This window comes from Pyrus communis, chromosome 15, assembly GCF_041283825.1.
Source record: "Pyrus communis isolate YQ-2024b chromosome 15, ASM4128382v1, whole genome shotgun sequence".
Classification (NCBI taxonomy): domain Eukaryota; kingdom Viridiplantae; phylum Streptophyta; class Magnoliopsida; order Rosales; family Rosaceae; genus Pyrus; species Pyrus communis.
This window is the reverse complement of record NC_142579.1, coordinates 7817626-7889714: the sequence shown is the minus strand read 5'-3', so window position 1 is coordinate 7889714 and position 72089 is coordinate 7817626. Positions and strand designations below refer to the sequence as shown.

The window sequence follows — 72089 nt, the reverse complement described above, 5'->3', positions numbered from 1 at the left end:
CAACGAAACATTCTCATCTCTGCCACACTTATTGTGTGTACGTGTTAATACTTGATCGCCCAACATTTTGTGTCATAAAACATTGCTGGTCTATTGTTGTCCTATATAATTTTTCTTGAACTTAGTGGCATACAACGATCACACAACACATTTGACGTAACCTTTCACTTCATCCATCCAACTTGTATTCTGTGGTCGAGGCCTCCATCCAATTTTAGGTTCTTTTACAAGATAGCGAAAGCGTTCCCTCTTTGGTACTTCCTGATCTGCAATCCTTACCCCTAACTCATTGAACTTCCGTTCCCCCACTAAACTTGCACTCCATATACTCTGCCTTTGACTTACCTTAGACGAAGACCTTTACATTCCAACACTTCCCGCCAAAGGTTAAGCTTTGCATTTGCTCCCTCCTAAGTTTCATTTATCAACGCTATATCGTTTGCGAAAAGCATATACCAAGGAATATTGTCTTGAATATGTAAATTAAAATCCAAAAAAAAAAAAAAAAAAAAAAAAAAAAAAAAGGAAAGAAACTGCTCTTGAACCGCTAAAACACGAATTCTGCTTTCCAATAAACTCGCGAATCAATCAAATCAATATGTTCGTCTGCTTTTTTTTTCATTTACACTTGTATTCATTGATGCCAGCAAACCAGAAGCAGCTCCTAATGCATCAATATGGTCCTTTTCTCATTAACAAATCACACGCAATAAGGAACTATAACGTGTTTTACATACGGAGATGATAAGATTCAAAATAACAAGTCTGGCTGATGGATCCACGAACTTCTTGCTGCTACTTGTGACCGCCCGGGAACAGAGATTTAAACTGCATCCCATCAGCAACACGAGAAGACACGGAAAACACTAACAGACTGAAGCAGTTCCGCGAAGCTGGTTACCAGAACCTACAATATTGAACATGAACATCGAGGCTGCTCTGGAGAATCATTGATCAACTTATCTGTAGAAAAATGCAACTGTCATTCTCGTGTGACCGGAACCTTAATCTTTTGTTTTGTTAACATAATCCTAAATCTACGCATTACATAACATTGACGTCAAAGTGTCTCATATTACAAAATTCGTATGCATTTCTGCTAGCCAGAATTTTTAGTTCCATAATTTCATCTACTAAAAATTATTGAAAAGGGGGATCAATCTATGGATATTGTTATACATAATAGCAGAATGATAGCAAACTGGAAAAGCTAATAAGGCAAGATATACAACAAGGGGGGGAGGGGAAAGACTGAGGTTCAGTTTAGAAAAAAAACATACAAAATAAAGACGAAATGAAAATGAGCCTAATGTGTTAGTTGGATCTATTACGAGAGACAACACGTTTGCTCAGTTAATGAGAAAGCATACGAAAGAAAAACAAATGGAAAAGAGCCTATTGTGTCATGTCTTTAAGAAACTGCAGTTACGAGAAGTAGCATGAGAAATTAGTTATTGACGTAATACTGAATCCAGATCTAGCATGTGTGCTGAGGGTCAAGAAATCGAGATGAATCAGAAACAAGACACCTTGTTGGTTATTGCTCAGAATGAGCTGTATTCATAAGAGATTGATGCATAATAATTATGTCTTAATAGAATTGATTGCTAAATAGGGGTCAACACTCATGAAAACTACCATGATGTCGGATACTTGGGGGAAGAGACTATAGTAAAGGTAACAATTCAACAAAGAGCATGTTCTATAAGATATATCCAAGATTCCAACATAACTGCAAATATTCAGGCTGAAAGAAAAACAAAACTGCATCTTGTAAAACATAAACATAATTACCATTCTTTTTGTCTGCGATCGGAGGACGCACAACCACGTGCATAGTGATGAGACCTCCTGGTAGTTCTCCAACTGGATTTCTGGAATCAGCAAGTGTCCTGTTGTTTTCCAGTATCTTTCCCGCGTTAATAAGCTTCAAATCATTTACTGTCCTTGGACCATTTTCTTTCTCTATCAAACAGATTACATTACATAAGAAAATTATAAGTCAATCTCAAAGCAAATCACAATGGTGCGATCATAAAGCAACCTAAGTTTCATTACTTTTGTCAAAGTATAGGCTATATTTACATTTTTTCAATATTCTGTTTGCTCAGTGCAAGAGGCAAACACATGATATGTCTATTTTCCGACATCAGCAACATATATGCAACAACTATGACTAACTTAAGCATACACTTTCATAACATATGCTACGATAAAAGCAACAACAATTTCCAAAAACATATGACTAACTTGAGCATACACTTTCAAGAACGACTAAGAACTCCGTCACCTGACTAATTTTATCAATATTCTGTTTTTGGATTATGCTCAAGTTCGTCATCTTTAGGAGTTAGTCATATGTTCTAATGCAGTAACAAACAAGTACATTCAAAACATTATCCATAAACATATGACTAACTTGAACATACACTTTCTAGAACGACTAAGAACTCCGTCATAATTCATTTGTATGGATTTCAAGCCGTTACATGAGATCATATCAACACTGAGTGACATAGTTAGAGCCTCAAAATTCTTGGATAATGGCACAACAACTATGATAAAAGCAACAACAATTTCCTCACAGCATTTTCAATACATAAACATTATCTTATTTCAACAATTTTGGCCAATAATCATAAAAAATAATGTGATATGTAGAACGAGAAGATGCAGAAAAGCTCTCAAGAATCCCAACCCAAATCATATAAAAAGAAAAAGAACCTTAAATAATATAGGTTCGGCAGCAATATAAAATAAATAATAAAAAGAACACAAATTTAACAGAAGAATTAATTAGGATAAAAAGAAAAAAAAAAAGAAAAACCTTTAGGCCATTGTGCCAGTATTTTCTCCTTGAGTGATTGTACAGTGGTAGATGGGCTATACTTCTGTGGTCCTATGTCGGTCCCATCAATTAGCCTGAATTTCAGCTCAATCAAATCTTGACCTGCCGCCATTGATGAACCTTCCAATCCAGCAAAACCCCACCTCTCAATTTCTCAGACCACTTTCCAAGAACCAGATTAAAACCTCCACAAATGGCATAAACAAAGAAACCCAGATCAAATCTGATCAAGATTCACACTTGGATTAAAACCCAGAAGAGTCAAAGCTCATATACCCATGAAAGAAGCAAGCTTTTTATCCAAAAAGCAAAGCTTTGTATTGAAGTTGCAGTAAAAAAGAACCAAAGTTCTTGGTGATGGGAACCCAAAGGGCAGTGACAGATTAGAAATCTGGATAGACAGAGAGAGGAAGAAAAAGAAGAAGACAGCTCCTTTGAATTGCTTGATGTAGAAATTAAGAAAGTAGCCTAAAACGATCTGAGCTAGATTTTTCACCTGAATTAACAGAAATTTCTCAGTCATAGAAGTGTGATTACATAATTGCCCATGTCTTATCTTTGTATTAACAAAATTACTTTAAACTTTTTTATGACATGTTTGGATGTAGTTTTTGGTAATTGATGGTTGGAGAAATGTTAAGAAAGTAGAACGCTCTATGGACTTTTTGTCATTTTACAGTTTAACGTTAATTCATGTCAATATTATAAATCATTGTGCTAAAAACATGAGGTGGTTGAGAGTTCATAGAGAACCCTACTTTTAAGAGTCTCCTTAGCATTTTTGTTCCCTTTGCATCAATGTGATGACTAGTAGGATTATATTTTTATTAATCAACAATTGTCATCTATCTAATTTGAAGTTATGCACAATTCGTTGAAGTGGAGGTTGAATGTCATTTAAGCAAAGTAGATCCTTTTTTTTTTACAAACTTATTTTAAATTACAGGAAATGGGGTTCGAACTGATGTGTAGAAATGGGAGCACACAACTCTAATCAATTTAACTAAACCCAATTTGTAGAGGAAACTAAATGTTAATTAAATAGAAATTGAATGTTATGGTACAATTGTCTTTCAACTAAAATAAGCTGAAAATAATTAGTTTTAAAATCTTGACACTAGGGTATATGAATAATGAAATAATAATTGAATGATAGGAGGATACTTACTAGTCGATTGTTTTCCTGTCTAGATACTTTCAAAATTGTAGATTCTTCTCCTTTCATGAATTGCATTAGGTTAATGAGAAATATAATCAAAACTAGAATAATACGAGAATAAGAACAAGTAAGCACTTGTGATTGATAATTAGTCTTTTATTAGTGATAGATGCCTTCACTTTAGTTATGATTTGTTCAAATTTGACTCACATGAATGCGAATAATATATATTTATGATGAATTTAATGCTTAATTGTGGCTAAATCAATAATAATAGCATAATTTTGGCACTAGTGTGTTGGTCCGTCTAAAAAGTATTTTTCGTAAATAAGAGTGGTTAATTTATGGGAGTACGTTATTCAGTATTATGATTTAATGATATTTCTCTTCACTTGTAAATGAAAGGTCTTAAGTTCAGTTCTCGCTAAAAGGGAATTTGAAGCACATTATTGCTAGTTCATTGTGAGGCTAAACATACTCATTTTCTTTTAGTATAGATAATATGATTTATTAAAAAAAAAAATAGAAGTAAACCAAAAAGGACCTGGTCAGAAATGTAAAGTGGCCATTGAATCAGATAATTGTTAAGTAAATGTCTTTTTCTAATTAGCTGTATTAATATCTGTAAGTTGAAGGTGGCGGCGGCGGCGGCAGGCGCGGGCAGGCCACTTGCTTATGCTTGTTTGGCTTTGTTTTTGTTTGGTTGGATGTTAGTGAATTTTGTCTGTCCCAAAATCCTTCTGCCTAATTGCCGTTTGTCGTTGGCAACTTGGCACCATTTTTCAAAGCATGTATTGGAAAAGAGAAACGACAATCACGCATATTAACTTTTTTAACATGCTCTTTTTACTTTTTAATTATCAAATTAAATAAATTAAAAAGCAAAACAACAGACATAATTAATCAGAAACGTATAAGAAAAAAAATATATATATATTTGAACGATCGTCATTTTCCATTTAGATAACTATACCATGATTCTTCAAATCATTGAGTTGATGTAGATGAATCTCTCTCCACTTTTAGTAATAAAAAAATGATGGAGAATGTTAAATAATGGGGGAATTAGAATCCATTTACATAACTTTCTATGACCATATGTGACTTGGTTCATGAAAGCATCTAACAACATCACTATTTGTCATGTTGTTATTGAATTGGTCAATATTGTCACCCGGACTAAACCTATTCAGATCAAAGTCATGGAAGGCAACCACCATACCAAACAAAACTTTTTCTACGGCACCTAATATTTTGAAACATGCAATACAAAATAAATGATAAACATGGACTTTAGATTGTAGTGAATATGTCAAATCTCAAATTAATAAGGCATCGTTCAAATTTAAAAGGGTTTTGATACTTATCTAGGATTTTAGGAGCATGTTGAGACTATTTTTGAAATAGTTAAAAATGTTTCTGATTACGTTTGCTAACAGGTATGAATCATAGAAAACATTTGAAGAAGTATATAATTGATACTTCTTAAAAAATCACTTTCAACTACTTTTTCATAAAATATTGATTTTTTAATAATAATTTCACTATGTTTCTGGTAAAATAACTTCTAGGACTTTTAGTAAAAACACTTATTAGTATAATCATTTCTTATAGAATTAAGTCCCAAACGTGTCTTAATACTGTCTAATAAGTACTTTTTATTGAATTTGCTTGGAATCTTCTCAATATCCTATGCCATTTTGTTAGTAGGAAGATGTTCCTATCACAGTTACACTAGTGGCATGAGAAAATGTTCCCATCACAGTTATATGGATGTCATCCACAATAAAAGGAAATGCTTGATTCTTTTTATGTAAGAAGCCGATATTTTTTCTTTCAAACAAATCACAATTACACGTGTAAAATAAATTATATAAAAAAAGTCTCTTCTATTAAGTTATTTTTATGCGTTAAACTGTGTTTCGAAGACGAAAAATACACTTGAAGATTGTGTAGGATTGGAATGAGGCTCACAAATGAGTCAACCAGACAACTTGCAGGCTGGCTCCAACCTCCAACAATCACAAAGCAATTCCCAGTGATTGTATTGGAGGCCGAGGTCTGCTCAAAAACTATATTCAAATTCTGCATTATGGCATCAGGGAACCTAATATTCCTCTGCATAATTGCATGCCTGCATTTTGAAAGCAATTTTTTCACATGGTTTGCTGCCCCAGCACTCACTACTTATTTTCTTTCATTTTTCATTTTAATTTTTTTGACATGTCTCATTCCTCAATTATGGTGTGCAAAACTCTCCTGCTGCGAAAAAAGAGATCCTAAGCAATTCTTAGTTGTATATTCCCTCGTTTCTACCTCATTAGGTTACGTGATAATGGAGATAGACATTAAGGAAATACACAATCGGTTACAAGGTAAACTCTCTCCTGAGTAACTTGTAAATGTGGTTGTATCTTGTTTGTCGCCCAACCAAACGATGCTTTATTAAACTGAAAGTCTTTGATGGCAGCTAATGTAGATAAGACTATAGCTTTCAGTTATTGTTCCTCATTCAAAAGTGACGATGCAAGCATTGATATCAATGTTATCAGACATATCATACCATGAATACCCTCTTAAATACCCTTTATTTCTGCAGAAGAAACACAATTCTAACTCTGCAATGTGAAGAGGATTTTATAAAATACTAAGTACGAATGCTCGTTGCCGGTATGGAAGCAGTATACAGATAATGTACCCGAAAACAATGGACTAAGCAAGCGCAGCAACTGTACTTTATTTTCATTCACTTTTACAAGCAATACGTATATAGTACATGTACTGTCTATAGTTGTACAATAATACTCAATCAAATTTACATGACCTTTTTCCTTTTCCTTTTCACCGTGGTACATTATCGAGCAAAATGGACACCAAGTTAGGAAAATTCAATGTCGAGGGCAGCATACATTATTCTTATAATTTACTATATACTAGAACCTACCAGAACTGAAAACAATAAGCATGTGCTTATATATGCAAAGTGCACCACTTATCAACTCAACTCGATCTTCACGCGCCATACAGCTCGCTTGAATAGATTCAACGAAGGGATTCTCAGCCTTGTGCTAAACATCAAGAATTTGACAACCAACCAATTCACCTGAACCAAAATCCCTCGTCCCAATGACCTTCCACATAACTGCGTCTGATTCTGCCGCAGTGTTGGAATGTTCATGCGAGGAGCTAGGCATGAGAGAAGTTGATCTTGGTGAGAAAGAACCCAAATTACTGCACAGGTCAGCACGCAGAACTGCGATTTCATGATTCGCATCTTTTGTGATGACATGAAGTTTTCCATGAAAACCAGCAAGTAAATATGGAGAATCTGAACCAGCAAAGTCATGAATAGGGACTTTTCCTATAACAACTTTCCAAGCATCTTCTCCTTGATCGTACACCTTGATCTTACCACTATCCAATGAACTCGAAGGATCAAAAGCATACAATTCACCATCTACCACAATGCTTAACTTTGTACCTGCCTGCCGAGCAGGCCAATCCTCTCCCATGCCAAGAGGCATTTCATCCCAAGAATTTGTCTCGGGATCATAGATTTCTCCCCCAACATCAACAAAAAAGGGCCATGAATACAGACTCTGGGATACGCATAGTCTTCCCATGTAGGAAGTCAACCCAGTGGCAATAGGCCTTAGCATGTCAGTCAAAAAGGCAGTGGGCAAGGCTTGAGCCCTTGAGAATGGCATGCTTGGTACTTCGGACCACGTACCAGTGGAGGGCTCAAAAACTTCGGCAGACTGAAGGGGGATCAATCCACCTCGTTCCCGACTAACTCCTCCAACAACATACAATTTATTATTCAGAATGCTTGTCTTACAATAGGCCCTACTAGCAGACATGGCTGTCACTTCACTCCATGCATTCTGAATTGGATCAAATCTCCAGACACACCTCATGGTCGTAGTTTTATAAAATCCACCTAGAACGTAAAGGCATCCATCAACAGCACCAATGGCACAACCGCAAAATGGCATTTGTTCAAACGAGTTCTTTCTCCCTAGCCAGCCTCTAATAGTATGAGCAATTTTGAGACTTGGGCCCACCATATTCCACATCGAAAACCTAGAAGAACCCTTACTGTATTCTTCTTCATAAACTGCATTGGGCATCTGAGGTAGCCTCTGCCACATTCTTGACAGGGGATCAAAAGCATGCCAGGAAAGTTTATCCTCTTCAATTTTTGTCAACAAGTACATCCATTCTTCACTTCTACCAATTTCTTTTCTCAATTTATATAGTTCGGAGCTTGTAACAGTTTCCTTCCACTTCCGTGAAACCAACCTGATGTCGAAGTAGCAAATTCTAGGAAGTCTAGCAATAATTTGGATTGACAGCTCATCAGGAAGATTGGGAATTAGTCTTTGGCTCTCCTCCAAAGTACATGATGACATTCTTCGCCTCTTGCAGGTATCATTGTTAGAGACTTCATGGTATTCGTTTCTCCCAGACTTTGAGCCAGCCAAACTCAAAAGAGCCCCCATTCAGAAACTGCAAAGATCAGTAAATCTCAGAGACCGGACGACACCTTTTAGCCCCACACTTGGAACCACCCAAACTCAAAAAGCGACCACATAGTTGACTTAGCCTCGTGGATGCAAAATTATTCATTCTACTTTCAGTTGATCAATTCCAAAACTAAAAGAACACACGCACACCAGAATTGGGATCATCGAAACGTAAAAAACGAGACCATTTGATTTCAATCCAAGTTCTGCAAAATTATTCATTCTACTTTCAGTTCATTAATGCAAAAGATAAACGAACACACACATACAACTACAACAAGCGAAATTCAAGAGTCCAGATCAAAAGTTATCAAACCGGATGTGATATGAAACTTATGCACATTTGGCTCCAAAGTTAACGAAAGATATTCCGCATGCTGTTGAGTAATATGTGCAAAATTTTGTGATGCTTCTCATGGAATTACCCAAAAACTTTAAATCCAAAGATCACAAAAAACCCTCCTCCAAATATGACCTTCACTCTCCCCCACAAACAAGTATTTACTTTCATCCCGATATTTACAGCAAAATTCAATCTTGACAACTGATTACTCAAAAATCCCATAAAAATTTTAGCATCAAGCATTTCGCTATTCCAATAAATGAAAAGGAATTAACATATAATCCATTGAAATTCAGCCTATGAAAATTCACAACCAAAGAAATTATAAATTCCCACAAACAAAAACATAAAAAAAATAAAATAAAAATTGAATCTTTCACCTCAAACCACCAAATTGCAGACAAATTTTGAACAAGGGTAGATAAATAGTTCTATTCAGAAAAATTGAAAGGAAAAGAGAAATTGGGTATCCATCAGAATTTACCTTTCCAGAGATAAAATCTGAAGCCTCAGAGATTTGGTAGGTAAAAATCCAGGAACATGCAGATTTGAGAATTAAGGTGTTCCTTTTTGTTGAAGCTTGATCTGCTTCATACTAATAAGGAAAAGACGAAGCCAAGACAATTGGAGTTTACTGGATAACGACACATGTTGTAAGGTTATTCATCACGTGGTCCAAGTGGATTTTTTATTCATCATTTTTCTGCTCGTTGAAATGGAGAAAGACTAGTCTAATAAGGTTACAGTTGGTTTGGAAGTATTTTAAAGCGATTTTGATGATATTGATTTTGAGTTTTAAAAGTATTTTAAATGATTTTTTTAAAGAAATATAAGATATGTACTCTTTGAAACAAACATTTAATTTTTTATTTTTTTTTCAATCCACTTGAATTTTCAAATACGGTTTTATTGAAAAAATTTTCGATCATTTTAATACATTCGAACTAACACACTCCGACCTAAATCGAGGCAAGGTGGTTGTCACGTGAGGGTGACGTAGTCATGTGCGCAATGCGGAAGTGATAGTGATACGAATATGTGGGTATAAGTACGAGTGAAGGTGTTTAAAATAGTAATGCAAGTGCTCAGAGAATAGGTAACCTAAGTGCAGTCCAGCAAGTTAATTATTAATTATACAAGACATGAAGGAAATCCCTACATTATTTGAAGTCTGTCAGAACCGCCGTAGAATCCTCGTAATCTACCAACACGAACTTCTACCAAGAACCTGGAGGGGCGCAAAACAGAAAGTGTGAGTGGGCAAAAACAAAGTTTTTCAAAATCATTTCTCTTTCCAAAAGTAATAACCCCTCACCCTAAAACCCGTATAATTTCTCAGAAATTAGTAATACATATGTATTTATAGAAATCAAGCTCGAGAGTAATGAAAATGAAGTATATGCCATGTCACTATCTCAGCAGTAAATATGTAAGTCAGGTGATAAAAATCAATGTAAAAGTGATATGTCAGCCGGAGTCACCTAATGTGACCTATACGGCTAAACCTATTACTCATCAATCTAGCCGAAGTCACCTAATGTGACCTGTACGGCACTAAACCTGCACACGAGTCAGAACCACTTAATGTGGTCTGTACGACAGGCTGGGTGTAAAGTACGCTCAAGTGCTACGATCATGTGAAGGCTATGCGACGAATCGCAAGTCACCTACGAGTCGGAACCACCTAATGTGGTATGTACGACAGACTGGCACTTGACTTGGATCCAAGCTGAGCGTATGGTGCGGGAAGTGTACAATCACGTAAAGGTTAGGCCCTGGCTACGGGCAGAGCACTAACATCGGGGTGCAGGACAATGAGCTCTATGTGCATCAAGTCATAATCAACTACCATGCAACCATACCGTCAATATATACTCACTTGAACTTACCTGGGCCTTTGCAACATCATGCAATATTATGCAAAACTATACTAATGCATATGCTAAAATGTAAAGCAAACATGACATGGCATTTTAAATGAAATTTCATTTAAAAACAGTTTATGGGAAACGCATACAACTCCCTTAGCATCTTGGAACAATTTTGGAGTGGTTTGGACGTCGGGACACTCGGGTTTATTGAGTTGCAGACTTAGCCGAAATATCAAAGGATTTTCCGACCAGTTCCCGTCGATTTTAGGACCTCAAAGTGAAACTGGCGACACAGACGATGGCTGGCAGCGAATTTCGGCGAAGCCACCGAATGAGGAGAATATTCCGTCAACTTTGACGGAATATACTGACGGCGTCAGGTAACACTATTAGTTTTTAGACGGAATACTCTATTATTTAATGAAATATTCCCTAACACCGTTAGGGATTCCGTCAGTGTGCCAGGCATGTGCCTGCACGTGTGAGGGCACGTGGGGCGTCGAAAAATTATTTTAAAAATATGAGGATGCTCGTGGTGTTGAGTAGGCCACGATGGTATATTCAAATGCCCCAATTGAGCAACGTATAAGAAGTTATTATACGGTTTTGGGTATGTGCTTAAAATTAATGTTAAAATAGTTGTTTCACATATAGGTGAGACATTTCCGGAGGACGAGCGCAACCAGGCGAGACTCGGGGGTTACGACCCTGCTACATACCAGTGAGTGGGCTTTTGGTTTATATATATATATATATATGTGTGTGTGTGTGTGTGTGTGTGTGTGTGTGTGTTTTCCAGAAACTGTTTTTAAATGAAATTTCGTTTAAAATGCCATGTCATGTTTGCTTTACATTTTAGCATATGCATTAGTATAGTTTTGCATAATATTGCATGATGCTGCGGAGGCCCAGGTAAGTTCAGGTGAATATATTCTGACGGTATGGTTACATGGTAGTTGATTATGAGTTGATGCACATAGAGCTCATTGTTCTGTACCCCAGTGTTAGTACTCCTCCCGTGGCCAGGGCCTAGCCTTCACGTGATCGTTCACCTCCCGCACCGCATGCTCAGCTTGGATCCAAGTCAGGTGCCAGTTTGTCGTACAAACCGCATTAGGTGATTCCGACTCATAGGTGACCTACGATTCGTTGCACAGCCTTCACGTGATCGTAGCATTTGAGCGAACTTATTTACACCCAGCCTGTTGTACAAACCACGTTAGGTGGTTCCAACTCGTGTGCAGGTTTAGTGTCGTACATGTCACATTAGGTGACTCTGGTTGGATTAATGAGCAATAGGTTCAGCTGTACAGGTCAAATTAGGTGACTCCAACTAGCATATCACTTTTACATTGATTTTTTTCACATGGCTTACATATTTACTGTTGAGATAGTGACATGACATATACTTGGTTTTCGTTACTCTCAAGCTCCATTTCTATAAATACATAATTTTCTGGGAAATTATACTGGTTTTACGGTTAAGGGTTATTACTTTTGGAAAGAGAAATGGTTTTGAAAAAAATTATTTTTGCCCACTCACACTTTCTGTTTTGCACCCCTTCAGGTTCTAGGTAGAAGTTCGTGTTCATGGCTTACAAGGATTCTATGGCGGTTCTAATGGACTTCAAATAATTTAGGGATTTCCTTTATGTCTTGTATAGTTAATACTTAGCCTGCTGAATTGCACTTAGGTTACCTACGCCCTAATCACTTGCATTACTATTTTAAACACCTTCACTCGTACTTATATACTTACCTAGTGTAAATTAGTTAGTTTTGGTTTTTATTTACCCACATATTTGTATCACTATCACTTTCGCACTGCGCACATGGCTACGTCACCCTCATGTGACGGCTAACATGCCTCAATTTAGGTCGGGGTGTGTTAGTTTAGTATTAGAGCTTAGGTTTGGCAGTCCTGCAAATTTATGAGTATTCTAATCATTTTGATGTCATATGTCAGAACCATGCCGCCTCGTAGAGAGCCACGTACCTTTGCTAATGCCATTCAGTCCTCACTTCGTCCTCCCCAGAGGACTCATCTGGAGACTGTATATAACTTAAAGATGAATAATTTCGTGGGTAAAGAGGGGCCAGAAGGAGTCAAGCTGTGGCTTAACCATGTCGAGAAAACTTATCGAGTGATGTAGCGACATGGGAATTTCTATGAAGATAGATGGGTCGAGACGACCATTTGGTTTTTGGGTGAGAAGGCTGTATCCTGGTGGAGGCAAGAATCTTTTTAGTTGTCACCGGAAGAAGCTGTAGATTGGGAGGTTTCTAAGCAATTGTTCCAGAAGAGATTTGTACCCCCAGAGTATTTGGATCGTAAGAGGCAAGAATTCTCGCAATTAAAGCAAGGGAAAATGTCAGCTAATGAGTATTATAGAAAGTTTATTGATTTGTCCCGGTATTGTCCGGAGATTGCTGAAAATCCTCCTGAAATGCTTTGACGATTTAAATAGGGTACTAGAAAGAAGTGGCGTTCCATGGTGACTACTATTCCCTGTTCGACATATCAAGAGTTTTATGAAGTCCCGCTTCGGGTTGAGGATTTTGAAAATGCTCCAGATGATAGTGAGGAGGAAGAAGAAAAAGATAATAATCAGAAGAAAAATAGTAATAAATATAAAGGTCATTCATCGTAAGGTAAGCAAGACGTAGAGTTTTAAGAGAAGTGGTACCAGTTCTAGATCTTTTAGTGGGGGCTCGAGTTTTATTGCACCGTAGAGGGACGGATGTTCTAGAGGTTCTCATTTTAGAGACAAAGAGATTTTGGTGGTTCTGGTGGTCCATTCTACCGTAGATGTAATAGTCGACATTTTTGGGATTGTAGACAAGGCAACATAGGTGGATGTTTTGTTTGTGGTTAGATGTGGTCAGATGGGACATCGGGTTATTTAGTGCCCATAGAGCTAGCAGAAACCCTAACCATCTGCCTTGCCACTACCAGATGGGTTATGGTGGAGCATATCATTATCAGGGTAATATAGCTCCATATTCTAGAAGATAATATCAATACCCACATGATCCGTATCAGCAGAGTGGTTACGCTTAGTATCCAGGAGGTTATGCGCCATATCCGACATATTCAACTGGTGGATCACAATGGTATCCCGGAGGGCAGTCCCAGAATGTTAAGGTTGCTTCTAGCAGTGCAAAATCATTGAGGCAGCCTAATCAGCCTGGTCAGGGGCGTTGTACACAAGGACGTGGGAATCAAGGTAACATGGGTCGTGGAGGATGGCAACAGCCACAGGGTCGTGTGCATCATATCACCTTGCAGGATGCTCAGAACAATCCTGATCTGATTATGGGTACGTTAAATATTCTTGGCCATTTTGCTAGAGTATTAATTAATTATGGTGCTACACACTATGTTATTTCTCATACGTTTGTTCAGACGACGCAACCTTACCCCACACCTCTCGGTTATGAGTTAGAGTTTTCGATGCCTAAAGGTGAGACATGTTATGTTAGCTGGGTATATCAAGGATGTCCTGTTTTGGTGGAGAACATCGTTATCCCAGCTAATCTTATTGCATTAAATATTGTTGACTTCGATGTTATTCTAGGCATGGATTGGTTACATTACAATCGTGCCAAGATGGATTGTTATGAAAAGACAGTCACTTTTCATCGGCCGAACCTGTATGTGGTTACATTTGTGGGTGTACGTAGTGGATTGAAACACGGTATCATTTCTCCCGTGAGGGCCAAGTAGCTATTGAGGAAAGGTTGCCAGGGTTATTTAGCTCACATGGTATTGAATGGGGATACTCCTACCCGTGTGGATGATGTTTGAGTAGTTAGGCATTTCCCTGATGTTTTCCCTAATGATTTACCTGGATTACCACCAAATAGAGAAGTGAGTTTACTATTGATTTACTTCTAGGTACAGATCCTATCTCCTTAACTCCTTATCGAATGGCTCCTGCCTAGTTGAGGGAATTGAAAACTCAGTTGCAGGAATTGGTTGATAAGGGTTTCATTCAGCCTAGTATTTCACCTTGGGGAGCTCCAGTTTTGTTTGTACGGAAGAGAGACGAGACTTTGAGGTTTTGTATCGATTATTGACAACTGATTCGAGTAATGATTAAAAACTATTATCCGTTGTCGTGAATAGATGATTTATTTGACCAACTTCGAGGTGCTTGCGTATTCTCCAAGATTGATTTGAGGTCTGGGTATTATCAATTAAAGATCAGAAGTGAAGATGTTCCTAAGACGACTTTTAGGACTCGATATGGTCATTACGAATTCCTCGTGATGCCATTCGGGTTAACTAATGCACCCGCATCTTTTATGGACCTGATGAATCGGGTATTCAAGTCATTCCTCAATAGGTTCGTTATTGTCTTTATTGACGATATTTTGGTGTATTCTAAATATAATGTAGAGCATACTCGACATCTCACTTTGGTTTTGAAGAAATTGAGGGAGCACCATATATGCTAAGTTCAGCAAATGCCAGTTTTGGTTAGATCATATAGCATTTTTGGGGCATGTAATATCAGCTCAGGGTATTTAGGTGGACCCACAGAAAGTAGCTGCAGTTGAAAATTGGGAGCAGCCATAAACCGTCACCGAGGTACGGAGTTTTCTTGGCTTAATAGGTTATTACCGACGGTTTGTTAAAGATATTTCTACTATAGCTTTACCACTGACAAGGTTGACTACAAAGGATGTTAGATTTGAGTGGGACGATGATTGTGAGTGGAGTTTCCAGCAGCTAAAGTATTGTCTCACTCACGCACCTGTTTTGGCCCTTCCAGACAACAGTGGTAATTTTGAGATTTACAGTGATGTTTCCTTAAATGGCTTAGGCTGCATATTAATGCAGCATGGCAGGGTAATTGCATATGCTTCACAACAATTGAAGCCACATGAGATGAATTACCCTACCCATGATCTCTAGTTATCAGCCATTATTTTCACCCTGAAGATTTGGAGGCATTATTTGTATGGAGAAAAGTGTCGAATTTTCGTAGATCATAAAAGCCTCAACTAGCTTTTCACCCAAAATGATCTTAACCTTCGGTAGCGGAGGTGGATAGAACTGCTCAGTGATTATGATTGCACGATTGAGTACGACCCTGGTCGTGCAAATTTGGTGGCAGATGCACTCAGCAGAAAATCACATGGCTGACTTAATGTTTTTTATGCTTGCCATATCCCTCTCCTCACATAATTGAGATATACTGGAGTTGATTTGGGAGTGATGGATCGGGAAGATGCTTTACTTGCTAGTTTCCAGGTCAGACCGATTTTAATAGATCGCGTGCTAAAAGCCCAAGTGCAGGATGAAGAGTCTCAGAAATTAGCAGAGGCAGTGTCATGAGGGAAAAAGAAGGATCTTAGGATTCAGGAATCTGATGGCATGCTTATGCAGGGAAGTCGGAGGTACGTGCCGAATATTGCCGAACTAAAGAAAGATATTCTCGATGAAGCACATATATCGGCCTATGCATTTCCTCGGGGTACCAAGATGTATCACACTATTCGACCTTTCTACTACTGGCCTAGCATGAAAAGAGAGATTGCTGAATATGTGAGTCGATGTGCAATTTGTCAGCAAGTCAAAGCTGAGAGGAAGAAGCCTTTTGGATTAATGCAACCACTTCCCGTTCCCTAGTGGAAATGGGAAAATATTACCATGGATTTCGTGTATAAGCTTCCTCGTATGTGAAATGGTTACGATGGCACCTGGGTAATAATGGATCTGCTTACTAAGTCAGCACACTTTATACCAGTTCAAGAGAACTATTCTTTAAGCAGATTAGCTGAGCTATTTATAATAGGGATTGTTAAATACCACGGGGTTCCGGTTAGTATTATTTTGGACCGGGATCTTAGGTTCACTTCTAAATTTTGGGTGTGTCAGTCTGGACAAAATTAAAATAGTATTTAAAGCAAGCTTCGTGATATTTAAACCACCAATAATTTACTCAATTTCTTTTCATGGGACATATTTGACTAACTGAATACTGAATAGTGTACAGATCACATGACATTATTTTAAGTTTTACACATGGATAATGGAAAATTACACATAAATCCATCAACAGATGTATTTTGTGTCTCTGAAATCACTCCATCATGATAATTTTGGAAGCACGTAAGGATTAAGAGATGTTCAAAATTCATTTTGCTTCGATGTAATAAAAAAAAAAGGTAAAAAATTACGGTGTCGTAAAATAAAAACTGTTATCCTACACGAACAATTTTAAAATATTATTATGTCTTAGAAGTCTTCAACTCTGGCATTTCAGTGCCAACACGTTTTGCTTGATTCGAACCATCTCTGTTGAGCCACTGTTTATGACATTCCATTGTGGTCAACAAAGGACAAGGGTTCGCGGTTGAATCTAGAGAGCGTGACAATCAATTACATAAAAAATGCGTTCTTATTAATAGACTATTAGTTAGGATTGGGCTTGCTGGAATAGAATTGAAGGCTTGAGCTTATGGTTGTGTGGGTTGGGTTTGTGTTATACACTTTAAGAGTGCGTTTGTTGAACTGGACTATCTCGGACTAGACTAGCTTCAGGGATTAAGCTAGACTGGCTTAGACTAGACTAAGTTGGACTAACTTAATTAAGCGTTTGGTGCATTGTCAGACTAAGAAACTGGATAATAACAAATTCTAATATAATATTATTTAATCTAATATATATTAATATTTTATTATTTAATCTCTTTTTCTTTTTTTCTAAATTCTCTTATTTTCTCCTGAAAATTCATTCCACACCTGTAGATCATTCAAACAATTGCAGAGCAAATCAAATGCCAATTCCAGATCACATCAAACCACAGTTCGAAATCAAAACCCAATTTAAATCAAAACCAAATGAAAACAAGAATCCCAAGCCGCTACCCTTGGCGGAGAACACGCCACTGTCATCCTAATCCAGCCAATGTCTTTACTGCCATCGTAGACTACGACGTTTTTGGCCTCCTATATTCCTTCAAGCGCACTGGGTGGCTTACCCACCGCTAGGTTCACAAGATCCCGTCAAGTGTGTGAAGCTGACAAGTCTGAGGTTGAGTTCGAAACATAACGAAGCAGACAACTAGAGCTGGATGGACAAAGGTAAGAGTGGGATCTTCCTTAGTTCGAAATTCTGGGTTCAAGGTGAGGAGAGAGGGATAAAGTGGTGGTGGGTTGGTGGTGTGATGGTGGTTGTCAGTGCTCAAGAAAACAACGACCAGAGAGAGGATGAGAGCACGACGAGGATGAAGCATACGACGACTGAGCAGACAAGGTCTTAGCAATCCCATAGGTACTGGGGGTCTCGCTAAGAACTCCTAGTGAAGGAGTTTGTCCATGTGAGTCCGCTTTAATCTCATTAAACATAATCCCACTACGGAACAAACACGGGATTGGACTAATAGTTAATCCAGTCTAGTCCAGTGACACTTAGTGAGGGCAAACAAACGCCCCCTAATATAATTAATAATAATTAATCAAGACAAGGGCTTTAGAGGTTAAAATTGTTTAGAGTTTATTAATTTTAATTTCGGATTAAGTTTTTAATTAAATAAAAACATTTTGATTAAGAGACACAGCTTTTGGAAAAAGTTGTGTATTTTCAAATACGTTCAACAGGTATTTGAAAGTGTATCAAACAACCTATATATTTGCAGTCTAAATTTCCAGAAGAATTATCTTTTTTCTCTCTCAAAGAAATTCGCCAGAATTCTATAATGCAGTGATAGTTTGAGAATTAAATAGTTGTATCCTGGTCAAGAAGACGTCATAAAACCACATGCACAAAAGTGGGACAGAAATATTGTTTGAAGGACATAGCTTCGCTAGCCTCTATTGTCAATCAAATCACTATCATTTTAATTTTTATATTTATTTTGTTTGTTGTTTCATTTTGTATTGCAAGTATATTTCATAGATAAAGAATCAATTATTTCAAATTTTGTTATTATTTATTTTTTGAATTATTCTCTAACAATATTTTCATTGAGTAAAGTGCGTTGACCAACTTGACCCAACGAATATAACTTCCCAGACATCAATTTTTCGGCAGTCAACAATTTATTTACAAAAACAAAAATTGTTTGCCCAACGACCGGGCAAACTGTTAATTTTTTTTTTAAATGTACAATGTAAATTATATTTAATTTACATTAATTAATTTTTAAGTATATTAATCTCAAAAGATATCACAACATTAAAAAATAATTATACTAAAACTGAAATGTTTGTACGATTATATTAAAACTGAAAAAAAATAAATAAATAAATAAATTCTCGGTGGTGCATTGATGAGGATGATGGTTCATATCTCGCAACTTAACCGCTTGTGACTTCAATGTCCGAACGATTATATTAAAATAGAAAAAAAAAAAAAAAATTATCAGCCCGTCCCCCAACCTCCCGACACCTTCCCTCTTTCACCCTCCTTCCCCACCCTTCCCATCCATTCACACATCTAATATCAAATCCACACATCTAATATGAAGTTGAAACATCTAATATGACAAATTTACACATTTCAAAATATTTCACAAATTCACAAATTTAAATTTAAAAAAGGTGGGGACAAAATACCTTCCATAGAGCTAAAGAGTGAGAGAAAGACCGAGAGAGAGAGGGCATGGAGAATTGAGAGAAACGGCAAGAGGAAGAAAAGAAGAGGCTCTCGGCCAAATATAACATATGAATCCTTTGCCCAACGAACCAATTCGTCGAGCCCCCACACCTGTCCACCAACCCCGTCCCTCATTAACCCTCCCTCGTCCCTCCCCCACCCTCTCCATCCATTCACACATCTAATTTCAAATCCACACATCTAATATTACAAATTTACACATTTCTAATATTTCACAAATCTAAAAAAATTATATTTAAAAAAGTTGGGATAAAATACCTTCCATCAAGCTCGAGAGTGAGATAAAGGCTGAGAAAGAAGGCAGAGAAAGGTCATAGAGAACTGAAAGAAACGGCAAGAAGAGGAAGAAGAAGTGGCTCTCGGCCAAATATAACATATGAGTCATTTGCTCGACGAACCAATTCGTCGGGCAAATGTTTAAAAAATTTGGCAAGTGGATTATTACCTAAACAATTCGTCGGCCAAATAAACCAATTCGTCAAGAAAAGATTACATAGAAATGCCTGTGTAGTTAAATTTTTGGGAAAAAAAAGGTGGAAAAATATATTTGCGTGATGAATTTTACATTGTTTCAACGGGTAAACCGTCTAATCTGGGGAGAAATTTTATTTTTTGGGAAAAAAGTGAGGTGGAATTTGAAATTGCCTAATGAATTTAGTATTGTTGCCCGACGAAGTTAGCTAAGTTTGGTTTGACATTGGTAAATTTCGTTGGGCAAACACAAAAATTTTGATTTTTTCTCAATGTTTTTTATTTATTTTCAAATAGTTAAAGTATCAAATTTGATGATCAAGTCAATTCAGTGTGTGGTTTACTCTCAATTCGAGTCCTTGTAAAAAATCATCAAAATCAACTGTGATATAGTCGTTAAATTGTCATGATACTTTAGTAATTGTTGAACCTTTCGTCTCGTTACCTAATCCCTGAAAGTTTATTTTTGGTGATTTTTGGCATATGCGATCTCGTATTATATTTAAACAAGTTTGACGGTTGGATCCTGGAAATTAGTTTCGTAGTATGCGCACCCGTTAAAACAATAGATTCAACAAACACTTTGAATTTATTCTATTCTTCCATTAAGTCAAACGTAAGATTTTGTGGTAACCACTAACCACTAGAGTAAATACTTAAAAATGATGATCGGCTCTGTTCTTTGTATTCTTCTAGGGACAATGAGTGTAGTTGTAAAAAATCATCAAAAAAGCAGCTAAAAAAGCTGTTAAATTGTGATGATACATTTCTAACCGTCGAAGGATTTCATCCCAATACTAATCCCTGAAAGTTTGTTTTTAGTGATTTTTGGCATATGTGATCTCATACTATATTCACACAAATTTGATGGCTGGATCATTAAAATTACTTTTGCAGATGCGAAAACCATCAAAGGAATTGAATATGCAAAAATGTCCTTCACCTTTGTCTGAAGAAGTGTAAACCCTAAACCTTAAATTAGACTTGGCAATTTTTTACACGACACGTAAATGACACGAAAATAACGGGTTCCGGGTTGACACAATAACTAATTAGGCTGTTATCAAGTCACACGATAAGAACCCGTTAATAACAGGTCCTTAATAAGTTAACACGAGGGTGACATGGAGGGAATTCATTTCGACACGTTAAGAAAAATGTTATTTTAATGATTTTAATTTTTTAAACTAATAGGAAAGCTTACTATAAAAAACAATAGCACAATGTATATGTATATATTGTATATCAAATATGTATTATTTATTATTATTCTATATATAATTAAAATTTTTAAGTTATATTTATTTAGTTATTTTTATAGTATACTATAGGCAAAGAGTGAGATTAAAAAATTATAAAACACATTAAAAATAAAAATATCAAGTAATTTAAAAATACCAAACACATTGAAAAATTATAATAATTAATTTACAAGTGCAGAAAACGTCAAAAAAATAGGCAAATGCTTGTGATCGCATCCTCTACGCTTTGAGGATGGTTACATCGCTGTTTGAATTCCAGAACCATACAAACCCTCATGAATAGTTTATTTAAGGGAGTTCAAAATAAATAAAATTCATCATCATTAATGTACAATTCTAAAAAATGTGAAAGCATATATAAACTCTCGTGATTGCATCCTCAACCTTGAAACGGAACTCCCTTCATTTTGCATATCCTTGAACATTTGGTATTTTGTACAATGTGATATGCACATACTAATTTAGTATTCTGTTTTCCCTTTTTTTGGGTCAAATTATATTTTTCATTTTTATTATTTATTGATTTAAAATATATTCACTTTAATGACTAATGGGTTGGGTCATATTACATGATAATATTAACAGGTCGATTTCATGTCGGGTTATATTACCCGTTTATTTTAACGGGTGTTACATGACACAACCTATTAAGATATTGGATTATCACGAAAATGATACGAACGCAAAAAACATGACACGAATGTTAGGTCTACCTTAAATAATAATATACACATTTGCCCAACATTAACTTGGGGTTGTTGGGCAAGGCACTTTGCCCAACGACATTTGTCATATTTTGTCGGCGCGACGTTTTTATAGACTTTCTTTTAACGTGAAAATTAAATTGCGAACTGAAATTAAATTAATAGAATACAATGGATTGCACATAATATTACAACATCGAATTTACGAACTGAATTCAATCATTGTCGGTATACTTGTCTAATGCATTATCGTCGTTTGAATCACTTTTAGTATTTGAGACATCGCTACTATGGTTAATGATCGCATTTGGCACAATTGGTGGTAAGGCCTAAGGTCGATAAATATTGCATCTATTTCAATTAGGGAGGCACTTGATATCTGGAATGGTGGTTGTACGATGTGGTTGCTCCATACTCCTAGAGAGTTTCATGTGGTTGTAGATGAATCCTCTTAGTAAACATATTGAGCGAAGCGTTAGGGACAAGGTTCTAAAAGATGCTAGGCGTCAGTCGGACAGTGGGCTGGGGCCTAGCGCCTAGGCGGATTTAAGTAATGTATTATAAATCATAAAAATTAATTAAATTTGCTATATAGAATGCATAAATATTATGTTTTTACTTTTAAAATAATATATATGTAATGTTACAATTTAAATACTATGTAAGATGATTTTAAAAAGAAAAAGAATAATAAAACATTAGAAAAGATAGAAAAAAAATAAAAAGTGATGATGGATTTAAGTGAGAAAATAAATAAAGGAATATAAAAATAGTAAAAAAGTTAGTGGGTACTAGGAAACCGTGTAACTAAAATAAAGATGGTGGATGGGACCAAAACCAACATGTCCATTTAAATTGAAAAAAGAAAGATTGTGGAAACCACTAGTCCTTGTTCTTCTTTGCACATTCACAGCTTTGCAAGAATTTTTCTAGATTCAAAAGTTTTCCAGGTTCTGATGACTTTGTAGACGCACACCTAGCCTTCGACCAAACCTGCATGGCTCTACCTAGCCCCGCTTAATACCGTCCAGGCGTCCGCCTAAATGATTCCTGATTTTGTGACCAATTAAGAGTTAATTGCGGCAGTTGGTCATCGTCCAATGCCTAAGCTAATTTTTAGAACACTAGTTAGGGAAAGCGTCGTTCAATATGTCCATCACTTGGTCATCATCAGTACGGCCAGATAAAGGAGGTTGATGCCTAAATGTCCTATTATTGGAAGATGTTGACACTGTAATGGGCAATTCTCCGTAATACGTCCAATTCGAGTAAGTGTGTACCCATTCCCGGACAAATGATATCGTAGTTCACCCAATTTCATCCAAACGCAAACACCTGATACAATTTTGAGAACTAACTTGGTTGCTTGCAAATTCAATAAATGTCTCAATCCAGTCCAAATATTCGTCACAACTTCTTTCGTGAAACTTATACATCTTTTGCCCATTGTGCATGTTTTTAGATTAGTCATCATAACAAGTTGATATATGATTGTTCGTCCCTTTATGCCTCCGATGATGATCCTATCCTATTTGAGAGTGCACTTTAACGATGTGGTTTGCAATTCACACCAATATTTTCGATTGTAAAAATATGGAAGCATCTCCTTAGGGTTCCCTAAGTGAACGTCACACATACATATAAATAAATATCTAGTATGCACTCCAAGAATATTAGGGAATGCAAACCCTAAACACATACTAGTACACTCCCAAATTGGTCGAACTAGAGAATTCAAGAATCGGTTAGATTAGGGAGACGCATACTGTTTCACATAGCCCACAATTTCAACATAATAAACTAAAATTTACATAAAAAAAAAAATTGAGAAACAAATACATACCTTTTCTTTAATTTTCTTCTAATTCAATCACAAATCTACAATAAAAAAAATTAATTAGTGAGAGATGAGTGATGAGGTGGGTGTGAGATGGGTCTGAGGAAGAGAGAGCATAATTTTAGCAGAAAGGAGAAGCATCGTAGGGAAATGAGAAGGAGAAACAGAAAGACCGCACGGCTTGTTTTAATGAACTTGGGTTACCTGCGAACCCGTCAGACAAAGTTAACAAAGGCGGCGAGTAAAAATAGGTGTTGTTGGAGTTTTTAACAGGTCGTCGTTGATCTTTGCCCTATACCAATAAACATTGCCCGATGAAATGGTTTGACATCTGCCGACAACTATCTTTTTGTCGGGCAAAAGTTGGCATATTACACGTCATTTTATTTTCTTGGAGTGAAAACTTTGCCCAACGAAATTTAGTTTGCCCATCAAAATTGTAAAAAAAAAACACTAAACGTTGACTAGTTTTGTCTAACCAAATATATATTTTGTCCGGTAAAGTTATTTGTCTAGTGAAATATTGTTCGTCGAACAAATAGTAATTTCTGATATTGATGCAATCGAGTTCGAAACTTTATCTTTACAACTTTGATTTTTTTTTTTCAAACGATAGATTTTTTTAGATTAGCCACCGACAAAGTTCGAACCCACACCATCATGCAAGGGCTCAACTGTTACATCCCAAATCGGCTCTGCTGTAGCACGATATTGTCCGCTTTGGGCTTACCATTCCCTCATGGTTTTGTTTCTAGGAACTTAGACGAGAACTTCCCAATGGGTCACCCATCCTCGGATTGCTCTCGCCCGAACTCGCTTAACTTCGAAGTTCCGATGGAATCCGAAGCCAGTGAGTTCCTAAAAAGCCTCGTGCTACAGGAGGTGGGCATGTACATATAAGGCACATGACCCCTTCTCCGTTGGTCGATATGGGATCTTACAATCCACCCCACTTAAGGCGAACCTGGTATCCTTGCCAACACATCCACACCAAATGGTAGAATGGCTCTGATACCATTTTGTTGCATCCCAGTCCGGCTCTGCTGTAGCACGATATTATTCGTTCTAGGCTTACCATCACAATTTTTTTTTCTGAGAACTTGGTACAAGAACTTCCTAGTGGGTCACCCATCTCGGGAATGCTCTTGCCCAAACTCGCTTAACTTCAGAGTTCCTATGGAATGTAAAACTAGTGAGTTCCCAAAGCTAACAATATCATGCTACATTGGAGTCAAGTCTGGGATGTGACAATTTGGTATCAAAGCCACTCTGCCATTCGGTGCGGATGTGTCGATAAGGACATTGGGTTCCCTTTAAGTGGGGTGGATTGTAACATCCCACATCGACCAACGGAGAAGGGGTGATGTGCCTTATATGTACATGCCAACCTTCATATAGCACGAGGCCTTTTGGGAACTCAATGACTTCGGATTCCGTAGGAACTCCGAAGTTAAGCGAGTTTGGGCGAGAGCATTCCCAGGATGGGTGACCCACTGGGAAGTTCTCGTGCGAAATTCCTAAAAACAAAATCGTGAGGGAATGATAAGCCCAGAGCGGACAATATCGTGCTACGGCGGAGCCGAACTGGGATGTGACATCAACTCCTTTCCACCACTGTGGTAAAAAGTCATTTGCATCGTCACAATTTTAATTAACTTAAGATAGAATATCTCCTATAAACAAAATTATGATATAATCGTGGAAGTTGATGGATAGTGATAAAGATAAACAAAAGTTGGATAGAGTGAAAAAAAAATAATTAATGAATAGCTTTTAGGAAAAAACATTCATTACTTAATAAAACACATTAATTTTTCACAAATGTATTTGGATGGTAAAAGCATATTAATTCAGCTCAAGAACAAATACAGAACGTTATAGATCTTCGACATATTTAAAAATAGGATTCTTCGTGAACTCTCTGTTACCACATATTTTTTGCACAATATTTTATAATATTTGCATGGAAATTGACGTTAAACTATGAGTTGGTAGAGAGTCCAACTTTGAGAGAGTCTCTTTAACATTTTTCTAAAAACACAAATTGAGCGGTCATCGAGTTTCAAACAAATATAGAATAATTATAGGTGCTCAAAAACATAAAACAAATAAAGGACAAATTTTAGTGAAAGCAAATGATTGTTATCGTTCTCTCGATTTGTAAAGGTGACTTTTTGTAGTTGTGGCCAAGAAGAGCCTTTTGCAGTGGTTGTGATTTGTGTGCTTGATAAAGTACTATGAGGAGGAAGCTCGAAATTTGTTAGAGGGGACTCATACTCAATCCAAAAAAAAATAAAATATTGCAATGATTCACTTAGAGGAATAATAAAGGATATCCTCCTGAGACACAAAGCTCATATTTTCCAACATTATCTGGAACTTTAGACAAATACGTCAGAACTTGAGATTCTAGATCAAATACCACTTGATGCTTGAATGCCAAATTACTTCTTTTAAAACTATCTACATACGATGAAGTTACTTTAACTTTGTTCTTCTTTAGATACTAGAAAACCTGATATTGGACCGTCATCAATTCTATGAATAAATACACGACAATTTTTCATGATTTTTTATGATAAATTAAAGATTAACTTCACCTTGTTATAAATTTACCCAAAGTTCATCTTTTCCAACATTATCTGGAACTTTAGACAAATACGTATGATAAATTAAAGATTAACTTCACCTTGTTATAAATTTACACAAAGTTCATCTTTTCCAACATTATCTAGAACTTTAGACAAATACGTCAGAACTTGAGATTCTAGATCAAATACCACTTGATGCTTGAATGCCAAATTACTTCTTTTAAAACTATCTACATACAATGAAGTTACTTTAACTTTGTTCTTCTTTAGATACTAGAGAACCTGATATTGGACCGTCATCAATTCTATGAATAAATACATGACAATTTTTAATGATTTTTTATGATAAATTAAAGATTAACTTCACCTTGTTATAAATTATATATGTCACAACCCGTCCCGGAATTTTAATTCCGAGGACGTGAAGTTATGAAAATGCCCTTAAACGGGACTAAGGGGCGTAAAATATGTTGTAACCTGATGATTTGGGGATTGGGTAGGATCCCACCTCCCTCAAATCTCTCCCTCATTCCCGTGCCTTGTCTCTCTCTCTCTCCTCCCTCACAAATCTCTCATTCTCTGAGAGTTCTCTCTCTCTCCTTCGAACTCACACAGACCACCCACAAACCACCCCAAAACTATACCAACGAAGGATCTAAGACCACCATCGTACTCCTGAAGATCACACGAACACGATGGTACCAATTTCAGGTGAGTTTCACTTCGGAAAACCTGGATTTCAATTTCACTGTGCGTGTGCACTGTTCATGCACACGTAAAACTTGATGTTTTCTGGGATTTTGAAGCTTGTAGGAAGCTTGGTGAGGTCCTAAGGAAGCTCGGAGTGCTTCATTTGAAGGATTTGGACGTCGGGATCACGAACTGTAAGTCCGGCCGAATTTTCGTATTTTTGGAAAAGTTTGATTCCGTTGTTTTTAGGCCCTAAAACTAGTCCAACGTGGTAGATTATGATTAGGGCTTCATTTTGGTATAGATTACGTGAAAAATGGACATAGGAACACGGAGAACGACAAGTTCAAAGTTGGCCGGAGCTTTCGGGGCTTTTTCCGGCGAAACCACGGCGAGTTAGGGGTCAAGGCAGGTATGGATGTGTTCGTCTCGTCAATACCTTCATTTTGATATATAGTACGTCGAAAATGGTTAAGAAATGAAGAAGTTATGACACTTTGAAATTTACCCAGAAATTCCGGCAAAACACCATCTCCGGCGAAACCAGTCCGGCGACGCGAGGAAGAAGACGCGCGCGTGGGCAGCGCGTGAACAGGGCGCGTGGGGGCGCGTGAGAGCTCCAAATTGAGTTCTGAAAATTGTCACGCGTTCGTGACGTCGTGTAGATCACCGTGGTATATTCATACACCCAAATTGAGCAACGTATGAGAAAGTTATGGACGAATGTTTGGTGTATGTGCGTTAAATAACGTCAATTTGGTTACTTTTTGTATAGGTGAAAATTATACAGAAGAAGAATGTAACCAATCTAGGGGAGGCTCAGGGACCTATGAGACGTCGATGTGATCAGTGAGTGGGCAGTTATTTTTCAGTATATATATATATATATACACGTATGCTTGACGTATTTCCCAGAAACGTATTTTAAAAGAAATACGAATTAATTATCCTGTCATATATGCATCATATTTTAATATGTGCATTACCATAATTATGCATACTGTTGCATGGTGCTGAGGAGGCCCAGGTAAGCTACGATTGAAATACTATCATCACATGCATTAGTAGTGGCATACATTTATATATGTGTATTGGTGCTGTGGACGCACAGGTAAGTGCCAGGTAAGTGGTATTCATGTTGTTATGCAGTAGTAGGTTGAGAGGATTAGAGAACTCATAATCTGCACCCCCGGTGTTAGTGCTCCCGTCCAGGGCCAGGGCACAGCCTTCACGTGTATGTTCACCAGCACCGCATGCTCGTCTTGGATCCAAGTTAGGTGCAAGCCTGTCGTGGAGACCACATTAGGTGGTTCCGACTTGTAGGTGACCCGCGATTTATCGCACAGCTTCACGTGATCGTAGCACTAGAGCATACATATATATTACACCCAGCTTGTCGTGCAGACCACGTTAGGTGGTTCCGACTCGTGTGCAGATTCAGTGATTGAGTTGAGCGTGGAGCTCTAAGTGCAGCGGTACATGTCACGTTAGGTGACTCCCGGCTGCCAGATTATATATTGTGATGTGATTACGCTTGAGCATTTACATTTATTATGAGATTCTATTGTGGCATATTCTCAAGCATGAATGGCATATTGTGAGCATGAATGGCATATCATGGAACATGATTGACATATCTATACATACGTATATATGTTTATTTTCTGGGAAATTATACTTGTTTTACGGCGAGGGGTTACAAAGTTTTGAGAAGTGTTTGGAATTGGAAAAGAATTGTTTTACTGACCCACTCAACTTTGTTTTGCGCCCCTCCAGGTTCAAGAATTGCAAAGGTGTGGTGACTACGAGGAAATTCAACGGAGTTCTGACAGAATGGACCAAATAAGGACTCACCTTCGGGTGTTGCATTTTAGAAGTAGTATATTTTAAAGCTTCCGAACTGTGCAAATGGTTACGTCACTCTCACGTGACGGCCAGCATACCCTCCTTCGGGACGGGGTGTGTCAGTTGGTATCAGAGCCTAAGTTTCAATCTTGGACATCTTGAGAAGTTCTAGTGAATTCTGTCAGAACTACACCGCCTCGTAGCAAACCACGTAGTTAGAGGAATTTAGTCTCCCTGATTTAGCTGTTGGGGGAAACTATTATTTTGGTGATTCAGTATATTATCAAAAAGGGACATTTTAAGATGGGTTATGAGTTGAATTTGAATCACCTTATGAAATGATGAACCTAAGGGAGCAAAGCGATGGCTTAATCATTTGGAAAAGACGTTTTGGATTATGCAAGTCAAAGGAATCTTCCTTTTGACAGAAGGGTTGAGACGATTACCTGGTTTGAGTTATGAACTTGTATCCTGGTGGAAACAGGAGTATAATTCGTTGTCACCAAAGGAAACAACCGATTGAGAATTGTTTAAGGACTTGTTTAAAGAAAAGAATTATTTCCTTTGGCATCTTATGATGGTAGAAAGCAAGAGTTTGCAAATGTGAGACAAAGAAAGCTGACGATCAATGAGTATTATAGAAAGTTCTCAGACTTGCCTCGTCCCATTTGAATATTGCTACTATTTTGATTGAAGTGTTATATTGTTTTAAGCTGGGTGGCATAAGGCAGTGGTATTTTGGGTGACCATTATCCATTGTAATTCTTACCAGGAATATACAAGATGTTGTTGAGCCTTGAGGATTCTGAGAACATGTTCAGCGAGAGTAAAGAAGAATGATAAAAGAATGGGAATCAAAAGAGGACGATAAAGTTAATGATTCGTCATATCAAGAATATAGAAAGATTCGGAACTTCAAAAGAAGTGAAGCTAATTCTAGTTCTTTTGGCAAAGGTTTTAATGCCATTGACCAGAGGCGAAGTGATAGATGTATTGGTAATCCCAGATCTCAGAGACAAGGTGATTTTGGTAAAAGAAATGTACCTTTGTACTGTAGGTACAATAATGGACACCTTTGAGAATGTGGGCAAGAAAGCAGTGGACGCTTTACAAGTGGATAGATGGGACATAGAACTACAAATTATGTCCAAAGCCAACAGAAGCCCTAGCAGTCTTCTTTGCCACAACTGGCGCCGATCCAGCAAGTTCCTGGATCTATTAATTATGGTCAGTTAGGCCGTGGTGTACATGAAAGAAGTATTTACACTAATAGAGGTTGTGGGAGACAACAACAAGCCCAGGGATGTGTTAACCACACATCACTGCAAGATACTCAGAATTATTTGGATTTGATTAGGGGTACGATAATTATTCTTAATGACTTAGCTAGAGTCTATTTGGTAATAATGTAGAAATATTGCGTTATTATTGTTATTGCCTAGGAAGTAGTATTTAAACGCGGTTGAGACGTGTGTATGTATTTCCTAATGAGTGGCAAAATAGTAATATTACACCCTCGAGAGTTGTTGCTTACTTATCGAGACAACGATGATTTATCAGTATTGCGGGCTGCAGACCGTAATATTAATAACTTATTCGTGGATTCGTTAAGCAAGTAAACCGATAGGTCATCCTATGTTAGTATCGTACTTATTCAGAGTGCTCAGTATTAGTAGAGTATGTATTGTTGCTAGCTACTTTTGTTCCATTAGATTGTAGATCTCAATGTTATTCTAGAGCATATTATGTTATTTACAGTGATGAGTTGCAGACCACGCGAAGTGGTACTGAATGTGTGCAAGATATATTACGTATATGAGTATATACTTTATTTCCGGGAAACCAATTATTTTCCATCGGTCTGGATGACTAAAGATTACTTTTGTAAGTATGCAAAGTGGAGTGAGGCAGGCCGTTATTTATGCTGTGAGAGCAAAGAGATTATTATCAAAAGGCTGCCAAGGATATTTATATCATGTGGTGCTAAATGATGTCACTACTAGTAGTGTGGAAGAAGTGGGAGTAGTCAAACATTTACCTGACGTTTTCCCTGAGAATTTACCTGGATTGCCGCCAGTCAAGGATGTAGAGTTCACTATTGATTTGTCTTCAGGTACAAACCATATATTATAGAATGTTACCTTTTGAACTAAGAGAATTGGAAATTGGTTGATAAAGGTTTTTATTCAACCTAGTGCATTACGTTGGGAGAACCCCAGTTTATTGGTGAGAAAGAAAATGGACGTTAAGGCTGTGCTTTGATTATAAGCAGTTGAATCGAGTAACAATTGAAAACCGTTATTCGTAACCTCACATTGATGGTTGTTTGATCAGCTTCTAGGTGGTTGTATATTTTCTAAGTTTGATTTGAGGTCTGGATATTATTAGTTGAAGATTATCGGTGAGGATGCCCTTATGATAACTTTCAGGATTCGTTAAGATCATTTCAAGTTTGGTGATGCCATTCGGAGTGACGAATGCATCTACTACTTTATGAATTTGATGAATAAAGTATTCCAATGATATATATACCGATTTGTTGTTGTTGCTATTGAAAAGATGGATAAGACTAGAGCAAAGTATGCTAAACATCTTAAATTGGTATTGCAAAGATCGAGGGAACGTCGATTGCATGCTAAGTTTAGCAAATGCCAAGGTTGGATGAATCAAGTAGCATTTTTGAGATATGTTATATCAGCTTCAGGCATTCAAGTGAATTCTTAAAAGGTAGCAGAAATTGAGAATTTAGAACAACCACGAATCGTGATTGGGATTCGGAGTTATCCTAGCTTAACAAGCTATCATGGACGGTTCGTGAAAGATTTTTCAGTCATTGCTTTGTCATTGACGAGATTGTTGAGAAAAGAGGGTATGTATGAGTGGGAAGGAAATTGTGAGCAAAGGATTCAACAACTGAAGCATTTCCTCACTCATGCACGTATTTTAGTATTCCCAGAGAATAGTGGTAATCATAAATTTTAGTGATGTTTCTTGAATGGTATGGGATGCATGTTGATGCAAATGTTAGGGTGATTACATACGTTTCACGACGAAAGGAACCTCATGAAATAAATTACCCTACTGGTGATTTGGAAGTCATGATTACCATTCTTGCTGTGAAGTTATGAAAACATTATATGTGGTAAGAATGCAAGATTTTTACGAATCCAAAAAGTCTCCAATATCTATTACTTGGAAGGATTTTGATATAAGGCAGCGAAGGTGGATTGAATTGTTTAATGAACATGATTGTACGACCAAGGTGATCGTAAAATTGTTCTAGCTGATGCACTTGGTGAAAAGACGGTGGTAAAAGTTGATGTCTGGCACGCTTGCCAAGATTGTCTTCTTGTGGATTGGAAATCAATTGAAGTAAAGTTGAGAATGGAAGTTTGAGAAGAGTTGTAATTGCTAATTTTCAAGTTAAGTCTTTTTAGTAAGGTCATACTCAAGACTCAAATGGTTAACGAAGAAAATTAAGAATTAATCAAGGCAAAGAAAGAAGGGAAAAAAAAAAAAAAAAAAAAAAAAAAGATTGCTGAGTTCGAGAATAGGATGGTTATGATTGAACTTGAAGTGTTAGTTGATCAATGTACTAAGTTAGTACATTTACTCCAGTGTTGAGTAACAACCACAGTGCAACAGTACTTATATGTTTTATGGAGAAGAGATTTGGGTTACGGAACTGCTGAGTTTCTTAAGTATGTTGGTTGCACAGTTTCCAAAGTAACGCCATAAGGACCATGAAATGTGGCGATTTTTGTTGATTTGTGGAAGAAATACTTCTGGATAGAGAAGATTCGATCACGAAAGAGTTTTGGTAGGCCCTGAAACTATGGATGAGTCTTCTCAAAGTATTAAGGTGATTAAGTTTAACCTGAGAGTAGCCAGGAATGGCAAAAGTGATTAAGAGTTGAACATGTCACTAATCGAATGTTTAACGTAGATGATCTTATAATTTTGAAGTTTTCACTTTAGAAATGTATGATTCGACTGGGAAAGGAAAGCAAATTAAGTCCTAAGTACATCGGACCTTATGTGATCATCGAAGAGTAAGTGAAGTTGCTTGAATTACTTCCAGAGTTATTGTAAGAGCATGATGTGTTTCATGATTCAACATTTTTAGAAATTTCATCACGAAAAGAAATAGTGAGATTTGGAAAGGAGACAAAATAAGTCTTAAACACATCAGACCGTTTTTGACCACTAAAGGAATCGATGAAGTTGCATACAAGTGGTGATGTCTTCAGAATTGGCTAGGGTGCATAATGTATTATATTTCGATGCATTGTCACTAGGTGGCAGATTCGTCACATAGAGTTCCGGTGCAACTGTTGAGAATTAATCCGGATTAAACTGGTTGAGGAACCAAGGACGACTTTGGATTGGAAAAAGAATGTATTGAGAATTAAGACAGTGTAATTGGTAAAGAATTTGTGAAGAAAGCATTCAGTGGAAGAAATTACGTGGGAGAAGGAGAATCGGATGAGAGAGATTTATCCGAAGCTATTGTATGAGTTTAGATGATTAAGTTGGTTGTTGGAATTTCGGGGACGAAATTCTATAAGGAGGGAAGGTTGTCACAACCCGTCCCGGAATTTTAATTCCGAGGACGTGAAGTTATGAAAATGCCCTTAAACGGGACTAAGGGGCGTAAAATATGTTGTAACCTGATGATTTGGGGATTGGGTAGGATCCCACCTCCCTCAAATCTCTCCCTCATTCCCGTGCCTTGTCTCTCTCTCTCTCCTCCCTCACAAATCTCTCATTCTCTGAGAGTTCTCTCTCTCTCCTTCGAACTCACACATACCACCCACAAACCACCCCAAAACTATACCAACGAAGGATCTAAGACCACCATCGTACTCCTGAAGACCACACGAACACGATGGTACCAATTTCAGGTGAGTTTCACTTCGGAAAACCTGGATTTCAATTTCACTGTGCGTGTGCACTGTTCATGCACACGTAAAACTTGATGTTTTCTGGGATTTTGAAGCTTGTAGGAAGCTTGGTGAGGTCCTAAGGAAGCTCGGAGTGCTTCATTTGAAGGATTTGGACGTCGGGATCACGAACTGTAAGTCCGGCCGAATTTTCGTATTTTTGGAAAAGTTTGATTCCGTTGTTTTTAGGCCCTAAAACTAGTCCAACGTGGTAGATTATGATTAGGGCTTCATTTTGGTATAGATTACGTGAAAAATGGACATAGGAACACGGAGAACGACAAGTTCAAAGTTGGCCGGAGCTTTCGGGGCTTTTTCCGGCGAAACCACGGCGAGTTAGGGGTCAAGGCAGGTATGGATGTGTTCGTCTCGTCAATACCTTCATTTTGATATATAGTACGTCGAAAATGGTTAAGAAATGAAGAAGTTATGACACTTTGAAATTTACCCAGAAATTCCGGCAAAACACCATCTCCGGCGAAACCAGTCCGGCGACGCGAGGAAGAAGACGCGCGCGTGGGCAGCGCGTGAACAGGGCGCATGGGGGCGCGTGAGAGCTCCAAATTGAGTTCTGAAAATTGTCACGCGTTCGTGACGTCGTGTAGATCACCGTGGTATATTCATACACCCAAATTGAGCAACGTATGAGAAAGTTATGGACGAATGTTTGGTGTATGTGCGTTAAATAACGTCAATTTGGTTACTTTTTGTATAGGTGAAAATTATACAGAAGAAGAATGTAACCAATCTAGGGGAGGCTCAGGGACCTATGAGACGTCGATGTGATCAGTGAGTGGGCAGTTATTTTTCAGTATATATATATATATATACGTATGCTTGACGTATTTCCCAGAAACGTATTTTAAAAGAAATACGAATTAATTATCCTGTCATATATGCATCATATTTTAATATGTGCATTACCATAATTATGCATACTGTTGCATGGTGCTGAGGAGGCCCAGGTAAGCTACGATTGAAATACTATCATCACATGCATTAGTAGTGGCATACATTTATATATGTGTATTGGTGCTGTGGACGCACAGGTAAGTGCCAGGTAAGTGGTATTCATGTTGTTATGCAGTAGTAGGTTGAGAGGATTAGAGAACTCATAATCTGCACCCCCGGTGTTAGTGCTCCCGTCCAGGGCCAGGGCACAGCCTTCACGTGTATGTTCACCAGCACCGCATGCTCGTCTTGGATCCAAGTTAGGTGCAAGCCTGTCGTGGAGACCACATTAGGTGGTTCCGACTTGTAGGTGACCCGCGATTTATCGCACAGCTTCACGTGATCGTAGCACTAGAGCATACATATATATTACACCCAGCTTGTCGTGCAGACCACGTTAGGTGGTTCCGACTCGTGTGCAGATTCAGTGATTGAGTTGAGCGTGGAGCTCTAAGTGCAGCGGTACATGTCACGTTAGGTGACTCCCGGCTGCCAGATTATATATTGTGATGTGATTACGCTTGAGCATTTACATTTATTATGAGATTCTATTGTGGCATATTCTCAAGCATGAATGGCATATTGTGAGCATGAATGGCATATCATGGAACATGATTGACATATCTATACATACGTATATATGTTTATTTTCTGGGAAATTATACTTGTTTTACGGCGAGGGGTTACAAAGTTTTGAGAAGTGTTTGGAATTGGAAAAGAATTGTTTTACTGACCCACTCAACTTTGTTTTGCGCCCCTCCAGGTTCAAGAATTGCAAAGGTGTGGTGACTACGAGGAAATTCAACGGAGTTCTGACAGAATGGACCAAATAAGGACTCACCTTCGGGTGTTGCATTTTAGAAGTAGTATATTTTAAAGCTTCCGAACTGTGCAAATGGTTACGTCACTCTCACGTGACGGCCAGCATACCCTCCTTCGGGACGGGGTGTGTCAATATATATATATATATATATATATATTTGTTGCCAACTAAGTTCTATATGTTTTAATGAGTTAAATAGCCCTCTTCAACTCCATATTTGGTAGTGCCGTCAAATAATCACAATCTTTAAAAATGCACATATTTAACAACATCTATTTTTGTGTAAAACCTTTCAACTCCTCATGCGAATCTAGCCTTGAAAACTGATGCTCATGTTCATTTCCTTGATGGTCCAACTTAAAAATGATCTAAATTGAAAAAAATTACAAAATATCCTACTTAGGGGTGGTTCGGTTTGGTACGGTTTTGAGTGAAACCGAAACGAAAACCGTAATTTTTTGTGGTCTGTTCGATTTGGTTTTGAAGTTAAAATTGAAATGGACGCAAACAATTTGGTTTTGGTTCGGTTTCATTGCTTGTGAGCTAATATGTTACCACTCAATCCAACATACACTATTCTAGCTAACATTCAACATGACATTGATCATACAATATTAAATTCAACCTAAAAATTAAAATGCCTTATGGCATTACTTTAGTACAACCAAATTGAAAAGTTAAGTTTACTGTATTAAAACTAAAGTACAATGCCAAAATATCTTATGACATTAGTGCAGTTCCCCCTAAAAAAATACGCCAACACCCAGCCCATTTAATCCACTCAGTGAACAGTGATAGACCTCAATGAACAATAATAGGCTAAATGCATCTCTACCCCTAAAAAATGCGCTGGCACAAACGATCTCTACCCCTACAAAATGCGCTGGCACCCAGCCCATTTAAAATATTATTAATTTTTTTTATAAAATAATAAATAAATAAATAAATAGTTTTTATTTCGGATTTAATTTTTAACCAATCTCGTCACGCCATATGTCATTATCATAATAAAATTACATAAACTCATCAAATAAACTTAAAAAAAACACACTAAAATAAAATTACATAAACTCATCAAATAAACTTAAAAAAACATACTAAATAAACTAAGAACTTTGTTGTTCCACCACAAGCTCCTTTTAACTATCTTGACCTTGTTGCAATACCCATTGGTGCTCAATCAAGTCACTTTGACGGGTACAGTGCCAGTAAGGCTCTTGCAATGAAGTGTACCACTTAGCGATCATTGTAACATCCATCCCGTTCCAATGGCTTGTGTTGCACGAGATCTTCGGTGGCGTCATGAGCACAATAGATACGTGTTCTTGAGTTGTTCATTGTGTCCGACTCGTATTCGTCGATGACATCATAATCATACTCATCTTCCACAATCATGTTGTGGAGAATGATACACATCATCATGATGGATCGAAGTGCCTCAACATCAAACATTCTGGCAGCTGACCGGATAATCGCCTAACGAGCTTGTAGCATACGAAAACAACATTCCACATCCTTCCTACACCCCTCTTAACATTTTGCAAAGTGTTTTTCTTTTTCATTTTGTGGATGTGGGATTGTTTTGACAAATGTTATCCACCTTAGGTAAATGTCGTCTGCACGGTAGTACGACATTTCATATGTATGACCATTCACTGAATATGTGACTCTGGGTGCTTTTCCTTGCAGCACTTCATTGAAGACTGGAGATTGGGCAAGGACATTTAGGTTATTCTGAGCTATTGGAACACCAAAAAATGCATGCCAAATCCATGTATCAAATGAAGCCACTGTTTCCAAAATTATACTTTTGGCTCCTTTTATGTTGCCATACGCTTATTGCCACCCATTTGGACAGTTTTTCCAGGTCCAGTGCATGCAGTCGAGGCTTCCAATCATGCCAAGGAAGCCTCACATCTCACCCTTCCTCAGAAGCCTTCACATGTCCATTGGCGTGGGTTTCTGGAAGTACTCATTGGTGTAGAGGGCTTTAATTGCAAAGCAAAACCGCATCAGGGACTCTAGAATCGTTGTTTTTCCCATCCTAGTGATCTCGTCCACTTGATCTGCAGATGCTCCATATGCAAGCATCCGCAAGGCAGCCGTAATTTTTTGCTCAGGAAGAAGACCTAGAACATGAAAAACATAATCTTTTCGCACAAAGTATGGATCAAGGTTGCAAGCAACACTCATGATTTTTTCAAACAAACTTCGTTGCATTCTAAAACGACATCTAAAAACATGATCAGGGAATACGCTGTTGGGAATAAAATAATCTTCCAAGAGATCTTTACCTCGTCTTTCCTTTTTTCTATTGAAGTTTGCGGCACGTCTGGGTTTAGCTATCTGACCCACAGCTTCCATGACACGGCGGGAATGTGAGGCCATCTGCCTTCTATGGTCATCATCCTCATCCTCCTCCATTGCAAAAGCCTCATCTCCACCTCCACCTTCCTCGAGATTGACCAATTCTTCCTGTTGTGCCAACTGTCTTTTCTGTTGCTCCTCAAACTGTTTATACACTCTCCTTGAAGAAAACATTGTAAGAACTCAAGATTTGAAAATGATGAAGATGGGTGTAGGGATGTAGGTTTTATATGGACAAAAAAAAAAAAAAAAAAAAAGGATGAGGTTCTTGGTATTTTTTTCACACAAAAAGTATATGAAAGCTTTGGTAGAAAGTGTAGAAAATATTAAACTGTGGCGTAAGGTAGAAGATGAGGGTTAGGTATTTATAGGAAAAAAATTAAATAATTTTTTTTAAAATTTTTTTGTATTTTTTAACAATTTTCATATTTTTAATTAATTTTTTATAAATTTTAATGTAGTTAATTAATCTGGACCGTTGGATTTGAAAAATATTCAAATCCAACAGCCTATAAGTTGAAACATGGCCAATGGTCATAATTCTGACCGTTGTGCCTTTTTTTTTTTTTTAATTTTTGGGGGAAAAATGTGGATCTTTGATCTGTGATCGGACAGTCCAGATCAAAATTCAAAGAAAGAAAGAGAGAGATTATGGGCCTATGCTATGATGTGGTTGAGTCCATAGTAAATGTATGGACTCAATCAAATAACTAATTAGAACTTAACACCTACTAACCTAATAAAGTTATGAGGTTTAGTTTCAGTTCAATTTCAAATGGCTAGAACCGAAACCAAACTGTTTTTTCTTCATTCGGTTCGGTTTGAAACTACAAAACCAAACTATTCAGTGTAGTTCAATTTGAATCATGTTTTGGTTTTTGGTTTAAGTGCCCACCCCTAATCCTACATAGTCATAATTGTAAAGAAAACGAAAGAGTTTGCTATACAAATAGCTTACCTTAGGCACTGGTGGATCTATTAAGGGCCACGCGGGGGGCAGGAGAAGGGTGGGGTGGGGGGGTGGGGGGGGTGGTTGAGGGGTGTTAGCTAGCCTTTCGAATTCCAGTGAATCTCCATGGATTACTATAGTGCTGCCCCTTTGAAGCTTGGAGTTGTCCTCTATACATGCGCTCGAACTACTTGATAAAATGCCTTAAAGAGCAGTTGTCGTTCTCATTATTATTTTGTAAATACCAACTTGGGCATTATATTCTTGATATGCTTTCAAGTAGTGAATTTTCTCCATTGAAAGAAACATGTAGTCTTGCAACAAAAAAAAAAAAAAAATTAAAAATGGTGGAGACAGGGAAGAATAGAGTATATACAATCATGTGTATTTACTAATTACAGTGGCTTTAATTCTACTAGTTGCTATTGTTTCAGTAGAGAGTCTTTTTTACTATGAAGACAAGTCCATTCCATAACCAAAATGAAAATCAACGGTTGAGTGAGCATGGTGGTTTATATTGAGAAGAATGTTTTTTTTTCCATTAATAATGAAGCTATGATGTAGCGTTTTTAAAATATGAAAATGCGTTGTGAACAATTGTAACTTGTATTGTTGTTTGTTTTATAAATAATATATGATGGAACTATGATTTAATTATTAAAATTATTATATATCTAAAACATGTTTGTAAACTTTTACATGTGACCCTTCGAAAAACTTTTTCTGGATCCATCACTAACCTTAGGACATCCAAAACGTATAAGATCAGAGCTCTCAAGTGATCACTGCTGCTACTTTCTTGCTGACAGTCAAGAAGGCCAGTTAAGCATCTGCCTCATATGAGCATAAACATCCATTTATAACAGGTTGTGCATGAGATGAACTCAATTCCGATAAATGAGTGTTTATGCACTATTTGTTACAAATGAGTGTTGCACAAGAGTTCAGAGTCTGTATGTTCCATAAATGGGTGTTTATGCATAAGAAGAACTCAATCTCTTCTAAAACCATCTTCATACAAGAAAGTTTATGTAATACCGGTCTCCCTTGGATGCATAAAAACCTAATATTGGGCAATCATCAAGTTAGAAACAAATATAGAATGATTATAGGTGCACAAAAGCATAAAATAAATAAAGGATGATTTTTAATGGAATCAAATGATTGTGGTCGTTCTCTTGCTTTGTAGAGGTGAGCCTTCGTAGTTGTGGTCGAGAAGCGCCTTTTGTCGTGGTTATGAGTTTTTATTTTTTATTATTTTATTATTATTATTATTATTATTTTTGGCATGTACACCTCTTGGTGCCTTATTGTAGTTCTCCAACTTGGAATGTTATTGTGAGTGTTATCATGAGTGTTATCGTGAGTGTTATCTTTCTTGTTGGTTGAACTTGGATCCCCTGTGAGTATTATCTCTCTCCTCCAATATCCCTTGTGCTACCTAAATTATTTTTTTCCTCAGATATAAATTAGTACAACTAAAGACAGATGACACTGGTTGTTTTGGTTCCATGAAGTTATCAAGCTTACAAAAGAATAATATGTGCGTTTTCATGTTAATGCAGAGAGTGGGTGGGGTATCGGGTTGGAATATGAAGGTTCGGGGTTCAATTCCCTCATGTAACAAAAATTATGGCTGGATTGATAGAAGTAGGCGTAACCACTTTAGCTAGAATAATTGTACAATATTCTTTATGCACTTAAGTTTAAATTTCCTTCTCTCAAGTTTAAATTAATTTAAGATAAAATATCGCATGCAAAAACAATCATGACATGAAAGTTGATATATATTGATAAAGAAAACCAAAAGTTTGATAGAGTGAAAAATACAATTTTACTTTTTGGTAAAAGCTTTCTACAAAGTAGAAGTTTTCCAGTACTTATATATCTTCACTAATGTGAACTGTGCTTCCTGACCCTGCGACTAATTTAATACTACTAACTCCAGGCACCCTATATGACATATGATGAAAATTAGAGATCAAAGCTTACATTACATGACAGTAGTCATTGGACGAAGAGGAGCAGAAGCAGGGTGATCCAAGTAAATCTGCTGGTGTTCATGGATATTAATTTGAGCATCGCAAAAGGAAGTTGATCGACGCATCGAATTATAACCCATTACAATATCCATTGCTTTCTTTTGTACATGATCATGATAATGAGTCTCGTCCACGTAGCTGTGATCACATTCATCCTCAGAATCACTTTCTTTAAAGTACTTTTTGATTTCGGTTTGCTCTCCATGATCTTCTCCATCAACAAATAGGTCTTCCTTTTCCATGTCTTCTTCTTCATCAATAGTTTCCTGATGTTCACAACATATTATGGCATTGTTGTCTAAAGGTACAAGGTTTAAGATCAGACGGCCATTTTCGCGGAGAGCTTCAAAGTACTCGTGATGCTTCACTCTCTCTCCCTTAAGAACAAGCCTTCCATCAGAGTGGTTATAATGCTTGGTCAGAACCCAAGGCATGCGACCGTGCAAATTCCCAGTCTGTGCAAGTAACGGTATCGGTGGTGGATATTCCCTTTTGATCATTATCCTTTCACTCTTTTTGGTAGTAGTTTTCCCCTTATCTTGATTATTCAAAAGCCCTAATTTCTCTTGTTCCTCATTCGACATGATTGGGGCGCCGCTCTCCGTCCCAATCAGGTCGTCCACTGCAGATGACGACCAAGACGAGGAACTATCCATCAACACAGAAGAAGAAAGCGACGACGTCCTTGATGTAGATGGTGAGTGTAGTGAAAGCTTGTGGTTGTGAATGACGTGGGGATCAGCGTTTGTAGTTGCTTCTGGAAAAATTAGGGTTTTAAGGCCTAGATGGAGATGTCGGTGGGTCGGGAATTCCTTTTCGATGTGCATGGGGAATGGCAACCTAGCTGCCCACAAAACAAAACCAAAAAACGAGGAAATTATTAGCACTACAAAATAGCTTGCAGTCACGGTGGTTAGTTTTATCTGGTCAAAATTGGACTGCTGTGTAGGGTAGAAATTAACTTTACCGACTCAATGATTAACTGCAAAGTAATTAAACAAGGAGATATAAGAATAATGTGGTTATAATAGCAAATCCGACCCTCTAATAATTGGATAAGAACAAGCTTTTATCGTCAGTAGAATAATTTGCTCATACCTCTTGATCTTACTTGGTCTGCTTTCATCTCTATCTGCTCGGATTTTTCTCTTCCTGCTAATTATCTTAAGAAGATTAAGAAAAATAACCTAGAATAAATATGTAAACTAGGAAATACCTATATTAAGAAAAGCAACAAATAATATAGGAAAAAAAAACCGAAGTCTATAGAGGAACCCAAATCATATCGTCTTGCGTGCATTATGGAAGTGTATAAATAATTGAGTAAATATGAATATTCCCATACCAAAAACATGTCATTTACTATCCACGTGCTAACAATATAGTATCAATCAAAATTTCAATCATTTCTATATAAAGTGTACTTCATAAATTAAGCAATAATTTAGGAAACTTAAGTGGAAAAGTAAATAAAAAACAAAACAAATGGGGAACTGATGACTACCTGATCCTTATCATGAACGAAAAACATGAACAGATTATTCTATTAGGAAAATTTTCTCAAGAGTCTCCAATTTGGCTTCAAAATTGAAAAATAGAAAAAACTGTTCAAAACTAAAACAACTTCTTTGATTTAAATTAAACTCCAAATTTTCAGGAAAACTGAAGGGTTTAAACAGAATTCACCAAGCTACATTACTTTCAATCTCCTTCTTGAAGTTGAACTTTTTTATCTAGCCTAGAAAAACCAAAAAGAATTGGTATGAACATTTAAAAGCTTGCAAAAATCACAAAGAAAATAACATTCTTCTTTTTTTTTTTTTTTTTGATCGAAAAGAAAATGGCATTTAGATTAGTGAAGGCTAACAGGCTAATCAACTTCAAATTAATTCAATTAAACTACGTGGTTTAACAGATATCTGAGAATTAAGAAAGGAAAAATATTGACTTACTTTATCAATGGCTCGCTTTGCATTATATTAATTTGGTACATTTTCCCTTCCACAGGGAATAAACATCATCAGTCGACAAAGATAAACAAAGAGAGGTGAGAACCCAAGTTTCCAGACAACCATATATTTCTCGAGTGTTGCTACCCCTTTTATAGGAAAATGCTTTGGCACACATATTTCCAAGGGTACAAACGTCATTTCAAGTCCGCCAAGAAACGGCTGCTGTCATTGCGGGCTCGGCGGAGGGTATGGTTCGTCTGGGACTGGCAAGGGTCTTTGATTGCTGTAACCGGCATCAAAGCTGGCATGCTTGTATCTTGGTCCACCGTCGTTTAAAATGTGATTGGTGGTTGTTTTGGTCCACCGTCGTTTAAAATGTGATTGGTGGTTGTTTTGGTCCGCCGTCGTTTTAAATGCTTCCATGTTTGATGCAAGATTTGTTCCTTCTTACTAGACACGTACATAGGACCTTGTTTGGTCCATGGTCATGTCTAGGGGTGCAACTCAGGTGGGTTGGATGGGTTGGAAGGTCAACCTAATCCTAACTCAACTTTTACAATTCGGGCTCGGGTTCGGGTTGCCCAACTTTTTCAAAATTAAAATTCAATTCCACAAATTGTATCCGTTATAAAGTTAAACCAAATATGAATGTTTCAACCATGCAAAGTTTGAATTAAACTACAAGAAATACCAAAGCTAGTACCAAAAGAAAAGAAAGAGAGGAACACTTCATTGTCCAAAGCTAGAATCAAGTCCCTGTAGAGCATGAGACCCCAGTGCCAAAAGCTTCAACAATATCAGCTACACCTATAAATGGAATTGTACAAAGTTTTATTTCATTATAAAAATTCTGGAAAAAAAAAATTTTGGTGTAGCACTGCAAAGTAAGAAACAATGTAAAACTTACTTAAAGTTACCACCTATCTTCAAATCCAAAACTGCAAGAGGAAAAAAAAATTGTTTACTGAAGTGAATAGTCCAGAATCGTGGCAGATTTTCTTGCACCCCCTACAAGCTTACTACACCACTATAAAAATCCCTCATTGTGCGTTCACCGGAAATATCAACGCTACAATTCCATACAGGATATCACCAATAAAATTTGAACTATAAATAACTAGCAAGGAACATTGACAAAGAGAAAAGGCATCATGAATATAGTACTCACACGTCAAGAAAAAGTCCAACATCATTGAGGCATTTCAATGAACAGGTTCGGGTTGATTCGGCTGGACAAATGGTCAACCCAACCTAACCCAATCAATAAACGGGTTGAAATTGGGTTGGGTTTGGGCGGGTTCAGGTTAGCCCAACCAAAGTTGCACCTCTAGTCATGTCTCTCGTGTGCATTTAATTGAGTACGTTTGACATGCAAAAGTAGACAAGTATGTATTAATGTATCTATGTTACTTTGGAGAAATTTTTAGTTGTGACAGGAATATGCATGGTACACCACGTGTTTTTATGCAAGTGGTGGAAAATTCTAATTTTTAAGTTATTAACCTTTTAACACACATAACCCACCATTTATATAGGGACACGTGGTGTACCACCTCATGTGACGGTCACACTGAAAAATCTCTCGTTACGTTGTTACTCTCAAAAAAGAAAAGAAAACTATATATATATATATATATATATATATATCTTGTTCAAATGATGTAATGGTTATTTTCTTTGTTTTGATAAAATGGTTTAGTGGTATGGGACTAATTAATTTTGGGTAATTTTAGAAGAATAATTGTGGAGCCAAAAATAATCAAGAAAATTATGGAGGCGACACATCGACTTTTGGGTATAAAAAGACAAAATTACCCTCGAGGCATTTTGGGATTCCCACGTGCATGCAACGGACAATAACAGCTCAATCAAGGAAGAGTCAAAGGTGATCAAAATGGTATTTATTCAAAACCCTCTCATCACTCCTCCAAATGGAGATTTGCATAGACTATACCGACTTCAACAAAGCATGCCTGAAATATCCTTATCCAGTTCCTCGAATCGATATACTCATAGATTCAGCTTCTGGGAACTAGCTGCTCAGTTTCTTAGACCCATACTCTGGCTACAACCCAATAGCCATGCACAAACCCGGCAAGGAGAAAACCACATTCGTGATCGAACGAGGCACTTACTGTTACAAGGTCATGCATTTTGGCCTCAAGAACGCGGGAGCCACTTACCAACGATTGGTAAACATGATGTTCAAGAAGCAAATTGGAGTAACCATGGAGGTCTATGTCGACGACATCATGGTGAAGGGCAAGCAGCGATCAGACCAGTTCAACAACTTGGTGGAAACTTTCGACATCTTTAGAAAGTACAAGATGAAGCTCAATCCCGCCAAATGCACATTTGGAGTATCTTCAGGCAGATTCTTAGGGTACCTAGTAACCCAACGAGGAATCGAAGCACATCCTAAGAAAATCCGAGCAATCCTAGAAATGAAATCTCCAACTACCTTCAGAAGATCTAAAGCTTAACCGGACGAGCAGCCGCACTCAACCACTTCTCTCGTAGTCCACCGATCAATGCAAGCCTTTTTTCAAAGCTATCAAGAGGGCACAATGAGACAAATAGGATGATGAATGTGAAAAAGCTTTCCAAGACCTGAAGAAGTATCTCACGTCACCTCCCTTACTATCCAAGCCAGAAGCAGCGGAAGACTTATACATCTACTTGGTGGTCTCAGAAGTAGCGGTGAGCTCTGCCTTCATACGAGAAAAGTTGGGGTTCCAACTGTCGATATTTTACACTTCTAAAGCTCTTCTCAATTCAGAAACTAGATATCCGAAGATTGAGAAATTAATTTGGCGCTAGTTGTTGCGACTCGGAAGCTTAGACCATATTTTCAAGCTTATGCAATCATTGTCATGACTTAATATCCTCTACAATCAATCCTACATGGTCCAGATGCTTCTGAACGAGTAATGAAACAGGTGTTGGAACTTGGCCAGTACGACTTAGTTTTTTGACCCCACATGGCGAAAAAGGCTCAAGCCTTGGCGAACTTCCTAGCAGAATTCACGCCTAGCCTAGACGACGTAACAAAGCGGCCCAACGACGCCCCCGAGGCAACCGAGCATGCCCTAGCCACACCTGCTTCACCAGATGGAGACTTATGGCATTTGCATGTTGACGGCGCATCCAACTACAAGGGCTCAGGAGCAGGTGTGGTCCTTGTCACCCCAGACGGTTCGATGCTCGAGCAGGCAATCACTCTAGGCTTCAAAGCATCAAACAACAAAGTAGAGTACGAGGCCCTACTAGCAGGCCTTCGAATAGCAAAAGACTTGGCGGTGAAAAAGCTTACAATTCATTCTGATTCCCAGCTAATCACCAACCAGACTACTGGGGAGTACATGGCAAAACATCCGAAGATGGCATAATATCTAGACAAGGTACGAAAGCAACTTAAGGCGTTTCGGACTTACACCTTCACTCAAGTTTCGCCGACAGACAATGCCTATGCGACCGCGTTAACCGGCCTAGGCTCCGCCTTCGACCACCAACTTAAATGCTCTATTCTGGTGGAGTATCTAGATAAGCCATGCATAGAGGCGAAGCCAGCAGTCAAGGTGTCATAGGTTATTACAACTCCAAAATGGCCAGAGGAACTTCCCGGATGTTTATGGGCGTATTGCACAACCAAATAACAAACAACCGGTGAGACTCCTTTCTCTTTGGCATTTGGTTCAGAAGTAATCATTCCTCCCAATGTCATCGTGCCAAGTATTAGCACTCTACTGCCAAGCATCAAGCAGAATAGAAGGGAAATGGCTACAAATCTAAATCTAACAAAGGAGGAACACGAGAAAGTCATCACCCACATCGTAGCCTACCAGCAGCAGCTCATCTCCAGTAACAACAAAAGGGCCAAGATCTGGCAATTCTAACCCAGAGATCTAGTCCTAAGAAAAACCTTCATCATTACTCTTAGAGAAGCCTCCAAAAAGATTGATCCTATATGGAAAGGTCCATTACACGATCAGTAGAGTAGGCGGCAAGGGTAGTTACACCCTCACCACCATGAACGACAAAGAGATCGAAAAGCAATGGAACGCCTACAATATGAGAAAGTACCATGTGTGGTACATCAAAGCCTAAAGACTCAAGTAGCTCAACTAGCACCACCTTGCAAGCCGATGACTATCCGGTTGTTATGCAGTTTTTACCTTACAATTAAGTTTTTGTTCGTTTCACTCGTTTTTCAATGAGGAATTCAAAAGTAATTTACAACTTGGCTCAGCTGCATGCTTACAATAACTGATCACTTATGCACTTCAAAAGAATACTGCAACCTTCTTAGGGACTTATCGCAAGAATTACACCCCCTAAGGGATTAACCATGTTCTCCAGTACGAGAGGGTAAATCAATTCCACAACACACACATAGGTTTGTTCTCCAATGCGGGAGAATAAACTTTACACTCTGAATATCCAAACATGGATGAGTCGGGCTACCCTGGTGTAACTAAGTGCACGATGGCTTGCGCCAGGATTCTTAAAAGTAGCCATAATGGTCTTTTTCAAGGCTTACCTAACTGAAGGATTTTGGGTCTCTTGGCCTAATCCGTGGGGAACCGAGCTTCAGAGACTGAGAAGGCACATTACGCAGTACACCCTATGAACGGCTGCCCTGGAACCCTAGAACTTCTACCGAGTGCCCTAAGGTAGCCTACGGTTTCCAGAAAACTGCCTACGACTTGCCCTTCGAGCAATATGTCTTGCCAAACTTGTACAACCGCACGTTTTTATAAAAGGTTAAACAAGTTAGCCCTCATATACGAAGCTTTATCCACTGCTAAGTAGTCAATAAGCTTCACCTCTGCTAAAGTGCGGAATGATCATTTAATATCTACAATAATTCCTAATATGTTGTGATACATGCTACACAACCCACGAAATTGGTTACATAAAAACAAGGAGTTCTCTTGGACCTTTGCTTATGAAATTCCATACAACCGCGTACTTATGATATGAAAGGTTAGAGAATTTCATAATCCAAAAATCTTTAGTATGTTGTGATGCAGGCCACATAGCTCAAATGATTGAAGAAAGCCAAGGTTAACAGCCAAGTGGTCACGCGGAATCTTCTGCTTCTGTAAGTAAGGCATCTGGTTGCCAACCCTATGGCTAACAACTTTGCAAAAGTTCTACACCAACATTTATGGCTATATAGGCTACATGGGCCTGTCTGCTTATAAAAAAGGAGCACACCTAACGCTGGTCTAAAGGTCAAAGATTAGGCGTGAACAAAATAAGCAAAGATAAGGAAAAGAAAGGAAACAAGTTTATTAAATTTTCTAGAAAAATTGATAAACGACTATCAAAGGCTGAAGGAGTTCAAGCAAAGCAAAAATGCAACAAGGAAAACAAAGAACATCCTAAAGGTTACCTAGAAGACTACTCTTCAGTGGCTTGAACATCCCATGATTACTCGGTCGCCACACCTTCAGCAGCTGCGACACCATCCGACACTTCATTCCTAGCTGCCCTAGCCTAGGCACCAACTTCTCTGACTACTTCACCAATGGAAGCCTTTAAAGTAAAGGCAATCAAATCTTCTAGAGAAATAGAAAATGTCTCAAAGTCTTTCCTAGCAAACTCAAAGTCAGACAATCTACCGAAGAAATGATTTACATAACCCAACTTGTAGAAATCGGCCTGACTCTGAACAAGCGAGGTCTTAAGCCCAGCCTTCTTACCCTTCAACTGCTCGTTCTGTTCGAGCAGACCAACATGGACGCGTTGCAGCTCATCCACTTCCTTCTTCAGACTTTCGTTAATCTTCAATGCACCTTGGAATTCCAACACTTGAGGTTCAAGCCTATCAACGATCTTCTTGAAGTGGATCACTTAATTAAAAGCAGCAATCAACTCTTTATCCTTTGCGTAGGCAGCAGAACGAAGCTCAGAGATGGCATGCTCAAGATCTTGAATTTGAGGTATGTAACATCCAATCTCCTTCTTTGCACTTTCTTATTTAACTTGGATCGCGTCAAGCTTAGTCTTCAAATCAACGATTTCTTGGCAAGCGGTCTCAAGCTGCAAAGAAGTGAGGACAGAGATATTAGACCCATTCAAAGTAATGAGCTTAGATTACAACCTCTTAATCTTCTTGATAGATGAATAAGCTTTAGCTGCCGTAGTCTTTGCCACCTTTCGGTAACTTTGGTATCCTCTTGGTCGAGGAGCATAGACTTGGCTACCAAAATTGTCGTTTTTTGTATCATAACAAGCAGAGCAGTCCTTCTATATTCGGTCGTAGACTTCACAAATGAGCTTGGGCAAATAACCCTTTTAACACCATCAACCAGCTTGGCACACACCTCCACGTCTTCAAGCAGATCTGGTTTCAAGAGCGTACAAATCTCAGCAGCCTCCTTAGAAACAGGCTTGGTGAATTTCTTGCAACTACCCATGCAAACAGTCTCATCTTTCTCAGCAAGCGAACCAAACTTAGCCCCCGATGAACGATTTCGGCATTGAGGGCACAACAAAACCTTTACGATGAGAAATCCTATCAGCAATCGTACTAGCCACCATTGGCATGGCAGGCGTCACCAACTCAAATCTAGCATCCCCATCTTTCTTCCCCATTGGAAGAAGTCAAATTAATCACAAGCCTATCGGCAACAGACGGACCCTCACGAGCAGCGGAGGAAGTCTTCAGTTTTTTCTCAGCTGGTATCTCTTGAGCAAGTGGGGAAGATCTCTTCTTTCCACTAAGAATTAGTGTTTTGATCAATTCAAACTAAACTTGATGAAAATGCAAAGAACATTTTCTAGCACAAAAGTAGTTTGATTGAAATGAAAAAGTAGGTAGGTTTCATTGATTTTGGGTACATGATAATACGAAGGTATTGAATAATCAAAAGTGTCTCCGCCTTGATCCACTTTATCTCATCTCTTAGGGGCTGCCCATTTTTCTCCCGGCGAAAATGACTAAACAGCCAACGCCATTCACGATACTCAGAAAGACCTTCTTCATATCTAGAGAAGCCTTGGGCATTGAGCCAAATTTTGAATCTACATAAGCACAGGAGGACAATCAATAAATCAAAGGGCAGCTCAACAAAAGTACAAAGCAACCTAGAAACTAAGCAGTCTACTTACCGGTAATGAAAATCGTCGAAACAAGCAACTCAGGGGAAGAATCAGACTCCCACTCTCCACTTATCTCCAAAGTCTCATTGGCCCAATCATGATCTCCCTTGCTCTAATGATCGAAAAGCCTATGGCGGGATCGCAGCTGCCCAGCTCCTTTAATGTGGCCTATGTAAAAAAAGTACCCAAATTCGTTGATGATCAAATCCAAGTCAAAGAATTAGCTTAGATTGAGGAACCCTACCATCAAACGGACCGCATTTGGAGAACATTGAGCAAGGGTACACTTCATAAAGTAAAGCACTTCTTGGAACAAACGCGGCATGAGAAAAGTAAATCTCAACACGAAGTAGTAGGGGTGAAACTTGATGGCTTTCTGAGCCTCACTACATGGCTCACGCCTGCTACCTTCCTTGACATGCTCCACACGCACCCCCGACGGAATGGCATGCCTATATGCCTCAAAAAAGTCTTTAAACGAGTCATCGGAGCTAATTTTGAAGTGAGCAGCCTTAAAGTAGCCTACCTTCACTACTACAAAAGGGCCTTATAGTGTCAGTGGGTGATGTCAGTTTAATATAATATAGTGGTGGACAAGACATTTGCGACACCTACTGAACATGACGTCGGATTTACTGTCGCTTGTAAGCATCATAAACTATTTATGTCGCTTTTAACCAACGTAAACATTTAATGTCGCTTATAACCGACATACATTTTAATAAGTCTTAAACGCTAATGTCGCTTTAAATAAAACAGTGTCGCTTTTAAGCGACATAAAGTATGGGTGTCGCTTCTAGCCCACGTATTATTGTTTTTAAATATTTTAAAGCCTGCGTCGATTCTAAGCGACATAGATTTTAGTTTTTTTAATATTTTGAAACCTGGTGTCAGTTGTAAGCGACAGATTAATGGTCATTATAAACTCTCCCCCGTGTTTTCTTCTTCATCTCTTGCATCCTTCTTATTCGTTCTTCCAATTTACAAACCTTCCTCGTGTTTTCTCTCTCGCATCTTTCTTATTTGTTCTTCCAACTTCATTTGTTCCTTCTTCACAACAATAAGTTTTTCTTGCTTCTAATATTTTTATTTTCTCGTCTTATGTTTTATTTTTATTTACAATTTATTTTTGTAAGGAATTTATTTGAGTTGGTTGAGTACATAAAGAATTGATCGACGATGGAATTCTTCCATAATTCAGGTTTCTATCACTAAATTCTTTAATTTTTAAATTGTATAATACACAAGTTTATTTATTTAAAAATTCTAATTTAAGTACATAGATAAATTTCTACTATTTTTGTTAAATTAATAAATATTTAGTCGAATTAATTAATTTTGTCACTTGAATTGTTATGAGAAAATGGAAATGAATAATATTTATAAGCATTTATGTTAAATTAACAATATTAAATATAACATAAACTTATAATATTTAGTAATATAAGAATATATTATGTTAAATTAATTTTTTTTTGCACTCTAATTGTTATTTTAATTTGTTTTTGTTGTTATTTTGATAACTTTGATAACTTTTGGTTGTTATTTACTAGAATAGATTAGATGAACATAATTTTGGTAACTTTTTGTTGTTATTTTAATTTGTTTTTACTATAATAGGTGTTGAAAATTAAAAGATTGCAATCGTGATAGAGTTCGAGGGTTGAAAGATAGAAATTGAAAATTCTAATAGTTATGCCAACATGATAGGGATTGAAAGATTGTAGGGATCTCAGTGTCAATGTAATATTTTGCCCTCATAAAGTGGTAAAACATGGACAAGAGTTAGTTGACGATACCCTAAAATTTTGAAGTGTATACAGCTGGAATTAATTTGTTTTTGGATCAAGCAATTGCAAATGGTGTTGGTCCCGATAAGTTTAGATTTCCTTGAAAAAGATGTTGTAATCGATATACTTTTGTTAGGAACACTATTGTTGAACATCTCATATTGTATGATATGGATAAAGATTATAAAAATGCTGGGTGGCAACATCATGGCGAGCAAAACATTGGAGAGCAAAATGTGCCTATTGGAGAAGAAGAAACAGGAGATGAGCTGATTGGCATGCATGATTTTCTTAATGATGTATTTGTTCAACCATTAACAAAAGAAAGTGTTGGGCCATCTAATGATCCCCTTATTGGGGAAGGGCGTCCAGAAGAGGTAGAGACTTTTTTTAGCTTGCTTGAAGAGGCAGATCAAGATTTGTGGCCAGGTTGTAAGGAGTTTAAGAAATTGGAAGCAGTTGTAAGACTGTATCAGATCAAGTGTTTAGAGGGAATGACAGACGAGATCTTCACCACTTTACTGGAGTTAATTAAAGAATGTTGCATGAAGGGGATTGTTTGCCTGAATCCTGTTATAAGGCAAAAAAACTTATAAATGACTTGGGTTTGTCGTATGTGAAAATTGATGCATGTCCCAATGATTGCATGATCTATTGGAAAGATACTTCAGATTTGACCGTGTGCTCGCTTTTAACCGACACTGCTTTTTGGCGGATTAAGCGAACGAACCGACATTAAAGCCCTTTCGTGACGCTAGCATTGGTGTCATTATTCCAATCCGACATTACATTGTTTTATGTTGGATTTTTGCCAAATCTGCGACCGAAATTGGATTTATTGTAGGTTTTTTCTTCGCCGGTGATAGCCTATATTGTAGTAGTGCTTGCTCGAAGACTCGCCTTGACGATACAATGGTGGCACACCATCGTCACTTTTGTGGCTTGGAGAAGACATACTCAAGGAAATTCTACAAAGATACGAGGAAAATTCGTTACACGGTTGCGCCAAAAAAAAAAGAAAAGGAAAGTATCAGGCTTTAAGGCCCAAAGGAAACAGCCAATGGAGCCTAGCCCGCGCTGGCTCCCATCTCCATTCTTGGCCCAAACCCACAAGAAGATGGGGCAGGTGCCCTAGCGCATCCTTTAGCCCACTTGAACGGGCCTAGCCCAGCAGCCCAAAGGCTCTCGATCCCTCTCTCTCCTCTCACACTCAGGCCTAAGCCCAAAAAAAATAAAAAGAAAAGAAAATGAGGCACGTGCCTCCTCGGCCCAGTCCAACACACCAACCTAGCCCGTGCCAGTTGTAGCCTAGCGCCCATCAGCTCAGCCTAAGCCGAACCGCTTATGGCCCAGCCAGTCGCCACCGTACCGAGTCAACAGTAGCAAGCCACCCACGGCAGCTATGTCGTGGCTTTCCAGCCACCTTTTCACACCTTCTCGACCCCCGTCGAGCTAAATTTCAAGCCTTGAGGCTCCCAAAAATTACGAAGACAAGGAAAAATTAATTTTTTCTTACCTTGGTGCGGCGTGAAGACAAAGAAAACAACGCAAGACGGTCTTTTTCACAGGCAAGTGTAGAAGATTGCTAGGGGAGGGGAACAAATATCCTCTAGCTTTCTCTCTCTTGTAGGGTATAATAAATTGCTCAAGTTGATTTAGTCATCTACTAAAGGTAGACTTAAATAGACTTTGGGAGTAATTTATTTCCCTTTCCTAGAAAGATCTAATTTCCAATTAAAGAGGGAATTTACATCAAAATAGGAAACAATCTTAAGTTTCTTAAAGCAAGAGAAGATCTCTACACATGCTGCCCTTTCTTGCAAGCAGCGCAACAGGTGTGAAGGCATTTGTGGAGCCAAAAATAATCAAGAAAATTATGGAGGCGACACGTGGACTTTTGGGTAAAAAAAGATAAAATTACCCTCAAGGCACATCGGGATTCCCACACGCATGCAACGGACAATAACGGCTCAATCAAGGAAGAGTCAAAGGTGATCAAAATGGTATTTATTCAAAACCATCTCATCATTCCTCATCAAATCCTCACCCAAAAGGTAACTCCCAATTATTCTATTTAAATTGGGATTGATTACCAAGTTAATTGCAAGATATTATTTCACATGATATCTTGCAATTAATCTCATAAAACCACCATAAGAGGCCGGTCCCTATTCTCCAAATAGGGTCGGCCACACCCCTATAAATAGTCCCATTTTTCTCCAAAAAGCTAAGTTCATTCTCTCCGAAAAATTCCCAAACACATTCTCTCTCAAATTCTAACTTTGGCATCGGAGATTCTTCGGCCAAACCCCCCCCCCCCCCCCCAAATTCATCGTGGGCATGTGAGGCTCTTGGCCTTGATCTTAGGTGTTATTATTTTGCAAGTGCATTTTCGTCAAATGAGAAGACGGTGGAAATCTACATCCATAGTAATATTTGCATTTTTCTTTAGGAGAGTGGGTTTATATCTCCACTTTCAAATAGCTTATCTTGACCGTAGAAATTTCATAATCGGAATCCTTCAATTTTGAATCTTCATTTAAGGGTCATCCTACAAAAATCATGCGAAAAGGAGATCGTTTAGTCATCCAATGGCATCAAATAAATGGATGGTTCATCATTAATATGTTGGTACCTACCTACACTGTTAATTTATTTGATACATTTGAATGACTAAATAATGTCCAATTAGATTTTCAATCAGATTTTTGTTTTTGTTTTTTTTTTTTTGTAGAAATGATCTCAAATGAAGATTAAAAAATTGAGTGGTTTCAATTATGAAAATTCTACAGTACAATATGTTATTTATAAATTGGTGAATGAGCTATTTCCCCATGGAAGGAATGCAAGTATTGTCATTTTAGAGGACCACATTTTCATATTGGCGTATTAGTGAGTGACACTAGCTATGTGGTTCACTTATATGGAGTAGGATTCTCTCCCACCTATTTTCATCCTCTTCCCTCCCAACCTATTCCTATCCTCTTCCCTCCCCTCCTCTTACATATTGTTTCTTGTCTTTTTTCAATTTTTTTTTTTTTTTTGAACAAACGATACATATTGCTTTTTGTCTTCTTTTTTTCTTTTTTTCTTTTCTTTGAACAAACAATATTATTCACACTAAAGGGAAGCGGGGTGGGCTTACTTTCACAATGGGCTAACAATAATGTGGTTCAAATTTGCCCTTGGTGAGAATCGAACCTAAGACCTCTCACTTACAAGTGAAGAGGGGTACCACTAGACTGTCGTACTAAGTGGCATTGCTTTTTGTCTTATTGTTTCTATAGGCTTAACTGTAACCGTTCAAGTAGGAGGGGAGGGAAGGGGAGAGAGATTAGGAGGGGAGATAATCCTCCTCCCACTTATATATGTGTGGTAAAAAAATGTACAGTAAAAGCTCCATAAAGTCATAAAGTTCGGACTAAACCAATTTGATAATTTTAAAGAGGTTATTACTTAATAGAGGTGTAGTTGAAAAAAATTATTTGTTGACTTATTTATTCATAATGAATGTTGTGTTTCCTAATTAGGATTCATGAGGACAGTATGGAAATACCAAAAGTTTCATGCCAACAAGTTGGAAACATGCCTTAGAAGTTAGAAACATTATGGCTTCAACCAGAAACTAACCATGTTGACTATATATTAAGTACCGGCAAACTCAAAGACGTGACATCAACTTTAAAAACTAAAGGCTTGTTCCAAACAACTTTAGAGGAATATTTTAGTTCATCTTAAACGTTTAAATGTAATATTGCATACTCTCATGACAGTTATTACCATATGGAAGTGTGTTTCCTTAATATGGGAGCAAGAAAAATTATAACTTATTATAATGTGAAGTTTATTCTATATATAACTGGTCTCAGATTGGAATCGAAATTTTTTTAGGACTTTAAAGAGATTATTCCTTTATTCAGTATTATTTTAAAGAAGTTTTAACGTGCTATATTAAAATTACTGAACGGGGAGCTTATATTTGCAGTTTAAAATAGTCATCTGCCTCCTTTATCAAAAAAAAAATAATAATAAATTAGAGAAAGCTAGACAACATTTAATCCATTTTTCTTAATTACCTGATAATTGCATGTGATTGGATATCCTAGTGGATACAGAGTTGGGTTTCTACTCATGCGTTCAGGGTTCGACACTCTCTTCTCCCCCAAATTAATGTAATAACTTTAAACTCTCCCCCTCTTCCCATGATGATAAAACAAAAATTAAAAATTAAAAAAATTAAAAATTAAAAAATTAAACAACGAGGGTTAATAACACTAACACCCCTCACGTCTTAATTCACTCTCACATAATCCCTTCAGTCAAAATTCTGCTAATAAATTAAAAACTCTACCCTTAAAACTAATTAATTAAATAATAAAGAAAAAGTAAATATTAAAAGTAAATAAATTAAACATTAAAAAAAGTAAATTTAAAACTTCTAAACAAGGTTGCTGCGTCTTCCAACCGAGCAAGCCTTTTGCCCTAGATCGCAACCATGTCTTCCAAGCAAGGTGGAATAGCAAAGCCCTTGGAGGCACCCGAGGCCAAGAAGGAGTACGATGAGTTCGATTTGGCCAACCTTCAGAAGGAAAATGATGACGAAGAGGCACTGAAGGAGCTGAGGAGGGTTTAGGGATGAAAGTGGTGATGTTTGGACGACGGGAGGAAGAACTGTGGGGTGTGGAACTGGGGAGGGTTTAGGGTTCTCTCTTCTTTCTGACATATCAATCTTTCTCCTGCAAAAAAAGTTTAAAATTTTAAAAAAAAAATTCTCAAGGAAGAGCAATACGTTTTTTGCTTTCTTGGTTTTGTTTTTGTAGTGTTCCCGACCATGATTTCCCCCCTTTTGTTAAGATACTTCAAATTAGTTAAGACAAACAACAGGCTGATACAAAAGAATGAACCCCCTAAATCTGACCCACAAACAAAATAAGCAGAAAGGAACCCCCTAAAAAACCCGATTTCATCTTTTTCTGAATATATATATATATATATATATATATATATATATAATTAGTACAAATAAAGAGAAAAAAATGTCTTGAACAAATCAAAATGAAAGGGGAAAATCATGTATGGTTTTCTTGCCAGGTTCCTACAAAAGGCAAAATATTAGGAATGGTGGAGAGATGAACCATTTGGGTGGCACTCTATTAATTTTAGGGTTTGCAAGGGAGAATTTGAGCTCTTCCTTCATTCGACGACCTGCTGAATGATTATCGATCTACAATTTCTTTCTTCCTTTCACTTCTAAGTACTTGAGTAAAATAGGTCAAAATGAAATGGGGATCTATTTTAAATTTCAATAGTTACTGCCACCGAACGGCATGTGTCTCATATACATGACTTACACACGAGAATGCACGGGTACCAATGAATCTCGTATATAATCATTACCATTTATGGTATTTTGGTCATTAGATTGAAAATCCTTATTAAATTTCAAAATAATGATCATTCACATGATCGGTCTGTCTTCACTAATGTTTTTAAATATCGTTCAAATTTAAAAAACCAATAAATACAAATTTCGTTCAAACTACATCCAATTGGCCAGAGTGCCACTTCACCAATTGCCAAATATGACGATGAAGCACACCATAGTTGAAAGTTTGGCCACAAGTAAAAAGTAAAATGAGGATAATATGGAAAAGCAAAGAAAATTCACTCTGAGTTGGAAACGCGTTGCCAAGATTGAGTCTCACTCTATGGCAATGGTTTGCACGAATTTTTCACCACTCGGTCAACCAAAAGAATTGTTAAAAGTTACGAGTGCGTGGAATCATATTGCTTGACCATCAGTCAAGGTTCAAAGGCTGGCTAAGTAAGTATAAGAGACATGTGCGTGGAATCATATGGCAGAGAATGTGTATTCTCTTGCAAGAAAGTACACGAGACATGTGCTCAAGTTGGGACTATGAGGCGCTTAAGACCACTTTCACCGGTCCAAGAAAGGCAAAGTCAAGGGAAAGCCCCGCCTTTCTTTGCCAGGCATTTGAGCCAGCAAGCATAAGGCGAAGTCATCATTATGTCAGGCATTTGATAGAGGGTTCCGCAAGTAAAAAGCAACTCAGAGCCGTGGGATTCGCCTATATCAGTGGATTTCTAAAGGTCTGATGCTTTAGACCATTGGACTTTTTGAGGTAAAAAAAATATGAAAAGTAGACCGTTGTGCCACCTAACATAACATGATGCGAAAATTTTAAATGAGTGAGGAAACCAACGGCTAGGATTAATTCAACGATATATATTATAAAAAATAAAAAATAAGAAAAGAAATTTTTTATTCTATAAATACCGAACCATCTTCTTCAATTCTCATATTACAAATTAATATTTATTTTTACTACAATCTCCTATATTTGTTTTTAACTTTTCTAATCATTTGGTTTAAAAAAAAAAAAAAAAAAAAAAAAAAAAAAAAAAACCAAAAATGAGTGAGAAGGTAAATTGGTATGCCGGGTAAGACATTGCTTGTTTGAGGCTTGGGTGCGTGCTACTCATGACCTAGTCACGGGAAATGAGATGAAGGTACAATAAATGTGGATGAGAATTTATGCACAAATTTGTCAAGAAGATTCAGGACACGTTCTGGACCGAGCAAATCTCTATCGAGTTGGTACGAACATCTACATAAAGATTTGAATGCTTGGCAAGAAGCCTTCGCAAAAGCAGAAGAAATTTATGAAGTGGTGATAATCCAATGGGTGAGGTAATAATATTTTATTATTAATAAATTTAAAATGTAATTAACATGTTATTGTTTAGACCTTTAGGCAATTAAAAGTAATCATTTCATTATATTGTTCCACACTTTTTTTCAGCAATTACAAGCATAAATATGGTTCAATCTTGAAAACAAAAAAGCATTCATAAGGCACAAATGTTGGAACATTGTGAATCATACTCCGAAATGCAAAGTTCTACTTAGTGGTCCACAAGTTGTGTTGAAAAAGATTCTCCTACACGAATCAACTACTAAAGAGTTGTCATTGGAGACCCAATTGAATTAGTCGCATCGACCCAAGAAACCCTGAGGCCTATTGGGAAGAAGGCTGCTAAAAAAAATAGTTTCAAAAAGGAATTGTTTGAATCATGCGTCACCCATTGGACCCAGAGTCGGTTAAAAATTAACCCCGTACCAATGCAAATAAAAAATAAAATCAAAATGAAAAACTAAATTCACTTATGAAAATGATCTAGAAAACCTTACAAGGTGTACAAGAATAAATCAAATTCTTAAATCCCCCATCTAACACAACCTCAACTCTTCTAGCCTTTGTCTTGCCAAATAACTCATATGTAAAATACAAAGTGAAGGCTGAGCAATAGCCACTGTCGCGCAGTGAGTAAAATATACAATATGCCAGTCAATCAATGTTGTTTTACTTGCACTGTAACATAGTATAATTCTATCTCAATCTTTATGCCATATCTTGCCATATCATATCATCCCTTCATATGTTGGTTATCCTTCATAATATGTAACTCAGATGTAACCCCTTAATTGACCATTATGCCCTAATGTACCCGTGTGCGATACATTTATCCTTGGATAACCCAACACTAAAAGTTTTCATGCTTGATGAACACTCTTAAGTAACTCAACATAGAATGTGTATAAACTCATCAAAATATTTCCCGAAAACTATGATGCTTGACTTGAAATTAGATTGAAATTTGTAAACAGAGAAAATCTACAATAGCTCGTGATTTTCACATTTATCAAAAGACAAGAAGTTTTCCAACAAATTATATAAACTATCTCCACACCTCGAACGATAACCCCTAAACTCTCTTTTTTTCTTTCTCTTTACCCTCTCCCTTTTTAACTACATATAATCCTCGATGCATGCTGCCTTTTTTTTAATGCTCCAAAAACAATGGAGCGAAGCTCCTATATATAGCTCACTAGGGCGGCTAAAAGCCTTGTTGCTTAAGTAAAACAATAATAAAATATAAAATAAGTTGTTGGGGCCCAAAAATGTCACACACCAACCCAGCCAAGTCTCAAGGCACAATGGTCGTGGAAAGCCTACATTCAAGCCCAAACACATGCCAAGGCATAAGATCGACGAGGAATATATTTACAAACATGCCATGCTGATAAGAGCATATTTATGCGACTTAGTTAGCTTGTTTTCTTGCATTTACATAGCTAATTTCTACTTGTTAGAGTGTTTTAAACTATTTTCGTGTGTTTTCAGGTTCAATTAACAAAGTTGGCAAGAAAGTGCAATTTGGAGCATTTTAGAGCAGTTTTGGGCTTGGAATGGATTGCACATGCATGGAGCAAGGTGGATGGACGAATTTGAAGATCAAGAGAGGCTAGGAATGTGATTAACATCTGGAAGAATTAAATTGAAGACTTGGAAGATGAGGAATCAGCTACAAAGAAGGAATATTATCCAAATTTCCTTATCTTATCCAAACCTTATCCAACCTTATCTTATCTTATCCTATCCTAATATTTTCCTACCTTAATTCCAGCTTCAAAGAGGACTTATTTTCACATTAAATCACCTAAATATCATGTTCTAGAAGCCCTATTTCCGTGCCCTAAGTTTATGCTACATGTAACCCTTCTAGAAGTTCTAGAATCTGCCACAAGGACCATTCCTTGTCCTCCTTGGAATCTGATTGAAAGTGTCCTTGTTCTTTGGTAAATCCTAATTCCTCTCCTTTTCAGCCCAAATTCGTGCCTTCCCTTCACCCTATAAATACATGATGCCGCAACACTCATAAACCACCATCCTCTACCATAATTTCACACCACACCATCCACCACACCTCAAGAGCCTAAATTCACACAAATCCCCATTGTGCGCAGCAAGGAAGGAAGGAGTAGCCACCTAGAGTGTTTCTAGGTGTATTCTATCTTTGTTTTTAATGTTTAAGTTTAATTATCTTTGTTTTGCGAACATGAGGAACTAAACTTGTTTTAGCTAGAGGAGACTTTGAAACCATGATTATATTTGCAATATGAATTGATTACTTTCAATTGTGATTTCATAAATTGTGAATACAATTTACTTAACTGTTTGATTAAGAACTTATTCTTGTGTGTTGATTAAGAAGGCCTGCTTAGGAGGCATGCATGAATTTGATGCTAAAATATAAGGGAGTTTCACCTAATCGTTATGAACTTATATTTATAAGTAGTAGAGGTTGCTAGTCACGATCGTGTTAAGTAAATTCCTGGCAAGAGTATCATGATTTTCATAGTTACGAATGCCTTGTCAATGTTTATGATTTTCACAAAGCTTAATGATCTTTGATTATATCTCTATTATGCTGTTCATGTAGGGAATTATTGAAGAATAATTTGGTTGCCAATGCGTATTCCATCCAATTCAATGACTTAAGGAAAATCTGAGGGTTAATTAGTGATGTTCACGGTTAATCTGGGGTGTTGAAGTTCATGGTTTAAAGGAATAATAACTGGAAATCGATTTGTATGCATATCTGTCATGTGTAGAGAAGGACCCTCTAGCTAGCTTATCACCCATAGTTTTCCCTAATTTCATCCAAGTTGTTTAGAGTCTTTACAATCTGTTTGTTTTTACCTTAATTTCGTCCAAAATCCAATCCCCCTTTACTTTGTTATGTCAAATTAGTTAGAATCTGTCCAAATTGTGTTTTTAAGTGTTTTGAGTCAAGTTAAAAGTAATTTTCGTCCAAATCACCTTTAGAATCTAGTTTGAGTCTTTTTGATTGTTTTGTGTTGTTTTGAGTCTTTTTAGATTGTTTTGAGTCTTATAAGTCTAGTTAACTGTTTTTAAGTGTAGTTTTGTGTTTTTAAGTCAGTTTAGAGTAGATTAGCATCCCTTCTAATCCCCGGCCTAAAACGATCCCTACTTTCATATACTACAATCATAGGGTTTTAATTTGAATGTTAGAATATTTCACATCAAATTTTGTGGCCGTTGCAGGGGATTAGTAAAATTGCTAATCCCTCTGTTTGTTTGTTTATTTTTTCTTTTGATATTTGATTTGGTTTTATTTATTTGATTTCAGGTACTAGAAAAGCAAGACATGGCAATTGCTAATCTTCAAGCTCAAATAGCGAATCTTAATTCTCAGTTGTCACAGTCTGCCGAAGAGTCCACAATGCAAAGTGTCCCTACATTTGGTGCTTCTTATAGGCAAGAATATCAAGCAAATCAATGTCCACAAAGAGGTTGGAAGAATGTCAATACCTGAGATTATCAAGATCATAATCAATCGAGGAACTATTTGTTTTCCAACATGTACAATTCAGATTGGAGTGATCATTCAAACTCTATGTGGTGGGAATCTCAACAAGTTCAACACAAAGGATATTGGCAGCCATATGAGGAGTTCTATTCAAGATATTGGCAGCCATATGAGGAGTTCTATTCAACGCCTATGTAGCCACCACAACCTCATATACAATATGCCCAACCAAACTCAGGTTTGTCAATAGATTATGATCAAAGTCTTTATGAATTAATTTCTTTGGTGCAGGGCTCACAAAACCAAGCCAAGGAGGCTCAACAAGGAGAATATTGGCAGCCATATGAGGAGTTCTATACAATGCCTATGCAGCCACCACAGCCTCCCCCACAACAATACCAACCAAATTCAGGTTCGTCATTGGATTATGATAAAATTCTTCCAATACTAACTTCTTTAACTCAGGATTTACAAAATCAAGCCCAAGTGATGAGCGAATTGAAGAATCAAATGGGAGAGATCGAGGAATTCATGGGGCAAATGCAAGAACAAAGTGAACTATCCGACTCAACTGTTGAAATTGCTGAAGTTATCACCTTGGAAAGTGGCATGAAGGTTGGAGATGAACCTAAGACGTCCAAACTAAGCCAAAAGATGAATGAACAGCTGCTGCTCGATGAAGATGAGGATAACAAGGCCACGACAAGGGACGAACCACCCTTTCCGCAGCCACATATGCCATCTATGCCGTCCACTACAACAAAGGTAAGCCCAAATTCAATTCGTCTTGACCCTGTTCCACCAAATGTCCCTATTCCTTGCAAGATCATGCAATCTAAGGAAGAAGAGGGTGAGAAAGGCATCTTTGAAACCTTTCCAAAGAATCAAGAGCAAGAAGTAGCTGGGAAATGTCTAGACTTCATCAAAGAGGACATACTTGAGACAACAATTCCCAAAGAAGTTGGATTTTATGACACGGGACAAGTCATAACTCTCAAAACATCACATGCCACGGTGATTAAATTGGATATTCACGCCATGCTTCATCGGGGTCATGGAAGACTTTAGGCTACTTGGGAACCCAAAGATCCAAGCCTATACCCTTTGTATTTCATAGCAGGCATCATTGAGAGAGAATTAGCCTAGTTTACCCCTTTCCCTAGCAAGCCAACTCCCTTAGTTAGGATTAAACTAGATTCGTGCATTAAATGCATGCTAAGCCCAGCAAGTTAGGCATTTAATGTTGACTTTCCTTTCCCAGCCTACACAGACAACCAACACGCGAAAGCCATGAGGCGCGCTACTGGAAGTAGCCTATGCGGAAGGCTGCCTGGGAAAGCTACGTCTCGGAAAAAAAAGAAGAAAAAAAAAAAAAAGGCAAACTGCAGGTCTCATCAGTGCAGCTATCTTACACCAAAATGGGAATAACATGAGGGTTAGGGAGAAAGGAGAATAAGACCAAGATACAAAGGGAGATTCCTTAAGTGTAGAGAAGAGCCCTTCACTTACATAAGAAGGAAGAAGCCATCACAGAAATGGGGGATGGGAAGAACATAGAAAATGAGATAGAGAAAACGTAATGAGAGAGAACCACCCAGGAATAAGCCCAGAAAGTTTCACTTCGCCCAGAAGCATACTCCAAGCCCCAAGCATCACCATCCATGCAACCTTAGCAATTTCCATAGCTTTGCATCAAATATCCCAGTCATTAGAAACCTTACTATCACCCTAGGAAAGCCTAGATTATCCAATAAAGAATGTCATGCAACCATGCAAATCCTTTCTTTCTCATGTAAATTGATAATCTTCTAGCTTTCACATCATGCTTCGCTTGAGCAAGTCATTATCTTGATCATTCATGCTATCCTCAAGCCATTGATGTTACCGGGATATTTCCTAAGACAAGCTAACTCTTTCGAGATATCTCGGGACTTGTTACGAATTCGTACCAAGAGAGAAAATAGGACGTTCTCAAAGCCCAAGTCCACCTCGACCTAAAAGTCCCCCAACATAAGTAATATAAAAATATGTAAGGACATGTGGCCAAAAGATAGGAAGGTAGAAACTAACTTCAACACATGTCCTATTCGGTGGCATCTAAGTGTTTGCTCACATCTAATAATGCACAACATGGTGTTGTTGCATCAATATACTACTTTTTATCATATATTTGTATTATCTTTCTAATCGACTTGGAACTCATGTTGTTAGTAAATTCTTTCTCTATTGGAAAGATGGTATAAATAAGGGGGTTTTGAACTTTAATCCTTTAATAAGATTAAAATTTAATAAAAACCTGGTGTTAGATTGTATATTGATTTTAGTCCCTTAATGTGTATTTAATTCAAATTCATATTATATTTTTGTTTTGATATTTAATAGATATCTTATTTAATGTCATTACATTAAATTTTAAATTTATTATTTTACACATTTTAATTCAATAATTTTATTTAACTTCCTCTAATTAGTGTACCTAAACATTCATACCTAAATATATTGTAGTGAACTAGTAGCACATAAAAATTAAGCAAAACATAATTGTACCGAAAATTTCGTACCTAATTATATGATACTAAACTAGTATACCGAAATGTCGGTACTTAATAATATTATACTAAACTAGTGTACCGAAATGTCCGTACCTAAATATATTATACTAACATAATGTACCAAAATGTTCGTACCTAAATATATGGTAATGAATTAATCGCACATAAGAAAATATGCAAAAACATAAGTGTACCAAAAAATCTCTACGAAAATAATTTCTTATATAAGATATTTACCATAATGATCTAGAGACTAATATTAATTTTTAATCATACATAAGATATTTTTCTAAACTTCATCTTATTAAGAATTAAAATCTAATTTTCTATATAAATAATAGTATAAATATGTAATTAGTATAACATTACTCCTTTGCATGCAAATCATGGCCACCTCCTGCTAAATATTCGAATGAAAAGACAACTCAAGTTAAAGATAGGAATAGGTTTGCTGACGTATATTATATATGTACACATATAAAAAATATTGATATATAATATAGATAATACGGGTTACCACATAATAATAATTCAAAATTAGTTCACAAATTGTCGGGATACCGTGTTCCAACACCTCGAATATATATCTCCTGATTTAAAACGTTTTTGGAGAAGCCAAAAAAAGGGCGTCATAAGAAGAAGGTTTTCTGCAAAAGTTGAGGAAGTTCCATACATACTCAGGGAAGACAGACCTAGCCCCACTAATTTTATCCCCTAGATTATAGGCTACTAAGAATAATATTGTTTCAATATTCGCTTTTTAATTTTTAATTAGTTATGCTTATTGGATAAGGACATGTGACATTATGTGAATGATCGAGAATCTTATAAAAATTTGAGAAGATATGTTAGTGAATAATAAAACGATAATGACACATGAAGAATAAAACCAACAAAGTATAAAAAAATATTTCTGAAAAGTAGTCATCGTTGCCCTTTGATGGAGTGCACGACAATAAATATAGTTCCTATGTTAAATTTGACTGTTTGTGGCTCCTCATCTTTCAAAGCTATGTTTAATTAGGTGCCTAGTATCTATAACAAGCTTTGTATTAAGTATTTATCCTGCCAATATAATGTAATCCTTTTATTTAAAGGACTACTTCCGTGGGTCATCATATTAGTAGCATAAGTATTTAGAGTGGAGTTATCCCTTCTCAAGCCAAAATGCTCTTCCATTTGTCTCTAGAGGCCTCGGGTGCCCCAAAGCTTCTCATTAAATTAATTCCTTTATTTTCTGAAAGGGAAATGTCACATCCCGGTTCGGGATGGATCACTTCCCGGGCCCACTCCACCACCGTAGCACGATATTGTCCGCTTTGGGCTTACCATTCCCTCACGGTTTTGTTTTTGGGAACTCACGAGCAACTTCCCAGTGGGTCACCCATCATGGGATTGCTCTAGCCCCCTTCTCGCTTAACTTCGGAGTTCCTACGGAACCCGAAGCCAGTGAGCTTCCAAAAGGCCTCGTGCTAGGCAGGGATGAGAATATACATATAAGGATCACTCTCCTGGGTGATGTGGGATGTCACAATCCACCCCCCTTAGGGGCCCGACGTTCTCGTCAGCACACACGCGACCAGGGTTAGGCTCTGATACCAAATTATCACATCCCGACCCGAGGGGGACAACTTCCCGGGCCCGCTCCACCACCGTAACACGATATTGTCCGCTTTGGACCCCGACCACGCCCTCACGGTTTTGTTTTTGGGAACTCACACGAGAACTTCCCGATGGGTCACCCATCCTGGGAATGCTCTCGCGCGCTACTCGCTTAACTTCGGAATTCCCATGGAACCCGAAGCCAGTGAGCTCCCAAAAGGCCTCGTGCTAAGTAGGGATAGGAATATACATTTAAGGATCACTCCCCTGGGCGATGTGGGATGTCACAGAAATGTTATTGGCACTTCAAAAATCTCATTCTACACTCCTCACAAATGTATTTTTCTTTTCAAATATAAAAAATTTGAAGTATAGAATGAGATTTTTGAAGTGCCAAGAACAATTCTCTTCTGAAAAAAATGTTATTTATCTTCTCTTTTTCTTGTATCATAAACGTAAAAAGAAAAGAGAAAGCGTCCAGATACTTTTGTATATATGGACACTTTTGAGAATGCGTTATATTTTACCTAAGTGTTTGCCTTTGCCATCCTTATCCCTTGGGAATGAATGTATTGATGAAGTTTTCTACAATCAAATTAGTACCTCCATTATACATCGAAAGTTTTTTTTTTTTTTTTTTTTTTCATAAACGATATTATCTACACTAAGGGGTAGAGAAGTGGACTAAACCTTATACTGGACTAGCCATAATAATATGGTTCAAATTCACCTTTTGTAATAATCTATGCTAACAATTATCGCTTACAAGTGAAGAAAAATATTATTAGACTGTAATACTAAATAGCTAAATCGAAAGTTTTATGAAATCGAATAAAGATACTGTTGAATAAAGTAAATATTTTAATTTATAAAAATATTACTGCTATGCAAAACAAACACTAAAATGTAAATAAAGTTTTTCCCCGATCGACTATCATTCTCCAAGTGTCAACATTTGCAAATCCATTTCTCATTCCTAAAGTGGCCACAGTATACTGAAACAGAAAAAATTGGACGCATTTTTAACAGTTTTCTTATACCTAATCTGAATAATATACGAGTTGATGAGCAAACACATCTGGTTCCTGTGTTCATGGCATTTATGAAAAATAATACACGAAAACTGACACATCCTCAACATAATCTCTCCAGACAAGAATTACTAACAAAACCAATAAAAAATGCGAAAAATTTTCCCTCCACATCAGTCCTACCTGCAATGAACCTACAGATCATGACAACCCATGAAAATTTCAAAAGACTAAATGATTTAATAAAGATTTAATAAAGACTCTAGTAGTAACAACAATATTAAGCATGGACACATGAGTCACATGACATGATATAAAGACCTATAAAATAAAAGTGACGGTGTATCATCAAAATCTAACTGTGAACATGCCTGATGGTTGGCAGCACTGGCACTCCAAATATGCAGGGTGAACCTGTTCGCACGCTATTGAAACTAAAGCACTTCCCGGCTGAAGCTGCTGATGGCCCAGTCCCATTTTTTTTTTTATCTTCAACCACATCATCCTCGTCATCATCTTCACAACCATCTTTGTTGTCGCCGCCACCATCACCAACATCATTATCATCATCATCATTCCCATTATGATTCTCGTTCTCATTCATGTTCTCGTTCTCATTCCCATTCCCATTGCAAGCAAACGGGGAAATCAAAATCTCATCATCAAGCGGTATAAGCTGCAAAGTGAGCCTGCCATTTGACCTATGAGCCCTGAAGTACTCATGATGCCTAACCTTCTCCTCCGTGAGAATCAATCTCCCATCATCTGTGCAATGCCTCTTCAACACCCAAGGCATACGAGAAGGCAAGTTCTCAGTGCGTGCCAACAAAGGTATAGGAGGTGGAAACTCCTTATTCTTCAATGCCCATTTTTGCTCCCTCCTACTCCTTACCCTCTGACCAAAATTATCATCATGCCCATCACCACCGCTACCGGTCACCTTCGGTAGCAGTTGATGATCCTCACCGTCCTTAAGCACGTCAGTCGAGCTCTCCATTCCAATGTAATCTCCACACAAAAGAGAAGAGGAAGTTGGGGATAGCAAGTCGGACAGCGTCATGGAGCAAGTTTTATGAGATGGGTTTTTTTTGGGGTCTAGGATTAAGGCCTTGAAACGAAATCCCAGGCGGGTTGGAGTTTGGTTTTGGCATGGGCGAGGCTCATTGGTGATCTGCATAGTGTTATTATACAAGTGCATTATGTGAGACAGATACGGACAGTGTGGCAGAGCTCTCTCAGGCTGATTTGTTTAAATGATGGTTTGGAAATTACAGAGATGAGTGTATTGGATAGAGAGAGCCAGCTAATATTTGTGACATAAATACTTGGCTTTATTCAGGAAGCAAAATCTGATAAAATTGATGAGTTGCACTGTGACTTGCCTGGAAAATTTCAGAACAAGAAACCAAAAGAAAATTTGTTAAGCCTGCAAGTGTAAATATTTGGTAAATATTGCTAATAAGTAATAGCTGAAATAAGTAAAACCTAGAAATGATACAACAAAATAGAGGGTTGTCAAGAAAATTTTACAAATTGCATTGTATTGTATGAAAAGAAAAAAAAAAATTAATTGCCAAACTGTGAATTTGAACAAGGCACATTCGAATTTTGCTATTTATACTGTTAATCTCGACCAAGTATTTAATTTTTTTGAAAGTTCAGTGCATAACGCGTCAAATTGTTAATCTAAATTATACATTCAAATTCATCAAAAATGCATGCCATGTTAGATTGTTTATCAGACTGAAGATTCAAATTCATTTGAAATTCAATGCATGACACATTAGATTGTTAATTTATACCGTACATTCAAATTTATTTAAACATTCATGTTCATTTGAAATTCAATGTATAACTCGTCATATTCTTATTCTAAAATGTACAATCAGATTCATTTGAACATTCATTGACAATTAATATTACTCATTTTATTCTTAGTCTGAACTGCTCTTTTTACTCAAAAATAATAATAACTTTGAATTTAGTCTTACACATGGTCTGTGGATTGCAACACGTGCAATTTTCATGGCATATATGGCTATATGTATGTATGAGTAATGCTAGGTAGACTAAATTTGTAAACTAAATTATGTGTCATCAATAAGAAATAAACACGTTAATCAACACTTTATCCCTAGCATAATCCATGTCATTTAGTTTGTAAAATTTAGTTTAAAATTTTGGCCTTCCTAACATTATCTTGATTGAAATTACCTAATCACGTCGTGGCTCATGAATCATGGTCAACGGCCCAAAATGCATGACTGTATGCCATCCAACGAGAACCGTATTATATAAAATTAGAAAACAAAACACTAAATTGGTTGTTCAAAAAACAAAAAAAAAAAAAAACTAAAACTAAATTGGGAGGGAATAGAATTCTCTTCCCTCTTATTTTCATCTCCTTCCCTCTCTTCCTCTAACACATTGCTTTTTGTCTTCTTTTGGCTATTAAAAATTAACACAAAACGTTGACGTGACTTAACTGTAGCCGTTCAAAGAGGAGAGAAGAGAATCCTCCAATTGGTAGAAGCACAAAACACAAAAGGAAACGTATATGCGTCCGAAGAACTCGAGAGACAAATTATGCAGGTATACAAATCAGCATGCAAACCTGCAAACTAGCATCCCTACTTTCTGTTTTTGAATGTTATTGTTTGCTTCAACCATAATTTGCAAATAATTAAACATAATAAATAAATAAACTAATATCATATTAAATGTGAGACCATGATTTTGTGATGAAGGTGATAAATTTTGACAATTTTGTTTGTATTTCCGATTAGCAACTAAAGGAGATGGTAATATTAAGAAGAAATAATTTCACTTTTAAACATTAAGAAGCAGATATTAATTCCAGGAAAAAAAACACTGAATTCAGGCAATGTGAAAGAATAAAAAATGACCCAGAAATGGAAATTAACCAACAGTGAAGGCCGATATTCAAAAGATTAATTACAAGGAAATCAATTAGTGAGCTGCCAATTCAACGAATTCATATCCAAATGCACATTTATAAGCTGAATGAAAAATTAATGTTGGCATGAACAAAGAACAAAATTAACATTCAAGAATAAGCACATAATTAATGCAGCTCAAAAAAATAAATAAATTAATTAATTAAATAAGAATTCGGAGTTAACAATTTTGATAAATCAAGAGTTCGATTCCTTCGTATCACATTAAAAGATAAACATACAACTGTAGAAAAATGATTCTCAATTAATGATGACGATAAGTCAAGAGCTCGATTCCATCTAATCATAAGAGAACGATTACGAAAACGAAAAACTTACAGGATGAAAGAGAGATGTTGTTTGTGTAGTCACAACAGGGATGTTGATAGAGGTGGTGGAGAAGAAGAGGGTACGAAGCCACACAACTCATAATAATGATCAAAGAAAGAGAGAGTGGCACCGTCACCAAGAGAAATTCTTTTGTTTGTGTATTGTTTTAATAGAGACTTTTACTTGAATTTGGGAGTCAAAAAACACAAAAACAAATAAAAGTGCCGTCGTTTTTGGATTTCTTTTTAAACGTAACGGGAGTGTGTGTTTGTTAGCCTTGCCTATCCTATCCGTCTCTGAGAGGGAGGATTTGTGTGATGAGTTCTAAAAATAGGCAATTGTGTTCTAGGGATTAGCGTGATAACCGAGTATGACTCTGCGTAGTACTTGAGATGTCCAGACATTTTGGGAATTTTATTCCACACAAATTCATATGCTTTTCTTGTTCAACTTATGCCCAATCGGCTTTAGAGTCTTAAAAAGAGATTTTTTAGTATGCATCCATGTATAGTGCACATCGCTAGTTTTACTGGTTCGATTTTTTACCGTATATTTAATCATTCATTGATCCATTGCATGTAATACATCAAAACCATAGTACAGGTTTTGGATTTTAACATTAAAAATATTTCTAGAAATTACTAAAATGTTCCCTAAACTCATTTGTCTATGAAAAAATTGGCATTGGCAGCACCACTGTATTTTATGTGAACATGTCAAATTCGGAGATAATTATGACTTCAATATTCTTGGTTTTTCGACTAACTTTAATGTGTTGAGGATTAAATTTCAACTTCCATAAAAAATGATTAAATTTCGACTTTAATTATGTATTGGTTCTAGGGTTCAACTACTGTGTGATAAACCTAGTTTGGATAAATCTCTACACCCTAACGAAAGGTCCACGTCAGCACCACCAATTCAACCACAACCTTCCCGCTGCAATCTGCAACCGAAAGGATCATAACAACACAGTCCATTACCTGCACAACTCTCTCAACTATCTGCTGTACAACCTGGACTCAACTATCTGCCGTACAACCTGGACAACAAAAGGAATAATCCCAGCCAAACAATCACATGGCTTCTGCCACCTTTATTGTTGTTTATCTGCCACCTTTAATGTTGTTTATTGCATGCGTGTATATGCAAACTGTATATAAACCATGCTGCCATTGCAGCATTGTATAATGAGAAAGATAAGTGATCAAAGCAATATTCTTTATGGTATCTCAGAGCTGACAGTCTAACGACCAAAAGCTTTATTTTTATTTTTTTTTTTCTCTCCCATGGCGTCCAATTCAAGTCCCTCTCATCCCTCTCTTCCAAATGCTTTCAACTTTCTGACTATCAAGTTGGATCGTACCAACTATCCCCTATGGCATGCCTAGATGTTGCCCTTGCTTCGCAGCAGGAATCTGGTGTCTTTTGTCGATGGAACCAACTCATGTCCTCCTGCCTTCTTAAAGGACGATGCTGGCCAACTCACTGATAAAACCAATCCTGACTTTGATGCATGGATTCAGCACGATGCTATGGTTCTCTCTTGGATCAACAGTTCGGTTCATCCCACAGTTCTTGCCTCTCTTATTGGTAAGACCAGTTCTCTTTCTGCATGGACTTGTTTACGTGACAGGTATGCTTCTCAGTCTACTGGCCGCCTCCTCCAATTGCGTAGTGAGCTTATGAATACCCATCGTGGTGATTCCTCTATTG

The 72089-nt window shown here is 37.3% G+C and overlaps 4 protein-coding genes and 2 long non-coding RNA genes across 10 annotated transcripts; 2 read left to right on the top strand and 4 right to left on the bottom strand.

Annotated features, from left to right (window-relative positions):
• Positions 1 to 539: 539 nt before the first annotated feature.
• On the bottom strand, positions 540 to 3328 carry LOC137747337 (membrane-anchored ubiquitin-fold protein 3). Its single transcript, XM_068487436.2, has 3 exons — positions 2828 to 3328; positions 1795 to 1965; positions 540 to 963 (listed from the first exon to the last, which is right to left on the bottom strand). Exons 1-3 carry the CDS (start codon positions 2958 to 2960, stop codon positions 908 to 910), a joined length of 360 nt encoding a protein of 119 aa, XP_068343537.2. The 5' UTR covers positions 2961 to 3328; the 3' UTR covers positions 540 to 907.
• Positions 3329 to 6720: 3392 nt separating this feature from the next.
• LOC137707508 (F-box/kelch-repeat protein At1g22040) lies at positions 6721 to 9657 on the bottom strand. 3 transcript variants are annotated; one of them, XM_068446390.2, is made up of 2 exons: positions 9361 to 9657; positions 6721 to 8516 (listed from the first exon to the last, which is right to left on the bottom strand). In XM_068446390.2, exon 2 carries the CDS (start codon positions 8507 to 8509, stop codon positions 7076 to 7078), a length of 1434 nt encoding a protein of 477 aa, XP_068302491.2. In that variant the 5' UTR covers positions 8510 to 8516; positions 9361 to 9657; the 3' UTR covers positions 6721 to 7075. The 3 variants fall into 3 exon arrangements, with proteins under 3 accessions (XP_068302491.2, XP_088542628.1, XP_088542629.1); XM_088686502.1 differs by having other exon boundaries at positions 6721 to 8739; positions 9361 to 9512; XM_088686503.1 differs by having other exon boundaries at positions 6721 to 8663; positions 9361 to 9498.
• Positions 9658 to 27276: 17619 nt separating this feature from the next.
• On the top strand, positions 27277 to 28838 carry LOC148690476 (uncharacterized). The gene is made up of 4 exons (XR_015957362.1): positions 27277 to 27344; positions 27445 to 27606; positions 27708 to 27781; positions 28709 to 28838. It is a non-coding gene; the product is annotated as an uncharacterized LOC148690476 (long non-coding RNA).
• Positions 28839 to 34261: 5423 nt separating this feature from the next.
• Positions 34262 to 35564, top strand: LOC148690475 (uncharacterized). Its single transcript, XR_015956139.1, has 3 exons — positions 34262 to 34334; positions 34436 to 34509; positions 35435 to 35564. It is a non-coding gene; the product is annotated as an uncharacterized LOC148690475 (long non-coding RNA).
• A 5136-nt stretch (positions 35565 to 40700) lies between these two features.
• On the bottom strand, positions 40701 to 42912 carry LOC148690474 (uncharacterized). Of its 3 annotated transcripts, none has more exons than XM_088686803.1 (3): positions 42805 to 42912; positions 41951 to 42015; positions 40701 to 41696 (listed from the first exon to the last, which is right to left on the bottom strand). In XM_088686803.1, exons 2-3 carry the CDS (start codon positions 41976 to 41978, stop codon positions 40804 to 40806), a joined length of 921 nt encoding a protein of 306 aa, XP_088542929.1. In that variant the 5' UTR covers positions 41979 to 42015; positions 42805 to 42912; the 3' UTR covers positions 40701 to 40803. The 3 variants fall into 3 exon arrangements, with proteins under 3 accessions (XP_088542929.1, XP_088542931.1, XP_088542930.1); XM_088686805.1 differs by having other exon boundaries at positions 40701 to 41692; XM_088686804.1 differs by having other exon boundaries at positions 41951 to 42004.
• Positions 42913 to 67120: 24208 nt separating this feature from the next.
• Positions 67121 to 70628, bottom strand: LOC137729989 (uncharacterized). Its single transcript, XM_068469054.2, has 2 exons — positions 70383 to 70628; positions 67121 to 68468 (listed from the first exon to the last, which is right to left on the bottom strand). The coding sequence occupies exon 2, from the start codon at positions 68282 to 68284 to the stop codon at positions 67442 to 67444; it is 843 nt and encodes a 280-aa protein (XP_068325155.2). The 5' UTR covers positions 68285 to 68468; positions 70383 to 70628; the 3' UTR covers positions 67121 to 67441.
• Positions 70629 to 72089: the final 1461 nt, after the last annotated feature.

Excerpts from the sequence above, each read along its gene's own strand:
- LOC148690474 (XM_088686803.1), bottom strand. The coding sequence starts at position 41,978 with ATGAAAGCAGACCAAGTAAGATCAAGAG. Across the intron at positions 41,697-41,950 it reads AGACCAAGTAAGATCAAGAG|CTAGGTTGCCATTCCCCATG; the intron begins GTATGAGCAAAT and ends TTTTGTGGGCAG.
- LOC137747337 (XM_068487436.2), bottom strand. The coding sequence starts at position 2,960 with ATGGCGGCAGGTCAAGATTTGATTGAGCTGAAATTCAGGCTAATTGAT. Across the intron at positions 1,966-2,827 it reads ACTGGCACAATGGCCTAAAG|AGAAAGAAAATGGTCCAAGG; the intron begins GTTTTTCTTTTT and ends TCTGTTTGATAG. Across the intron at positions 964-1,794 it reads GATCGCAGACAAAAAGAATG|ATAAGTTGATCAATGATTCT; the intron begins GTAATTATGTTT and ends ATTTTTCTACAG.
- LOC137707508 (XM_068446390.2), bottom strand. The coding sequence starts at position 8,509 with ATGGGGGCTCTTTTGAGTTTGGCTGGCTCAAAGTCTGGGAGAAACGAA.
- LOC137729989 (XM_068469054.2), bottom strand. The coding sequence starts at position 68,284 with ATGCACTTGTATAATAACACTATGCAGATCACCAATGAGCCTCGCCCA.